The sequence below is a fragment of the Pteropus medius genome, unplaced genomic scaffold (assembly GCF_902729225.1).
Source record: "Pteropus medius unplaced genomic scaffold, Ma_sr-lr_union100, whole genome shotgun sequence".
Taxonomy (NCBI): Eukaryota; Metazoa; Chordata; class Mammalia; order Chiroptera; family Pteropodidae; genus Pteropus; species Pteropus medius.
This window is the reverse complement of record NW_024350924.1, coordinates 10,860,891-10,932,979: the sequence shown is the minus strand read 5'-3', so window position 1 is coordinate 10,932,979 and position 72,089 is coordinate 10,860,891. Positions and strand designations below refer to the sequence as shown.

At 39.9% G+C, this 72,089-nt stretch overlaps 2 protein-coding genes and 2 pseudogenes across 5 annotated transcripts in view; all 4 read right to left on the bottom strand.

Annotated features, from left to right (window-relative positions):
• PLEKHO1 (pleckstrin homology domain containing O1) overlaps positions 1-7,976 on the bottom strand; it is a 10,058-nt gene extending 2,082 nt beyond the window's left edge. The window contains exons 1-6 of the mRNA XM_039841476.1: positions 7,814-7,976; positions 7,065-7,211; positions 2,618-2,758; positions 1,781-1,885; positions 1,384-1,485; positions 1-344 (exon numbers count right to left, since the gene is read on the bottom strand). The exon at positions 1-344 is cut by the window's left edge and continues 2,082 nt beyond it. Of these exons, the coding sequence (XP_039697410.1) occupies positions 1-344; positions 1,384-1,485; positions 1,781-1,885; positions 2,618-2,758; positions 7,065-7,211; positions 7,814-7,843 (869 nt within the window). The 5' untranslated portion in view covers positions 7,844-7,976. The remainder of the gene's footprint in view (positions 345-1,383; positions 1,486-1,780; positions 1,886-2,617; positions 2,759-7,064; positions 7,212-7,813) is intronic.
• A 4,030-nt stretch (positions 7,977-12,006) lies between these two features.
• On the bottom strand, positions 12,007-61,058 carry VPS45 (vacuolar protein sorting 45 homolog). Of its 4 annotated transcripts, XR_005648271.1 has the most exons (16): positions 60,820-61,027; positions 60,062-60,196; positions 57,762-57,822; positions 55,313-55,392; positions 53,980-54,048; positions 53,730-53,867; positions 53,189-53,299; positions 50,877-51,011; positions 50,392-50,505; positions 49,818-49,985; positions 41,750-41,908; positions 41,442-41,549; positions 40,515-40,636; positions 30,486-30,617; positions 19,082-19,192; positions 12,007-12,629 (listed from the first exon to the last, which is right to left on the bottom strand). XR_005648271.1 is itself a non-coding variant. In XM_039841473.1 (15 exons), exons 1-15 carry the CDS (start codon positions 60,910-60,912, stop codon positions 12,542-12,544), a joined length of 1,713 nt encoding a protein of 570 aa, XP_039697407.1. In that variant the 5' UTR covers positions 60,913-61,027; the 3' UTR covers positions 12,007-12,541. The 4 variants fall into 4 exon arrangements, 3 of the variants coding, with proteins under 3 accessions (XP_039697407.1, XP_039697408.1, XP_039697406.1); XM_039841473.1 differs by lacking the exon at positions 19,082-19,192; XM_039841472.1 differs by lacking the exons at positions 12,007-12,629; positions 19,082-19,192 and adding an exon at positions 21,962-22,282 and having other exon boundaries at positions 60,820-61,053.
• On the bottom strand, positions 21,691-21,810 carry LOC120585341 (uncharacterized; annotated as a pseudogene).
• LOC120585289 (uncharacterized) lies at positions 28,833-28,951 on the bottom strand (annotated as a pseudogene).
• Positions 61,059-72,089: the final 11,031 nt, after the last annotated feature.

Sequence of the window (72,089 nt, the reverse complement as noted above, 5' to 3'; positions counted from 1 at the left end):
CGCAGTTGGAGGGTGCAAGCTGGGGCAGTGTCCCGCTGAGACAGGATCTCCTCCAAGGAGGCACAGCGGCCTTTCTCTGCAGGCGTCAACTTCTTGGGTGCCTGGGGGGTGTAGGTGGCCCCCTTGTCTGGCTTCTGCCAAGGTCGGGGCAGGCCGCCCGCCCGGTCTGCGGAGGGCTGGATACGGTCTGAGTCAGCTCTCCGCCGGCTGCCCGCCAGCTGGGCCACAGACTTGTCCAGGTCAACCCGAAAGCTCTCGGCACAAGAGGTTGGCTCCTCAGGGGAAGGGTCTTCCTCTTGGATCAGGTCCAAGGTCAGCATCCCATCCGAGGTAGAGGTCGAAGCCTGGAGGGGGAGAGGGCAGGAATGGAGGGGGCACACTGTCATCGGAGGGCATTTCAGGCGTGACCATGGTCGTTTTCCTCATGCTTTCCCCAATGAGAAGCCCGCCCTCCTGAAGAGCCTCTTTCTAGCTGCTATTTCAACTCTAGGTGCTACCGCTTATTCCTTGGATAGTGATTTGAACTTATTTCTTTATTTTTCTGTGATTTAAAGTGATTTCTCCTATTTATTACCCATGTTCTCCACTTTACTAAGAACTTCCTGAAGAGAGTCATCTTCCTCTGTATCGTCAACTCTAAGCACCAAACTGAGTTTGACACGGACAGGATGCTCCACACAGCACAGTAACTGTCCTCTTCCCTCTGCATTCCCCGAGCCGTACGCCTAACCCCCTCTGCTGCTGGGAACTCAGAACCCCTTGGCTTGTAATAAAACTTGTTCTCCAGTCTCTGGAATACTGTAATTTAAAAAAAAAGTAAGAAGCGTATTGAGAACGTCAGATGTATGGACACACATTTCGGTCATTCCTCATCGCTGCCCTGCTGCAGGCGTAATTACTGCCCACGGTACAGCTTCAGGGCATCATGAGCGTAAACTGCACAGCTGGGTTCCACCTTGGTCTGTCAAAGCCTGTGTTCTTTCTACCATCCCTTTCCCTAGAGGCTTAGGAAGAAGCCACCACCACTCTACTCTGTACGGTGGTTCCCTGTGATGATTCCTCCCCTGAATGCCTGTGGAATGTCAGGACAGCCGGCCACCAGACAGTAGCTTCTACTGCCTTTTTGCTTTCCCTGTGGGTATGTCTCATTTTCCCAGAGGGACAGTAATTTATGGAGGGCAGGGACTTTTAAACTCAGTACCTGCTGAACAAATACTTTTGAATTGGAGGACTCAGGCAGGGGGGCAGGGTGGAGGGACTTCCCCCAGCCTTTGACCTGGGCATCACAAATGTCTCTGGTGGGCTCTCTGAGATACAGCCCTGTCTGAGATGGACATGGAATTGGGCCTTCAGCAATTTCTACTTTCTTACGGTCTTACATACCACGGCCATTAGGTGTCCCCGAGTTGGGGGGCGGCGGGAGTGTTGGATTTTTGCCCTGTCTCGAGTGGGGTGGGCGAGATAGCTGTCCTCTTCAACGGTGACCTGAAGAGAAGTACTATGTGAGTCATGAGTGCTCTTTGGAGACTCTGTCCCACCCCTGCATCCCCGGGAGTAGAACACGCCTGGACTGGGAAATAAACTCCCTATGTGAATTGCTTCTGAGCAAATCCATGGGCAAGGGGCTTAGTGACTACGCAGGGCAGGGCCTCCTCCGGTGAGCCCAAGGTTGGCCCATGCATTATAGAACAGGGAAAGGGGAGCTGGCAGAAAGAGAAGAGGGTTTTCCAAAGGGAGTTATCCCCTTGCCCCAGTCACCCCCCGACAGCGAGCCCCCGACCTCATCCAAGACGCGGTTCTTGGCTCTGGTGATGGCGGAGCTCAGGGCACTGATCCAAGACTCCTTCTCTTCCGGACTCACCGCCAGGAAGATCAGGTTGGGTGCCTATGAGGGGAAGAGTCTTGTTTCACCAAAGTTTTAGAGTTGGGACCTCACCTTGGTAGCAAAGAAATAAGAAATCATAATTTCATTCTCTTAGACCCAGCTCCTGGAAGGAGAGAGTTTGCTTCCAGAGTCATCCATAACTTAAGGAAACCAGCCTCTATTTCTGCAAAATACCATAGCTTGGATGTTGTTTTAGCAATGAGCAAGGAAGAGCAAAGAAGAGCAGTGGATATTAATATGGCACTGGAGATAATTAGAGGAGGTTTGGTAAAGGATGGTACTAAAATAGAGACCTTTGACTGTTTGAAATAGAATGTGATAGGAATGGTTCCTTCAGAGAAATTCGATTCAGAAATCGAACCACCTATCAAAGTATAGGGAAAAGTGATTTTCTCCCAAGAGATGTGCGTGTGTGTGTGCATGTGCATACAGGACATTTGCTCACACAAGGTGGGGCGGGAGAGAAAGAGAAAGAGAGAGAGACAGAGACAGAGACAGAGAGACAGAGAGACAGAGAGAGAGAGAGAGAACCTTTGTTTGAAGGCTGGCTTGCCTGGAGGAAAGGAAATGGCCACAATATTCTCAGGTTAAATAATGAAATCCAGCAGAGACCAATAATCCAGGGCCGCTGGGCCAAGTGAGCTGAGAGGAAGAACCGAGGGGCGGAAGGTGTTCTCCCGTGCCCCTCACTCCCGACCCGGTGGCCCAGTGGCGCAGGTGGCAGAAGCATACCGTGTTACCGGGCTGCTTGGAGTGGGCAAGAGTAAACTTGCTATGGTTTTTCTTGCTCCTGCTCTTGGATTTCCGGAGCTCTTCACACTTCTCATAGTCACTCAGGTCGAACACCTCTTGAATATTTTTCTCATCTTTCACCTAGGGGAGGGGTGGAGGTGAGGTGATGAGGATAAAATTACTTAGTCCCTTCCCCCAAATTATTAATTTAGAGTGGTCTTGGGAACCAGAGGAAGCCTGAGTTGAAGGGATGGCTGACAGGACAGGAAAGGGCTGTCCTACCCAGGGCCACCAAGGCCCGACAGCAAGGGACAGCACTGGGGCAGCCCCCAAGTACTGACTCCTTAGGTGGGTTTCCGGTCAAAACCCTTCTCTGCACTCTCCTTAGCCACGGTCCCGTTTCCAAAGCCCCAGTATGTCTCCCTTCATCATGACGCCCGCTTTGCCCTTCAAAGAACATGGCTTACATGGCTAATAGGTTAATCCTGTCTTCCTGAAGTCAGCAAGACCTGGATGGCCCTTGACTGTCCACAGGGAGGAGATGAAGGCAGAGCCAACATCAGGTGATGTCTGGAGGCCACGAAGGGCTGCCTCTGGTCTCCCCCATCATGTCATGTTGTGTCTTTCTCACCCCACCTGGCTCTCTCCTCAGATATACTCTCTAGAAAGAGAGTCATCTACCTCCTTCATTTCAGGAGTGTCAGCACCGCAGGAACAGCCGCCCTCTGCGTTCAGTTTGTTCAGACAAGCTGGAAAATACACCTGTGGCTCCTACCCCTCCTGCCTCCCTCTAAGGTGCTGTGACAGCCCCGCGTAAACCTAGCTCTGCCAGGTTTGAAAAGCCATTTCTATCCTCCACCTCTCTCTGGGCGAAGATGCACTTACACTCTCCCTGGAGGACTAAATTTCAGACTTGGGAAAAAGTATTCTGTTACCTGTTTCCTTGATTCCATTTTGAGAGCCTAAGTCCTCTTACTGCCAGGCAGTTCTTCCCTGTGTCTACCCTTAGCCCTTCCTGCTTGCAGTATCTATCTCGCACCCTGGTTCTAGCCTTAGCAGATTTGTCCAGCACTTGGCTCTTAACTGTCTGGCTGAACGTCTAACCAGAGACTACAAGTCTATCTACATCCTCTAACCCCGACCAGCATTTTCTGAGTGCCACAAAGCAAGTCCCAATAACATTTCTTCCAAGGTCCGTTTTTAACCTCGGGAGTTTTGTTTCCTCTCTCGTAAGCTGTTCCCCACAGCCCTGGTGCTCGGCAGCTGTGGCTCACGGACTGTCTGGAGGACAGCAGCTTGCAGGAGGAGAGAGCCATCGCTGGCCCAGGAGTTGCCTGTGACTAGCAAGCTTCTCCCCTCCGCTGCTGGAGCCTGGAGGTGGAAGGCCCTGGGAACGAGTGGGTCCTGTTTTCTTGAGATGAGAGATGAAAACCACCAGCACTTGCCTTGTTAAAACTAAACAGATAAAAGTAGCCTCATGTCTTCTTTGGAAGGCATCCATTCTCCCTGACTGGAATTATTTCACAAAAGAGTCTCCACTTGCCAAGCTCTGAAATAGGAATAGTATGTGTGGAGGTGACTTCATCGATCCTGCCGGTTCTTGTCAGCCTTGAAGTGGGGAAGTGGTTCTCTCTTCCATCCCCAGCCCATTTCTGCCCTTGTGTCTGCCCATCCTTCTGACTTGCTGCTGGACCCAGGGCGCTGACAGAGGTGAGAGCTGGTCATGCAGCCCATGCCAGTGAATGGCTGCTCACACAGCCACTGTTTCCGCAGGGCTTGGCTCCTCCAGGGCCCTCCCCTCTCCAGGGCTCCTCAGCTTCGGGCTGGGACGGGACCAGAGCCCTTGAAGGATTGTGGGTGGACGTGGACAAGACGCTGGCAAGGGGTGTCCAAGGACAATTCCCAGAAACATGGGCAAGGATGTAGGATGATGCATCACTGCTCCTCTCCCCCTCCTTCCTCAGAGTTGAGACTATCGGCAGAGGCCAGAAATCTTGGAGAGGAAAGCACTGGGCGTGTGTATGTAGCCAGGGGAAGAGAGTTACTTGTTCTGTCTTCCTTAGGAGAAGGGAGGGAAGGAAAGGGAGAGGAAGGGAAGGGAGGGGGATATGCTGGCTTGGACACAGCTGATAAGGAGCTCCGGGGAGCAGGAGGCATGGACAGAGTCGAGCCCTCGGAAGAGCAGGGGCAGAAGATGCAGTGAGGCACTCAGGGAGACTTACGTTCCAGGGAAGATGGACAGCTCCAAGGCCCTTGTTCTCTACTGTAGTGTTTTCCTCTGTCTAATGGCCTCGTTAATGACCCATCTTCCAAAGTTAACCCTTCCTTTCCCTTGATTCCTTGTCCCTGGCCCACAGAAAGGGATTTTTCTCACACTTGCCAAAAGAGATGCCCTGAACCCAATTTCCTCTACCATGAGGTCTCCCTAAGGTCTAGTTTCTGCTCTCATACATCAGCCCATGACCAAAAGTTGCCCTTCCACTGAGAATGAGGAAAACAGTTAACAACACAGAGACAGAAGGAGTCTTTGATGGAGACAGTTGCAGGTTTCAGACCCCGCCTTTGTGAGGGGAAGTAAGGAAAAAGGCTGTTGCGAATTCTAGGGGAGAGGTTGGGAATTTTCTTGCATTAACACGTAAATTGCAAACATACACTAGGCATTTCTTTTTTTAAATTCCGACATCTCTTGGCTCTGGACCTTTTGGGAAGTGGACAGAATAAAGCCTAGAGTCCTCTGACCCACGCCCATGGAAACTGGCTCCGAAGAAGAGCAGTATCAGTAGGCTTGGTCCCTCTTTTCCTATGCTCTTCTTAGCAGGGAGCAGTTGTCCCCATGACCAGTCAGATGCTCCTGACTCATAGGACAGCACACATCCTAGGCTGAAGTCATTCCATCCTGTTCCCTATCTCCGTACCTCTTCCTCCGCAAACAAGGACCACCCACCCTCTCTCGCCCCCAGACTCTATTCTTTGGACAAAAACAAACATGAAAAAAAAGTCTTGTTCCTTCTACCCTTTCACTGTTCTCAGGTTCCCCTGTCAAGTGCAGGAAGCTCTCCCTGGTTGCTCACTAGAGTTTCCTGCCATTATGAAGTTCAGGGAAGACAGGAGATAACATTTTGACACGTGCTTTTTTGTTTTAATGGAAAGCTAGCAAATTGTGGAAAAATTTTGTGTAGGATTTGGGATTGGTCAGAGGTGACCCTTAAAAATAAATCCTCCTGTCAAAGTCTTCCTCTGGCCTCACTCCATCACCAATTCTCCGCTTAGCATAAACAGCAAGGTTTAGACACCCTGCACAGCTTAGTTCCCTAGCTGTCTCAGCAGATGTCCGGTTCAGAAGAATACTTTCTGTAGGGCTGCTCGTGGGTCTGTTTCAATACCATAAAAGGATTTCTTTACCTCGATATAGTCTACTGCAGAAAGCAGAAGAGGTTAGAACTCAGGGAAGACTTCCCAGTTAGCCCTGGCGAGGCAACACGGAATGGGGGGAGTGACGGCCACCCTACCGGGGAGCACAGGACAGTCATCTAGACTATGCTGACACAGTCGCAGAGGCCAGGCCTGGAGTGACTTATAACGTATGGAAGGGCAATTTCAGTTTCTCAATATTACTATGTGTTACTGATCCCAACATTAGAGATCAAAGGGGGAAGAGTCTGGATTCAATGGTCTGGACTGAGGTTCTGACCCAGTGTGGACTGTGGTTTTCATTTTAACTGTAGGGCATAAGATATAGAGACATACAGGGGTTCATAACTTCGTTTTTCTCTCTCCTGATACAAACAGGGTAGGGAGTTCCTTGCTGTTTGTTTGTTGGTTTTTTAGCGTTAGGGTGGGGGGACAGAGAGCATACTGGTTCATTGGCTTCACCAGAAATAACTGTCTGCCACTCGCAAATACTCTCCCTGTGGTCATGTGAAACTGACCAGGGCGTACGTGTGTTTTCTGTGATTCCCGACAGCTGTGCAGCTGCTACGACCTGTGTGTGCCCCTGCTAGAGACAGGAAATGAGGGGCTGGCTGGGTCGGGGTGACAGGAAGGGGTGGAGAATAAGCTGCTGTTCCCAAAGTATTTCAGCAGCAATAGCAGAGGAAAAAAATCCTACATTCAGCTAGAGGCTAGGATAGGGTAGGGGGCAGCCGGGGACACTTAAGAACTTTTGGGACATCTTGGGATGGGGTTATCATCGTAGTAAGATATTTATTTGCAAAGAAAAATCATGAAATAAGATGCACACTCAACTTCTAACTCAGATCTTCTCACTAACGGGTGACCTTTCTCTGCAGATTCGATGAGGGGTAGAGACTCACTCGACTGCTGAACTTGCTTTTGGAACAGAATGGGGTGTGAGGTGACGGGGAGACGAGAGGTAGATGAGCCCCCCGTGGAAAGCCAGAGTGGGGAATACGAGGAGATAAGAGAGTCAGAGGCAAAGGGCACCCACCTCCTTGTCAGAGATGTAGAGCTGGTCCCCTTTCAGCACCACGTAGCGGTTCTTCCAAATCTCCCTGAAAATCCCTTTCCCGCAGAATTTCCGGACCCAGCCGACCTTCTCCGGCGGTGCAGACTGATGATTTCCATCCTGCGGCCCCTGCCGCGGGGGCAAGAGAACGCGCGGTTGGTGATCCCAGCTGCTCTCCTCCCCTTTCCGAGCCTCGCGACCCTCTTCCGTCGCCCCCTCCCCTTTACGGGGACCGCCCGCCGCCGGCTGGGGTCCGGAGCCCGACGTCCGCTCTCCGCTGCCTACGATAAGAGGTTCCCCACTCGGAGGGACTCTCCCCCTGCGCTCCCCTCCCCCTTCTCCCAAATAAACAACGGCGACGCGGGAGGAAGGGGCCTGAGCCGCGGGGGCCTTCGGATGCCACCCGGCCCTCACCCCGCCCCCCGCCTCGGTCCTCGCAGCGCCGGATCAACCGCGTTTGATTTCATTTCGCATTGTGTCCCCGCCGCCGCAGAGCGCGATGCACAGGCTGCGGGTCGCCCCGGGGACGGGAGGCCGGGGGTCGAGCGGAAACTCCGCCAACGGACGCCCCCCACCTAGATAAATACACTGGAGGCCACCCCCGCCCGCGCGTCCGGGGCGCGGGGTCCGCGGGGCTCGTGCAGGGCGCGGGGTCCGGGGTCCGGGGTCCGGGGGGGCTCGTGCGGGGCGCCCCGCCGCTCGCAGCCCCGAGTCGGGCGCGGCGCACTCACCCTCTTGGCGGAATTGTTCTTCTTCATCATGCCGCGCCGCGGCCAGGGGCTCCTTCCCGGGAGGGTGGCGGAGATGCCCCCGGCGCCGCCGCTCCGCCCTCCCTCCCCCTGGCGGACTCGCCTCCTTTGTAGCTCCGGTTACACTAAGGGCCGGCCTCCCCGGCGCTCGCACACACGCGCACGCCCGCTCCCCGCCCCTCGGAGCCCCGCATCCCCGCGCCCACGCGGCCCGGGCCCCCCAGCGCCCGCCCGGCCCCGCCGCTGCCCCGGCCCGCGCCCCGCGCCCCGCGCCCCGCGCCCGGGTCCGGCGGCCGCTGACGTTGCGAGTCCCGAGCAAAGGGCGAGTCGCGGAGCCCGGGCTCGTGCGCCCCCCGCCCCCGCCCTCCTTTGTTTCTGAGTCGTGAGGGCGAGGAAGACAGACCCCAGCCCGGCCCGAGACCCCGACTAAGACCGCCGGCGAGCGAGAGGTGGGCCAGGAAGGGCGGACCGGCCGGACCTGCGCGCGGAGGCCGAGGGAGTGGGCGGGGGGCAGAGGCCGACGAAGCCCGGGCGCGAGCGGGAGCGGGAGCGGGACCGCTTTCCTCCCAGCCCGGAACAAAAACCAGCGCGTGAGCTGCGAGGCCGCGTCCCCAGGGCTGGCGCCTGGAGCCCGCGCGCCCCAAGGGCGAGAGAGTGGCCTGGGCGGCCAGGTGACGGGGAAAAGTTCTACGCTTCGGAGGGCATCGGTGTGGAGGGGGCGCGGTGGGAGAGGGTGCTGAAACACGCCTCGGCCAGTTCACGAGGCTTCGGGCCTGTTATTCGGCAGCATAACCCTCAGTGTGAGGCGGATGCTGTTGTCTCCACTGCACAGAGAGACAAGGAGGGCCCAGAATGGCCGAGAGATTTGTGGCCACACACTACACTAAGTGCTGGCAGGAACAGGGTCCCGTCTCCAAAGCATGATCCGTTATACCAAGTGGTTTTACTTGCCAGCTCCAGGTGAGGCTTACACTTCCTGCTGCCTGGGTCTCTCTCCCTGCCCCACCCATGTGGACAAATCCCGTCCTGTCTCCTCCACAGAGGCCACGGGAGGGAAGGACTCAGTGCCACAGGATGCCCCGACTGGGGGACCTTCCTTCACCAGATCTGTGTGGAGCCCACGGACCAACAACTTAGTAACTTCATCCCCCCATTCATATTTAGTGGGAAGAGGGGAGTCAGGAAACTCAGGTTTGGGTACTAGTTTCATCACTGCTCTGGCCTTTGGTGAAATCACTGAAATTCTTTAGGCCTCAGTTCCTTCACACGGTGAGGGATAAATGGCCAGTTCCATCAACAAGGAAAGTTAGGGCAGTATATGAGATGACCTGTGAAAGTCCTTTGAAAATACGAGTATTGCACTCCATGGCTAATTATTAAATAATAATAACCTAACAAACACATTGCCTGGCACATGGTTGGCACATAATAACCAGAAAATAAAAATCCCTGGCACAGAGGAGCAGGAAGAAGGAAGAACCCTTTTCCCAGAAATGTCTCAAGATAAAGTGTTTGGCCAAATTTGTGGTTTGAGGAATGGAGTGGTCTTGCCTTTTTACAGGTTTCTGTCGGATGAAGGAGGGGGCTTCTCTCATTGCCCAGCACTCCCTTACTCCCTAATCCAGTAATATTCCTTTTAACGTACTTTCATTTACCATACTAATTAGTTCCTGTATAGTAGACTGATATAGGAATTATCTATCATTTCTTTAGTGCCACCTTGTGAGGTGTATAGAAAAAATATTATTGTTCCCACTTGGAAAATGGGGAAACAGGGCATGCAGATCACCTAACTTGCCCAAGTCTTCACAGCAAGTTATTGGCTAAATGGGTTAGAATTCAGGTTTTCTGAATCGTCTCCTGTGTAGGCTTCGTGCACACACACACCTCTTCCGTTCCTCCATCCTCTCCCCTTCCCAGCATCTCTATTTCCCGCCCTCTGTTTAGACCGTGATTTTAAAAGCATGATAAAATCTTTGTAAGTGAGGAAGCACAATGCCCCAACAAGCTGCTAAGAAAACCAGCCTGCATGATCTTTTGAGGGCTTGCTGGCCAGGCAGATAGGAGTGATTTGGATTTACAGTTTAAATAGATTCTGGTTTATGGGGAAAAAAGTAATTCACGACTTGACCCATCTTTGTCTTCTTCTGGTCAACAATGTGAGTGCCTCCTCTCGGTGAGGTCCTAGGGTCCTTGGGTGCTGCATCAGGCAGGAGCTGGAGCTCTGGGGAGCATCAGGCAGAGAGAGGGACTGCTAAAATACCAAAACCCTCCAAAGTAATTTTCAGATTCCAGAACAGATGCATGTGGGCTGGAGAACCTTCCCTGCCTATCTGCTCCTTAAGATGTTACATAAATTTGTTTTCTCTACCCCCCCACCCCCAACCTGCATTGCTGCACTGCCTCATCATCCTGCCCGTACCTCCCCTCACTCTGTCTCCCTTTGTCTTGTTCCTCACCCTTTTCCATATGCCATGCTCTTCCCTTGGCCTGTTCTTCAGACTTCTTCCTCACCAGGTGAACCTCGTGGTGCTTGAATTGAGATCTACGAATTGGGACTGTTTCCAAAAACCAATTCTTAAGTGAGAAATCTCCGAGTAAGAACTGAGGGGTTCTCTGACACATTTTCTTAGTGAGCTTGACACTGCCACACACACGAACTACAAAAATAGCTCAAGCCAATTTCTCTTTGGTGGAAATAAGACACTAGGAGGACTTGGCGATGGCCCTTCCTCCTTATCACGATGGACAAGACACACTGCCAGTAGCTTTATTCTTCAATGGACTATTTTATAGGTAACTTCACTTAAGGGAGGGAGAAGGGACCAATGGGAGATAAGGACTTGTGACCTGCCTGCGAGTTTACTGGGCAGAAACTATTATCCAAACATCTGTTTGGCTAAAAGCAGGTACCTTGGCTTTTGTAGAATAAATGGGACATGGAGGTTTTGATTAGTGCATTTCAATCTATAGGAGAGGTCATTAAAAGCATATGAGACTTTAATTAAAATGATGTTTTTTATAGGGAAAAAATAAAGGGCCAGTAATAATGTAATCAGCTCTGTAAATCTTTAATAAAGACATGATTCTTTGATCCTTTAATAAAGATCTGGCATCAAACATCCTGAAGGGGGAAGGCTCTTTTCTTAGACTTCTTGATATTGTTAGTTGAGTAGGCACAATGGCTGCAGGCGAATAATGAAGAGAATGATACAAGAAAAGTCTCTGCTTTTCTTCTTCTTTTCCCAAAGAGTTATTTTGCCAAGGAGGGAAGCACAGTAATCTCACCTGGAGGAGGGAGGTTTCAGTATATTTGAAAAGACTATGTAACTTGTAAATGTTGTATTTAAAATACTGCCCCTCTAAGTGAAGGCTGTATCATTTTTTTTTATTATAAAAAAGGTGAAGAATTTTTAAAAGTACCTAAATGGACTGCAACAACAACCACCCCCCCCCAAAAAAAAAGAAGAATTTAGATCTTAGCCCTTAGTTATAATATAGATAAAAGCCTAGGGCTTCACATAAGTGTAAGGTCAAAAAACAATGGCTGAGAGCTGAGAGGAATTTTAGCTTTTCCCTCTATTTCTTAAACTGCTGGTGAGTGCAGTGGGAGTGCTGACAGGAATCCAGTCATTTTGTGTGGTGATCAGGAATCAATCCTATTTACTACTATTAGTCCATTTCATTGGGCATCTAGATGTTCTAAGTGCTTATATGCATTATCTCATTTAACTCTTACAATCCTCTGAAGAAGGTACTTTATTACTCTTATAGATGAGGAAACTGAACCACGAAAAGCTTACATACCATTCCCAAAGCCACATAACTGTGACATAGATTTGAGCCTTGGCTGTCTGACACTCGAGAATGTTTATCAACATAAAAGGTACAAAAACATAAAGGACTTAACAGAGAACCAGGGAGGGATTGTTCTATGGTGTTTTGGCTATGATCTGAGGACATCATAAATTTCCTGACACTAATGACATCATCACTTTCCATTGTTTTCAGAAGTGAAATCGACATCAGAATTTATTTTTGCCTTGACACACTTTAAATGTCCTTTGGGTAGAGGCAATGCCTTCTCCATATTCGGTGCAAAGCCAGCTCACGCCTCAGCTCATGAAGTCCCATAAATAGTTATTAACCCCAAAGAAACAAAAGCAAATCACTTGTATCTTTTCACAAAATGGATTTTTATTGTAGTCATACATGGTTTCTCAGTGCCACAGAAAACTGCAACGTGGGGACAAAAATTTTTGGACGGCTCTCTACGGAAACATGAGTTTTCAGAAATGAGTTGTGCAGGAATGTGGTTAATGAAAAGAGAGGGGTCAGGAGGCGAGTGTAGCATGAGCGTCAAAAGAGTGCTTTATAAAACTCCTCTGAGCTCTGGTAACCCTTTTCTCAAGTAAGATCCCCAGAAAATTAATCAGAAACGGAAGTGACTGTGCTATTAAATACAAGAAATACATTTATTTATTTATTTGATAAAGGAACCACGAGAAAAGTGGGCTGGGATGGGCTCAGACGTCTCAACTCATCACTGGGAGTCTTGATGTCTGTGCCACCAGCTCAGGAATCAGCAGGCTACCTGGAGAGTGGGTTATAAGGACAAGCACGAAACCCCAGGCTCTTCCGCAACGCCTCTGGTCAGCGGGAAGGCCTGCAGCGAGTCCAGAGGGGAAGCCACGCCACGCCATCACCATTTCACCTTCTGCTCGCTGACCTCGACGTAACTTGGGAGCTCTCCTTGCTTCGGCTGTGCAGCCCAGAAGCCAGAACTTCCTCTAGGAAACTGACCAGTAGATACGAGGTTACCCAAAGGAAAAAAGAAAAGCACCTCCAAAATAAAATAGTTTGCTCGTGACATCTAACTAGACGGACGGACGTCAGGAATAGTGTGCAGGAGGTGCCGGCCTGATACTCGGGAGCAGAACAGAAGCATCCGCTGAGCACTAGGACATCCAGACTAGGAGAGCCCTTCGTGCTCTTCCCCAGGGTTCTCGCCGTGTTTTTTAGCATTAAACTTGTTAGATCTATTAGGACTATTATTTCAAGATTGAAATTTCTAGTTAGGCATTCAGAGTTTTGAAGGGCAAGGCTACTATATTAACCCGGAAGCGTGCTGCAGTGGCGCCGTATCTGTGTGTACTCTTGGGAGTCGCACTGTGCCCCAGTGTCTATCCAGTCTGCTCTCCGGAGTGGCACCAGAGTTAACTTTCTAAAATAGAGATTAGATCCTATTGCATACTCTCCCCTCTTTAGCTTTAAAGCATTGCTTTTGCTTATAGAATAATGTATAGATTAAAACTCAAGGTCCTTTATAATGTGACCTAATAATAATACTTGTATTTATTTTGTTCCAAGAACTGTTTTAAGCTGCGTGTGCGTGTGTGTGTGAAGTAGATGCTATTTCCCTCATTTAAAAAACGAAGAAACCAAACCATAGAGAGGTTAATTAACTTGTCAAGGGCACAATGGCTAGTGAGTATCGCAGTGGGGATTGACACCCGGGATTGACACCCAGGCTCCAGAGGCCGTGCCCTTCAGCACCACACGGCACCACCTCTCCCTTGTCTGGTTCTGTCTCCTGCCACGCAGCCTGTGTGACATTCATGCCCAACCTCACTGTTCCCTAAACATGCTGTGAGCTTTCAGACCTTAATGCTTTAGCTGTCATTATGCCCTTTGTCTGAAATGATCGCCTACCCTTCTGTCACGTGAAATCCTTTTTATCTTTTAAGGCTGAGGATTAAAAGTCACCTCTCCTGCGAAGCCTTCCCAAGCTCCTCCATACTGAACTAATCACGCCCATCACTATTATCACTTCGTCTTAGTGCTATTTTAGCACTGTGTCATGATGAACTAAGTCTTCTACATATAATTGTCATCAAAATAGACTGCGAGCTCCTTAGGGTAGGGACTAAGACTTATTTGGCTTGAATCTCCAGGGCTTAGCAAAGGGGCTGACACCTAGTAGGTACTCTATAAAGGTATACTGGATAAATGAATTAATTAAAATAGCTACCCATTGTCAAGAGAACCTTCTCTATGACATCGGAGTGCTGTGGGCAGTGCTTTTAGTATGCTGGACTCACTCTGGGGAGATGGATCTACAACACATGGAAGGGTGGAGGAATGACCAGGTGCCTTATCATTGCCATTGTTTTGTAGTTTTAGACCTGGAAGATTCTGGGCTTAGAGGATTTAAATTCCAAACTCCTGTGCAAAGGAAAAAATGGTGAAGTAGAGGGAAGGAAGTAGACGCTAAGATCATTTATTCCTCTGTGGAAAAACAGGCACCTCTGTCTGGCCTGGCTTTCTTCTGACCAGTTGGATTGGAAACACTTGGAGATCAAAAAAATGGCTTTTGGTAAGAATGAAACACGTGCTGGGAAACTGTAAGAATTTACCAGGTGATTTTTGCTACATGTGCAAAGGAAAAGAGTAACTTTCCTGACATTACACTTAAAGATCCTCCACTGTGTATCAACAGACCCCACATCTCCATTGCAGAGGAAACACTATATTTTCTAAGCCTAATTTTGTTTCCTAGGGCCATTGTGACTTTTTAAAAAGTATCTATTTGGGGACTTTGCTGAGTCACTGCAGAAAGCTTTAACAATTATGGGCGATGAACATATTGGTATCTGTGCCCCAAATTTAGACTATGTTTAAAAACAACAAAAGAGAATGAATTTTCTTTTCTAGATTTGTTTTAACTCATTCTCACTTAAAAAGCAAACTCAAAAGTCCCCTTCTGTGGTACTATAATCCAATTCGATTCAGCTCACTTCAACTTAACAAGTGTTTACTGAGCATCCATTCCCAAAGAGATGCATGAATGAACACTTGTTATGCCTCCTTCCTTTAAGGGGCTCTCAGTGAGACAGACAGACACACAGTCGTAACTCGGCGTGAGGCATGCTACAAGCAGAGACGGTACTCGGAGCTAACCTAGCAGCTAACAGCATTGCTTGTCTTGGTTTGTGCTGTCATCAAGGGTGCTTTCCCAACATGATGGAAAGAAGGAAGGTGGGCAGAAAAAGCCCTTTTTAAAAGTCAACTTCAAAAAGTCTTGCATCACACACTGAAAAACAAGTTTCTTCACTTTTATGTCTTCGGTAAGGGACTAGAGACTAACACAAGATCTTAAATTTTAATTACTAAAGTGATTGAGTGAACAACTGTGTTCCTAAACCAAATTATACGTTATGATAAAACTCCATCCTCCTCTTTTTTCCACTGTAGTCCACAGACGGAAATTACACGGGAGTTCCTTACTACAGCAAAGGAATCTAGAATCAATCTGAAGAGTGTTGCAGTGAAAAACATGAGTAGAATGTCTAGGAAGTAGGAAAATAGAAAAAGACTTTCGGGACAATAATGAGAAAAAGACCCTGAGATATCTGTCTTAACAGAGTAATAAGCTAATTATAGCCGAACTTTACGCTGGAGACACTGGAATAGAGGAATAGAAGAGAGAGAAGGATAGGACGAAACTTAATAACTCAAAATACTGAAAACTCTCCTCTCACCACCACGTTTCACTCCTCTTTGCTCTTGTAAAGTGGGATAATTTCTATGTCATTAGAACAGTACTTTCCATATAGTAGGCGATGTGTGTCTACCATTATTTGCTCTGGCACACCCTGTTCCCTTCGCCGGGAAGCCTGCGCCATCCCCCGGCACTTCGCCCGTGGAATGCTGCATCTTTTAAAACCCAGGTCTCCATGATCACTCCTCGAGGAATTCATTTGCCTACACGTCCATTTCTGACATAAGCCTATGAGTTTTTTGAGGGCGCAAGCATTACACAAATACATTCTTTCGTATAAATTTAAAAATAGTACACACAGAACTCAAATCTTTCTTGATTATTATTCTCCCCATTACTCTTCCCAGAGATAACAATTTGATCAACAAATATTTATTAAGCGCCTACTGTGTGACAGAAACTGTTCTTTCGAGCTGAGAATATAATAATAAAGTAAAAAAATTCTTTCCTCATGGCATTTATATTCCAATGGGAAAGGATGGAAGATAAATACAATTAGTAAGTAGAATATAATAATGATAACGCAACAATAATAATGGTAGACACACATCACTTACTATATGGAAAGTACTGTTCTAATGAGAGAGAAATTATCCCACTTTACAAAGAAACTGAGGCACAGAGAAGTCAAGCTCTTATATCTCGAAAATGACAGAGCTGGCTTCATGTTCTCTTAACCATGATGCTACGCTGCTTCTCTGTAGTACGTTAGATGAAGAAATGCTATGGAGAAAAGTAAAGCGGGTAAGAAGAGTTAGAGGTGTCGGTGGTGGTGTGGGGTTCTAAATCCAGTGGTCAAGGAAGGCCTCACTGAGAAACTGACATTTGACCCAAGACCTGAATGAGGCAATGGAACGTGTATCCGAGAGAACAGCAAGTTCAAGGGGACAAGGTCTAGTACGCTGAGAGAACAGGAAGGAGGCTGGTGTGGCCGGCGTGACTTGAATAAGGCGTTGGGTAGTAAGAGATAAGATTCGAGAGGTTAAGGAAGGAGATAGAGGGGAGTGTGACCGGGAGAGTCTAAGGACAGGATTCCAGGGATTCCAGAAATAGGAGAAATGAGCAAAAGAGACAGAGAAGGCACAGCCAGTGAGGGAGGAGGACCAGGAGAGCACAGTTTGTGGAGGCTGAGTGGTAAAAGTGTCTCAAAGTGAAGGGACTGATCAACTGTGTCAAATGCTGCTCACAGGTCAAGTAAAAAGACTGCTAAAAGCTGACTCTGGGATTAGCCATGGCGGTCCCTGGGGACCACAACAAGAGCAATTTTGGGGAGGGACTGGGGTGAAAGCCTGGGTGGGGTGGCTTAAGAGAAGAGGTGAGGTTTAAAAGAAAATGTGGTTTAAAAGAATATGTAAGGAGAGGAATTAGAGGCAGTGAATATAAATTATTCTTGAAGGATTCTGCTATAAAAGAGAACAGAGAAATGGTATAGACCCCGGACAGAGTTAGGAGATTATAGAGGGTTTTTAAAGATGGCGGAGAAATAGCATGTTTCTATGCTTCTATTAATGATCCAGTAGAGTAGGAAAAACTGATATGGAGTTTGGAGCGATACCCTGGAGCAGGAGAGGGGAGGGGATGTGACAAGATGGGAGGCAGAGGATACTAGCAGTAGTAGTAGGAGCTGTGGAAGTTCTCTTCTAAATGGCTTGTCTTAGCTTTTAGCGTCACCTTGAGTAATATCTTCTTGATCTGTGTGTCCTTAGTATAAAGCAGATGTTGAGTTTTTTGCTGAATGAATACATGAATCAGATTCATATTTTTTAAAGAAGACCCCAGCTTAAGTGTTACCTATCATGCTAAACTCTTCCCAAATACCTGACAGCAATTTTATCAGGAGCAAGGAAAAAGGCCAGCGTTCAACATCTATGTCTGAAAACACGAGCATTCTCATACCCAGGGATCGCCCTGCTCCTCTCCGGATGTACATTTTACCCGCAGAGAAATCCTCATTATTTCTCAGACGTGCCGTACCTGTTTTATCCCTTCCTGTCCTTAATTATGCTGTTTTCTCACCCTTGAATGCTCTTTCTTCCTGTGGAAATTCGACTTATTCTTTAAGGACTAGCTCGTATGCTGTCTCCTCTGTGAAGCATTTCCTGATTACTCTGTCAGAATTAATTATTTCTATTTGGGACACATTTTATTTAACTTACATACATCAGCACTTCTCCAACTTTTGTACCTAAAAACCCCTAACAACAAAAGAGAATGAATTTCTTAGTCTTGAAGGTATAGTCCACATTGGTTTACCAGCTCACATCTTTCTTTGAGGTCTGGTATTTTGTTTTAAAAATGCATAACAATTTTATGTTATTTTTTCATAAAGGAACATTTTAAATTTTGAGATAAACACATTTTAAGGTACTTATCAGTGAAATTATTTAATTCTATCCTTGAAAATCCCCCCAAACTATATGAAAAAGGACACTTCAAAAGAAGCATCGTGTTCATTTTGAGCCTTCATGAGTCCTGAGACTAATCATGTCCTAATTTGAGAAAACAAATTTGACTCCTTCACTGAACCACAGATCAGCAAAGACCAGGAAATCTTTTCTTTGTATTTTAGCCCCTGCCTTGTATAAAGCAGTTACTCAGTAAATCTCTCCCCTCTTGCTCCTAAATGCCGTAATCATAACATTCTGTCACTATCCTTGACTCACACTTCTTGCCGCTCTTTGACAGAAACAATAGTAATAGTAAACAAAACAGAAAACCAACAACTCAAACGTCTATGGACAGGTGAATGGAGAAGTCAGCGGGGTGTGTCCACACGGTGGAATGTTACTCAGCACTGAAATGAAAAACCAGTGAACACGGTCACGTGGAACTATACAGAGGAGTCTTAGAAACGATGTTGAGTGAAAAAAGTGCATTATTTTTATAAAGGTCGAACATGAGCAAAACTAAATAATGCACTGTTTAGAAATACATAGGTAAGTGACAAAAATACAACTCTCCCCCACTAGAGCAAGGGAACTAAACACAAAATTTCGGATTGTGATTACCTGTTGTAGGGAGATAAGAGATATTAATTAGAAACACAGATCCACATTACTGGCAACCTTCCAGTTCTTGGGTTACTTTCTAACATATTACATATATTCTTTTATAAATATAAAATATTATATTAAAATACAGTAAAGACAAAATAAAAAGCTAAATGGGTTTCTTTACTCTGGAGTTTCTCAGAATCTTTAACGTGCTAACATGAATTGTGACTTTCCAAGAGAAGGATACAGTATTTTCCAAACTTAGTTGCTATCTCCCCAAACAAAATTTCTATGGAACAGACCTTGAGAAACACTAAATTAAGATATAAAATATTTCCTTGATTATGACCAATTCCACTGAGGTTACTTTATGCTGTGGCACTTTCTTACAAACAATGTAACTGCCTATTAAAAAATGTAGCTGCTCTTTCCCAGTTCCCATCTCAACAGTGGATGCCTAATTTATGAAAACAAAACAAAACAAAACAAAAAGCAAAGCAGAACATATGAGGCAGGAGCCCTTGGCCCTATTTCCTCTCAGAGAGGACATAGGACAAAAAAGCAACCAATGGGATTCTGCATGTCTCTGGCATTGTGCATATCACTCGCTGGAGTATCATGGGAGGAGAACGGATTCCCCTCATAGTCCTCAGGCAAAACACCCTCAGGGACAGAGCTGCCTGTACGGTCACTTACACAGAGGTCTGAAGGGAGGTTATCCCTCTGGGAATGGAAACCGCTGCAGATGTACTTTCTCACCACTGGGAACATTTGAGACCAGGTCCATTTGTCAGAGCACCCACAACTCTAGAAGTAGAATGGTGACCACATAAAAAAAAAAATACAAGAAGCAGAGCCCCAAATAACCTAAATGTAGCAAGCCTGGATGCTGATGACCCTGTGCAAGTCTATTAATTACAGAGGTACTGACTCTGGGGGCTTCGAGGGGAAAATTTTAAGGAGCACAAATGGAAATTGAGGCACTAAATTTTTTCCTCCTCACAGACCACAGAGGTCATCAGGCAGTCGGATTACCTTTATAGTAAATTTTATCACTGCCTCAGTATATTCCTACCTGGGATACTAACATAAACCTTCTCTTGAATCATGTAAAAGTACGGGTTTTCAAAACAAGTGATTTGGAAGCATGGGTGATGACAGAGGCGGCGATGATGAATATCTAAAGTCTTTTTTACTTTATTCCCCCAAATAATCATAATAGCAGCAGCAAGTAACATTTATTGAGTGCTTACCCTGTGCTAGGTGCTCTTCTAAGTAGTTTACATATATTATATCATCTAATCAGCATAACAATGACACGAAAGAGCTATTATGACCTCTATTTTACATTGAGAAAACTGAGGCACAGAAAAGTTAAATAATGTGCCGCAGGTTGTACAAGTGGACCCGTGGCGACTTCAACAGGCAGTCTGGCACTGGGGCCGCTGCTCATGACGACTGCGCTGCACTGCCTCCCAAAAGACCAGAGACGGTCAGAATGCGATTTATAAATAACGGTCCCGTTCCAGCCCAGAAGCTCTAATGACAATCCGAGGGAAGGAACACGTCACTCAGTAGGGACAGAGGAATGGAAATGCAGGCCTGTGCTGAGGCAGATCAATGCAATACTTTACTATTTAATAATCCCGGTGCCATCACATCGACGACTTTTAAACATTTGTAGAACATTTTTTCGTGATAATAAAAATCATAGAAATGTAGGTAATGTAGGAAATAAAGAAGTAAATGAGTCACTTCTGTATCACTACACAGCATTTTTGAGCTTTTCACTTTTTACTGTTTAACCCAACAAATCCTGAAACAAATATGCAAATATGTATTCGATCTTACATACGACGCAAAAAAGGCATATCTTGCAAACTTGTAAGAACATTTTCCTAAAATGCAGCATTCTGGCTGCAAGAAATAGAAACCCATTCGAAGGAACTTAAGCAAAAGAAAAAATGTAGTGGATGGCATGGGGGAGGGGTGAGCGGGCCTGTCGCTGAACTGCCGTGAGGAGATCAGTGCCTCTAAGGGCCAGGAATTGAGCTGGAGGCTGCCTGGGAAGCAGACAGTAGCCACCTCTCTACTCTCTCATCTTTATTCCCGTCTCTCTCATTACTGGTCTTTTAGCTTCACACTCTTTTATCTGCTTCTCTCTTCTTTCTCTGCATCTGAGTTGAAGTAAAACTAACCTTCTCCATACAAATTGATGATTTTTATTTTTATTTATTTATTATTATTTTTTTACACCTCCAGCACCTGGTCTTCCTAGGTGGCCTCCCATCCAAGTACTAACCAGGCCCGACCCTACAAATTGATGATTTTAAAATTTAAGTTATTTTTCGGAATCAGGAGTAGCCACCCTCAGTGTTGGCAGGGGTGGTAAGAGTGAGGTATAAACTGGTGACACTTTTCTGGCTGGCAGATTAGTAATTTAGCATCCTACAAGTGCGTATACTCTCTGATGTAGCAATTTCCTGTCAACATTGCTGGCGGTGCATGGAATCTAGGACCACGCAAATATGAGCTTAAATTCCGGCTTTCCATTTCCCTATTATGGGACCCAAGGCAAATTACCTAATTTTTCCATGTTCTACTTTCTTCATTTGAAATTATTACCTCTTGGTAAGATTAAATGAGATTATATATGTAACGAAGTCAGCAGACTGGCATGTTTTATGTGCTCAATTATTATCCCAAGTGAACAATTGGCCAAGTGTGTAAAGATGTATATTAAATGATGTTTATTACAGCACTGTTTATAAGAGTGAAAAAATTATACACGTCGATAGTAAACAGTATTTGTTTTGTTCACCACTGTATATCCAGTCTCAGGAAAGCTCTTGGAATACAGCAGGTGCTCAATAAGCAGTTGTTGAGTGAATGACAAACTAACTGGTTAAACAAACTGTGGCATGATCAGATAACAGAATGCTTTTTAGTTATTAAAAACAACATATACAAGTATTTTCATTGAAAGTACATGTATAATAAAGTACCTTTGGTTTAAAAATATATGTGTATAAATTAATAAAAAAAGGTCTAAGAAGCTATACACCAAGATATCGACATTTCCTATGGTGGGATGGTAGGTGTATGGGTATTTTCATTATCTTCATTTTGCTTAGCTGCATTTAAATTTTTTTCCTACAAGGATTATGCATTGATTAATAATGAAAAGCTATTTTTAATTAAAAAATATACATATGTTCCAGTGCACAAATAAATTGGAATCCGGGGACACATCTAGATTTGAATCACGGGTTAAATTAAAAATTTTTTTTTTAAATTATTATTTATGCATACAGCACCTGGTCTTCCTAGGTGGTCTCCCATCCAAGTACTAACCAGGCCCGACCTGGCTTAGCTTCCGAGATCAGACTGGGATCGGGCTTGTTCAGGGTGGCATGGCTGTAGACCATGGACTGTGGCTCCACTGGGGTGTGAACCCAGGACTTTCTGCATGTAAAGCAGACGTGCTAACTGCTACACTATGGAACCACGTCCATAAATTCAAAAATTTTAAAAAAGCATCTTATTAGAGTTCTTTGTTTATATGCTTTTTTCCCATTAGACGTTGAGATCCTTAAAGATACAGAATGTCTTCATCTTTCTAGCACCTTACACAGAACCTTACACATAATGAACTCTCACTAAATGCTTATCAGTGACAGGCGGTACATACACTTCATCACAGCTCTTGAAATGGTGTCTAACACTATGGTCACAGGAGGAAAGTAAATGCTCCCCTCCCCCACCCAAAATCTCTACAAAGATGGGGCTGGTTCCAGCAGTTTCCAGACTGATCCTGAAATGCCCATAAGTGAAGACGAGTCTCTTCTGGATTCCTCTTCCTTTGAAATGCAAATTCTGTCACAGGATCCTAATTTTCTGTAAATAATTCAGAGAACTAACTCGTGGTTACAGGAGAAGGTCCAAGTTTCTAGTGTTACTTGTTTAGGAAGAAATCTATAAAGTACCTGTTCATAATATCAATGAGTCCCCTCCCAGCTTTGAATTTATTTAGAAAAATTCAAAATGTCAACTGTTTTCTAAACCCTAAACCGTACTCTTTATAAAAAACATTAATGTTACTGACGTATTTTGTCAGAATATGTTATTAACAACACTTAGTTATCATCTCAGATAGTGATAAAACTAACAGCTGTCACTAGTTAATAATATTTATTCAAAGAGCAACACTGTCTTAAATCTTATTAACTATCTTTGGATGACAAAAATCTAAAAATAAAACTAAATGATTCCTCACTTTTGTACTATTTTTTCTGTGCTTTGATTTACAGTATTTCCCAGTAGGCAGAAAACTTTACAAATTGTCCATTTAGTAAAAACACATTTTTCCCACCTTACAAGTGACATTCATAAGTAAGGGATTTAAAAAAGTCATAGCTAGATAAATATTCCTAAAATATTATTTGGACTGAGTGCTTAGGTGTCCAGAGACTCGAAACTGACCATCTGAGTTCAATTCCAGCTCTGCCACTTACTAGCTCTGTAACTTCAGACAAGGTGTTCTCTATACCTCAATTTCTTCATCTGAAAAACGAGGTTGATGATAATAATAGAAATATCTACCTTATTGAGTTGTTAGAATTAAATGAAATTGAATGAGTAAAACAGCACTATCTAATAGAAATGCAGAACAAGTCACATATGTGACTTGCTAGGTAATTTAAAGTGTTTTAATAATCACATTAAAAAAGGTAAAAAGAAATAGGTAAAATTAATTTTAATAGCATATTGATTTAACCCATATATCTAAAACATTATCAGCTTTAAAAAGTTATTAATGAGATATTTGACACTTTCGCGGTATTAAGGTTTTGCAACCTTACACGTATTTTATGCTGGTAGCATAGTTGAATGGCCCTGGCCACATGTCAGATGCTCAGTAGCTATGTGGGGCCAGTGGCTGCAGGGGGGTCTCCTCTGCCAGGGGAACAACTCTGTCCTGTGGATCTGCTTCTTGGCCTCTCAGCTCACACCGCTAACTCAGAGTGCCAGCAAGGACTAGAACTCTTTAATATTGATTAACTTGTGAGGTGATAGGCAAGCTAGCTCAAAATTCAAACCAAGATGCTCATTTATTTGCAAGGTAGGATCATGTGCATCAGAAACACAGCTAGAATAATGGCTCAGTCTACTGTAGGTGAGTAAATAATGGGTATAGATCATTTAAATACATCTAGGGACTTGGATGTTTACCATAACACGTTTATTTTAAACATTTAAGAGAAATAATCCTTAATTCATATTAGCTTTGACGGCCAGGGTGATCCTGCTAAAATATGTCAGCTGTCACGGTTCTTCTCAAACTCCACAATACACAAAACTTGTACACGAAAGCTTAAGGCAGCATTATCTATAATAGCCAAATGGTGAAAGCAACTCAAATGTACATCATTGACAAATGGATAAACTATGGCATATGCATACAATGAAATATTATTCAGCTGTAAAAAAGAATGAAGTATTGATATAGGCTACAACATGGATGAGCTTTGAAGACACAATATTAAGTTAAAGAAGCCACTCACAACAGACTATGTATTATGTGATTCCATGTATATGAAATGTCGCGAACAAGGAAGTCTACGGAGACAGAAAGTGATGATGAGTGGTCGCCTGGGTCTGTGGGGGCGGAGATGGAGGAGGGTTCTTTCTGAGGTGAAAAACATGTTCTAAAATTGACTGTGGTGACAGCTGAGCATATCTGCGAATACGCTAACCCCCACTGAATCGTATACTTTAAAGGGGTGAATTGTATGGTATGTGAATTATATCTCAATAAAGCTATTAAAACCCCGCTAAAATCCTACAATACTCCCTAACTCACCGTGAAAACCCATCCTCACGAAGTCCACGAGCGCCCTGCGATCAGGCCCCGGTCCACCCTGCCAGCGGCCTCCTCCAGCTCACTCCGCCGCAGGCGCTCGGGTCTCTCAGGGCGCGCGGCAGGGGCCTGGCAGCTCCGCCGGCCGGGATGCTCTTCCCCACCTGCTTGGCGCGCTCCCTCACCTCCTCCAAGTCTTCGTTCAGATCTCTTCTTAATGAGGCCCTTCCCGACACCATACTGACCAGTGGACTCACCCTGCTCCCTTCCACTGCCCACGCCCCTTTGCCCTGCTCTGCCTTCTTCTCCCATCGCGTTGATCACCTTGATCCACTATCACATTTACTTATTAAGTTTATTGTTTAGTTCTGTCTCCCTCTGTGTGAAAATATAAGCCTCACAGGGGTTAAGATCTTTGTTTTATTCATGGAGGTATCCTAGTGCTCAGTAAATATTTGAGGAATGAGTGAATTAACTATTGACTTTATGCTATCCTCACTTGTTCAATAAATATTTATTTATCTAGTCTAGAACTCATAACTAGGCATTGTGACTTCTGTTTCACAAAGAAGTTGGCGAAAATATTTGCGGTGCTATAGAATTCATGTCACATATAATTCCTTGGAGTTGAAATTTGACTTATTTCTGCCTAACTGAGGATATAATATGACTAGTGAGACAAATAAAAAGGGTAATAGTAAGCAGGAGGGAAGTAGTTCTCTACGAGGAAATACCGAGACAGGAATGGCAGCGCGCACACTGCGAGCCTGCGCTGACTCCGGGCATGTTTCGGACTGACCGCGTGACCAGGTGCCGCACATGGTCAGGTGCTGCATATGGTCTGGCCCCACCCCGCGCATCAACCCGATCCTTTCCAGAGCAGCTCCTCTGCCTTCGAAAACCCTGAAAATTATGCCTTTAAAGAGGGCCCTGTAATCAGTTACTACCTTTTATTTCTTTGCATTTCATTATGCACAAAAGGAGAGGGGAAAGCAATAAAAAAATCATATTAAACTTTATATGGCTATGGAGAGAAAAGAAAATATTGACTGCCTCTCTTTATTTATTAAGAATGTTGCTAAGGAGATAATTAGTTTCTGCAAAGTTCCTTGGTGTCTTTGCAGCAAAAACACAACTTCTATTTTAAATAGTGTTTAAATCTAAACCAAGATAATCACAATTACACCTAATCAGAGCAGGCCTTCCCTACAGAAACAAACCATGTAACTACAGGTGGCCTGTAGAACTCTGCTTCATTGTGACCAGTGCTTGAATCACGGAAAAATATTGTCAACAAAAGAACTGTTTTAAAGAAATAAGATACTTAAAAAAGAGCAGCTTAAATTAAAACTGAATAGCAAATTGAATTTCAGATTCGACTATGTATATTTCCTTTTACTCCAGGAGATATATATCTTCTGGCTTAAGAGGGAGCTTACTTATATGCAGGCCCTAGTCTCTCTTCCAAAATTACATTCATTTCAGGAGATATACCAGAGAGGGAAGGAAATAATTTTCTGTTCTTTATTTTTTGGTTTTGCCTACAACTAACGTTTTGTTTCAGTTCACAGAAAAGGCAATCTCGATGCACTGTACTTTAGAAATAGAAGATATCCCAGGATGAAGGCAGTTAAAACTGCCATATGAGAGAGTAGGGTTCATGTAATTTTCTAGAATGCAGGAGGCCAATTTTGACCCTTCTATCTATTGCATTAGGTGTCTTGCCCCCAATTCATAAACTGTAAGTGGTGGTGCTGGGATGTGACTGCAGAATAAATCTGCAGTGATTTCAGATGTTATGTAAGAGATCAGGGAAATCAAGTGAACTGTATCTCAGAAATATCTTGCAATAGGCATTTCCCACTCTGAGATAGTAGCTTCTAAATCAGCATATTATACTCCCAACTACAAGATAACTTTAAAGTTCACGTAATGTCATTTTATACACTCCCAAGATCCTAACCACACTGACACTTCCATTTCTGGAATTAAGGTAGACTAGATAAGGTGAAAATCCTCTTGCAATAAAACACAGAAATGCTGGATTAAAAAAAATGACAAACATCCTTTTAAGTGAATGATTAACCTCTTCAGAAAGGAAGGGAAGTCTCTAAGAGCCATTACAAAAAGGGGACCAAAACTTAGGTTGATAAGTATAAACTGATGCTGTGATTACTCAATACATATGTGCCAATGTTCACAAACAACGGCATTGTATTTGACAAGCTACATATTTGACAACGGCATTGTATTTGACAAGCTACGTATTTGACAACGGCACTGTATTTGACAAGAGGGTCAGGAGGCTTAGGCCTCAGTAAGAAAGGGAATTAGAATGGAGACTCCTGCATAATGTAAAGGTGCTCACTGAACAGGTATACTAACAAACAAAAAGTCTTCTGTCTGCCCAGGGAGATAACAAGGAAACTTGAAAATAAAATGATACTGACTCTGCATGGTTCAGGAACCCTTTAGTACAGAAATTAACATTAAAAAGTAGTTCTAAACTGATAATATTCTTTGGGTACCTGCTCTAAATGAAAGGAAAACTATGCAGAAGAGATATATCTTCAACTTTCACCCCTCATGAATCCCATAGATAAAACCTTGTTTAAGATAACTCATAATCCAAAATTACAGAACACATGTAAGTACAATTTTTGAAATTTAAAATGGAATGGACAAATTAAACAGATTAGACGTAGCTGAAGAGAGAATTATTGAACTAGAAAAAAATTACATAGAAGGCAGCATGAAGGTAGCATGGATAATATAAAAGAGAGGTTAAAAGTATAAAGAACAGTTGAAGGCCTAACATATAACTTATAAGCATTCTAGAAGGAGAGAACGGAGGAAATGTAAAAAAGGCAATATTCAAAGAAATGACTGGGAAATTTCCTGAAGTTATGCCAAGCATGAATTTTCATACCAAATAGCATAAATAAAAGTAAATCCATATTTAGATACACAATACTAAAATAAGACCATCAAAGACAAAAGGATAATCCTAAAAATAGAAAAGAAAACTTTGCATACAAATGAAAAACAATTATATCGAGAGAAGACTTCTTAAAAGCAACAATTAAAAATAGTATTGCATTGTCTTCTGACTTTTAAGTGGTGAGAAAAACCTATCAATCTGGAATTCTAAAATTAGCTAAACTAAGATATTTTTAGATAAAAACATCAAGTTGACCAGTAATTGAAAGAACTACTAAAGAATGTTCTTTATAAATTGATGGTTGGCAGATGGGAAGGGGGTCGAGGGGATGGACGAAAATGGGGAAGAGATTAAGATGTACAAATTGCCAGTTATAAAAATAGTCCCAGGAATCTAAAATACAGTATAGGGAATATAGTCAATAATATTGTAATAACTATGTATGGTATCAGATGGGTACTAGACTTACCGGAGTGATTGCTTTGTAAGTTATATAAATGTCTGATCACTATGTTGTACACCCCAAAGTAATATAATAGTGTATATCACTTGTAATTAAAAAATAAAGTTAAAAATAAGTAAAATAAAGTAAATAAGGTTCATTATATATAAGAAAAGAATGTTCTTTAGTAATAAGAAAGTTGGATCAGAAAAAAGGGCCAGGATGAAAGAGGGGGAAAAATGAACAAATATGTGGGTAAATCTAAACAAATGTGACTACTGAAAATAATAATGATTAATTTGGGGATTATAAAAACAAGGTGAAGCCAAAATGCCAGACAATGATAGCTTGAAAGTTGGGAGGAAAGTGATTAGAAATCCTTCTAAAAGTTGAAAATCACATGATATCACTTACGCGTGGGTCAAATATGTGGTGACAGAAAGAAATCTAACTATGGGAGGTGAACACACAGTGTAAATATACACATGCCTTACTGTTAAAGGGTACAGCTGAAACTTATTGAATTTCGTTAACCAATGTCGCCATAAAAAAAAAAAAAAGAAATCCTTCTAAGGGTCATTCTGAGATCCCTTTGTTATTTGTGAGAAAGGTAGAAATAGATTAATTTTAATTTCTGTTTCTTTATTCATTCAACAAGTATCTTTTACAGACAGGTAAAACTAATCTGTAACAGAAGTCATGATAGTGATTACTTGTGACAAGGGGGCATATGGGAGGCTTCTGGATGTGCCGGCAGTGTTCTATTACTTGATCTGCGTGGTGATTACACAGATGTATTCACTTTGTGATATTTCATTGAGCTGTCTGCTTATTTTCTGTATGTAATGGGGTATGTATGTATACATAATATTTTTGTTAAAGTTATAAAAGGAAACTATGGCACAGTTTACATCTAAATAAAATTTTGATAGAGTATAAAGATATAACTTTAGAGATAATATATCTAAAGATATAACTTTAGATATCTAAAGTCCTAAAAATAACAGAAAAAATGATTGTTAGTATTTATATAATCTTTCTAAGCATGACACCAAAGGCAGAAATCACCAGTAGCTTTGACTACATAAAAGCAGAAAATAGTTTTTATACAACAAAACACTAATATAAAACAAAAACATCAAATAGAGGAAAAGAATTTGTATATTATAGAATAAATGGTCAATATTCTTTTTTTTTTTTTTAATGCCCACAGCACCTGTTCTTCTTATGTGGTCTCCCATCCAAGTACTAACCAGACCCGACCCTGCTTAGCTTCCGAGATCAGACGCGATTGGGCATGTTAAGGGTGGCATGCTCATAGACCGATATTCTAAATTACATAGATATAATTCTTAAAAATCATTAGGGAAAAAAAAAGGAGTACCACAATTACAAAATGGGCAAAGACTATGAACTGGCAATTGATAAAAAAAATATATAAATAGCCAGTGAGCTCCGGAAACCAACAAAGAGGTTAAGTAATTTGCCTAAATTCACAAAAATAGTAAGAAGGAAAGTCAGGATTTCAAACCCAGGCAGTCTTACCCTTCAATTAACATTTGTTTAATGAATGAGACTCTATATTTAACACTAAGAGATGTTTACATAATAGACTACAAAATGCAGGTTGTAAAACAGAATGTACAGTGAGATCTATGCGCATACACTCATTTAAATGTTTGCACAGTCTTAGGTAAAAAGGTCTGAAAAGATCAAAATGTAACAACTGTACTTAGATTATAGGAGAATTTTTTGGTTTTTATCCTTTCTGAATTAAAGAATTTTCAGAATGAGTATATATTAGTTCCACAATAAAGAGGAAAAATTATGTTAAAAAGCCAAATAATACTACAAATTGAAAAAGACACAAACACCTCCAGTGACTCCCAATGTACCTATGTATGCATGGCTCAGCACGGATCTCGCAGGGTCCCGAAACAGTGAATTCGGTTATCACACATAGTTCTCTAGTCCACTCCTCCTCTGTCTTTCCTACCTTCAGCTTCCAGATTAACTTCCTAAAATACTGTGATCCTCTTGTAATTTTATTGCTTAAATGCTTTCAATTATTCCTTGTTTTCTTCAGAAGAGAGCAGAAATTCCGCAGCCTGGAATTGAAGGCCTTCTGCAATTATGGCATCCAATTAGCCGTTTCACTTATCACACGCATTCCAGTTAGTTGACTATTGGCTGTTCTTTTTCTATATATATTGCCTACAGCTTTCCATAACAGTTCATATGTGGTTAACTCTGCCTAGAATGTGCTCTTCCTCCGTATGCCCATTTTCTACCCAAGGCTCAACTTACACACGATCTTCTCCCTGAAACATTTGCTCTTTTCTCTTAGCCACTCCGAGAATCCGTGGCTCTTTTATCTGACTCTCCAGGTACTTATTTCCTTATTTATTTATTTATTTTTGTTCTATCTTTCCTAACAGAGACAATGACTTATTTGAGGTAGGATCTTTATCTTATTCGTCTTTGTATTCTTTTTACTAAATACCTATTGAATGAATGTAATTAATCAACAAAAACTCACAGAACTCAGTGCCATTACGTTTAGGTATTTGCAAAGTGCCAGTCTGTGGCAGTTAGATTTCTCCTTCTCAGAACACAGGAATCGTAAATTGTTAACAGTGCAGGCGGGTCCTCATTCTTCGAGTCCCTGACCTAACTAAGTGAAACTCATGGAGTAGAGATCCTTTGTCTCACACAAACTAAATTATTCTATGAAACGATGTATTTTGGTCTTCAGCAATTTGGTCAGCATTGACCTTACTTTTCCTACATAAAGGGAACTTAAGCTTCACTCTCTGGGGAGGGGGACAAAGCCGCAGGACTGAACGCTCTTCCTTACCTTTCCGTGTTGTGCACTGTGGTTCCTCCCAGGACAGTCCTCACTCCAGGAGTGGCCCGGTTCAGGTTATAAACCGTGAGAGCTTCTTCATAGGTGGCTCCTCCAATGACAAACACAATGATATCCTGAGGTCTGCAATAATGAAGACATTTAATATCATAGGATAAGGGGGCAAAAGGCAAAGACTTGTTACTGTTATATATAGTTTTAATGTCTAAATCTTTCTTTTTTGGTGGTGGAAGCATAATTAAAGCAGAACAGAATAAAAGGTTTAAAAAAAGTTTTTAATTATCTGAAATTGGCAGGAAACAGAGCAGGAAATGCTGAATAGTGATTTGCTTTCTGTTTATGAGCGGATGTCTCATAATTTCTGTGCTGTGGATTTCAGAATAGCACAATAGCGTTTGCTGGAACCAAATGTAGAAATATTCTTTTATATTCAAGATGCTGCAGAGTACTTCACTGGGACATGAAATCAACACAGCAGTAATTTATGCTTGTACTACACATCTCTTTTCATGTATGAGCCCTTTGTCAAATATTTAGTACAGTGTCATTACAATGGCTGCTGTCCAGGGACCTCAAAGTCCTGATATATTTGGATATCCCATAACAAGGAACTAGAGACATTTAGTATTTTGAGTGTAATAAAGAATGGAGCACAGAAACTAATGATGCTTCTAGGAACTCCACCTCTTTTTAAAATCTTTGTTCTTGAATCCTTTGATAAACCAAGAAAAACCAAGATAAAACATAGAAACAAACAACAAACCCATGAATGTCATTTTGATACAGGACATGCTGACGCATCAGCTCAGTCACCAGCCTCATTTGGGTGGCACTGTGTAGTTTAACTGTGTTTCAATCTTTATCAAAATGGCTTCATAACAAAAGTGACAGGTCCTCCTATTAGCTTTTTTTGTAGATATCAACAAGAAGCAGGTCATATTTTTTTTCAAAATTGTTAAACTTTGCTTTGTTTTTCTTTTCTCATGCCATCAAGAGAAGATACAATTACTTAGTAGGCAATTAGTTTTGTTAAATCGCTTATTGGACATTATTTAAAACTACATTAAGCAGAATCATCTGTTTTGGAGGTTACAGCACAAAACTAAATAGAAACATCTTTAATTAAGAGATAGATATGCTTATGTATAAATCATGAAAAAACTCCTACATTTCCTTTCTGTTTGTCTCTCTTCTAAAACACCTTGAAGGAATTAACTGAGAGAATACGTGTTCTTGTTGGACTTCTTGGAAACGGAATCAGATATTGCGTCTATTAAAAAGGTTCACATAATCTCTGAATTGCAGAGATACCCAACGAAAGGCTCCCAATGCAAAAGATGTGGTATTTTGCAATTAATTAGGTAGAGTCAATTATGACATTTCTATGGAACCTGGAACTTAAAAATCATGCCTCTGAAACACTAAATTTACTTTTTAAGACAGTAAGTTTCATTCAAGACTACCCACCCGAAACAATGTATTTAGCACCACAATGCTTTAAGAGTTACATACCATCTTATATTCTACAAACATTTTTTTGTTATTTTAAAATATACTGTTTTTGACTAGATAAACGTTTGGGCATGGTATAAAATACAGAAGGGTATACTGTAAAAAAGTAAGTTTCCTCCATCCACTTGTACCCCAGCTTCTCCCTAGAGGTAAACGTTATTTCTCGTCTCATATGTATCCTTTTGGAGATATCACCTACATTTGTGTATATATATGTGTATGTAAATATACACACATGTATACACACACAGAAGCATTTTATGTACACTGTTCTGCTTCTGACCCTTATCTTGGATATATTGGTAGATATCACCAAGTTGCTCCACAGATGTCACTCCACCAGCAATTCAGGAAAATGTCTATTTCTCTACATCCTATTTCTCCACATTCTTAGCACCATGTCCTTATCAAGGCTTCTGTTCCTTCTAAACTGAGTAAGTTGATCGCTTGCTCTTCTTCGATATACTTTCTTCACTTGGTTTCCAAAGGACATCACATTTGTGGTTTTCTTCCTACTTTGTTCGTTGCTATTTCTCAGTGTCACCTCACCTCCCTGACCTCTTGGTAGTGGAGTGCCCAGAGCCCAGGCAGTGGTCCTCCTTTCTTCTTGATCTACACGTACTCCCTAGATCTGCTCTGGTCAGTGTAGTAGCCACAAGCCACATATGGCTACTTAAGTTAATTAAAATAACATTTAAAAATTCAGTCCCTCAGGAGAACTAGCCACATTTCAAGTGCTAACAGTCACATGTGGCTCTATGTACTAGATAGCACAGATATAGCACATTTCCATCATTGTAGGAAGTTTTATTGAATAGCCCTTCCTTAGATGATCTCGCACATTGTGGTTTTAAATATAGTTGATCCGTGAACAATACAGGTTTAAACTGCACAAGTCCACGTACGTGCAGATATTTTTCAATGAATATTGTAAATGTATTTTCTCATCTTTATGATTTTCTTAATAACATTTTTTTCTCTCAGTTACTTTATTGTAAGAACACAGTATATATAATACATGTAACAAAATCTGTGTTAATTGACTGTCTGTGTTATCAGGAAAGCTATTTAGTTAGGTTTTTGGGGAAACAAAAATTAAACACAGAGTTCTGACTGGGTGGGGTTGGAGCCAGCCCTAACCCCCACATCGTTCAAGGGTCAACTGAATACCTATCTGCTGATGACTTCCAAATCTCCATCTCCAGTCCAGACCACTCTTCTAAATGCCAGACTTAAATATCTGTCCACTTGACATTTCTACTTGGATATTTAATATATTTCTCAATTCAACATGTTCGAGTCCCTATCTTCTCACCCAGGCTTGTTCCACATATAGCTTTCCTCATCTTAGTTGATGGTCACTCTACTCTTTCAATTGCTTAGGATAAAAACTTTGGAGTCATCCTAACTCTTCTTTTATGGCTGGAGCGAAGATTGTAAGTTGGGGACATAGTGAAAGAAAGAGAGGGAGAAGTAAACAGAAGCCAGACGACAGAAGGCCGTGAATCTTACAGGCCACGGTGGAATCACCGAAGGGTTTTAACAGGTTACCATGACCAGATTTGCTTTTTTGAAGGATAATTTTGGCAGCTTTGTTACGATGAACTGGAGGTTGCTGGTGGGAAAAACTGGAGGACAAAAGGCTACTACTGTTAAACACTTGTGGGAAGATATAATGAAAGACAAACTAAAGAAATACCAGGAGTAAAGAGGAGGGAATGGATACAGAAGACAAAAAATGTAGACTCTTCACTGTTCGGTCAGTGATTAAGTGTGGAAGATGAGCATACAGGAAGAGTCCATGATAACTCTGAATTTCTTGGTTTTGGTGACGAGGTATAGATATTTAAGAATGAGAAGAAAGCAACACTTACTTAAGACAAAAACACACTGTGGTTTGATATTCATTAAAGGATGTAAAGAATGAGTTCTGTGGGGGGAAGAAATCCAATGGTACAAGAATGTGCCACCAAGGAGATAGAGGACACTCTACCAATAGTTTGGTCTATGTATAACCATGTAGGGGTCAGCCTAGGTATAAAACAGGAAAAAACCAAAACCAAAAACAAACAAAAACAAAAACAAAAAAATCAGTTAAAATGTTCGAGAATCATAAAATCCTCAAAACTCAAATGAAATTATATTTTCAGAAAATGAGTATTTTTTACAGTAAGATTCCACATGCAGTGCTTTTTACGTGAGGGACAACTTAAGCTTGAGACCTGTTATACAGTTTATCTTGAGAAACTACTCACAGATCATCACACAGATCATCACACAGATCATCTCATTAAGAAGGGAGGGAAGTTTCTTCCCTGCCAGGGTACAGTGACCGAGGAGAGGAACCAGACAGTAACACTTTTGTTCTGAGCTCCTGATCTGGTGAGTCAATTTAAGCAGCAGCTGAGCAGACTAATAAGGATCACCCTGGAAATGACGTTGCTTCTCCATAGCTGCCCTCTGCCCATCACCTGCCTCGGGAGTACATCTGACTGTTATGGGAAAGAAAGACAAGAACTAGGAAGAAATAAAGTCAAGCGGGTTTCTGGGGTAGCCAGAGAACGCTGTCCTTCAGTCAGGTAATTTCAGGGTGCCAGAGCATTTTTGTGTTACTGGAGGGGGAAGAAAATGTCACGGATGGTAACTGTGGGTGTTATATTACTGTAAGGACAGAACCTAGCGACAGGGGTAGGCTCTTAAAGCTCAACTCAACTGTGTACCTAACAAAGATGATGATGCCACATTTGGTTATGAAAACATTAATAAATGTTTTCCTGAGCCTCCTACTACTTATTCGAGCTGGCTTGAGAACATCGATGAAAAAAGAAAATCCCTGACATTTTTCCTTTTCATTCCTTTCTCTGGTGAATTTTAAAAGTAGATGTTCTGATGAGGTCAATGGTAAAATATATAGCAAAACATTTTTATGATGGTTGAAGCTAAGTAGAATACGCAAGTTCAATTCTTTGTACACATCTTCCTGTGCTCTGTGATTCACCATAGCAACCACAAGCATTAATTAATGCAGACAGGCAACATTAGGAAACAGCAGCCAGTTCATGCTGTATATAGATACACAAGGACACCTTGAGAACCTAACCAATTTCCATCTTATTTTATTAGAGAGATAAACAAAATTTTTTCACATATAGTATTTCTGGAAATCATCACTTCTATACATAGATGAGTTGAGCAGAAAAACTTAAGCTTTCAAGAGGCTCTATTTTATCTATTTTGTGGACCATTACGCTTATGGCTAAAATTCAAATTTTTGAATATACTTACAGACGGTAAAGACCTTATGAGCATTTACTGTAGAAAAAAAAAGGCCAATGAAAAAGGACCGCTGCTTTTATAGAAGCAAAAATAAGCTGCTGCAACAAGATTCTACTAAATTCGTGTAAACATGAAAAAGTACTTCCTTCTTGAATTAACCGATTCTGGAATGCAAGACTAGAAAGCTCCATTTTCTCACCGAATGTTAAAGCTGCTTGTCTTTGTCAGGGACAAGGAGCAATTCTGGAGTGAGAAAAAAAATTAGCCTGATAAATAGGGTATGTGGGAGTCCCATCTGCAGGGGAAAACTCAAACCCAATTTGTGGATACAGTTAGACTGCCAAATAGGTTAACCACTAATTTAATAGCTGAGGGCTAAAACATTTCTACAAGTGTTCCTGGTTTTGCAAAACTGTGTTCTTGCCACATCTCCTTTGATACTTTCTAATATTACAATAATAACAAAACCAAGAAATTCTATCATGGCGAGACATGATGAAACAAGTTATCATAAAGATGACTAAAATCAATGACTCGCTGTGTTGATGATCCAGAGCCAAGACAATGGCTAGAGCCGAGAGTGGGCCAAGTGGACGCAGAACAAAATACTGCACAGGGTTACTGCAAACTGCAAATCTAGATATTCTGGTAACAGCAACCAAATTTATTCTCCAGTTTAAATTTTCCAACTGTAAATCTTACATCAACTGCTATAAATGCCTACATAAGAAATTTGACAAGTATCTTTTGAACAACTATTTGTAAAGCACTGTGTTTAATATTGTGAAAACTCAAATATTAACAAAACGCAGTCCTTACTTCAAGATTACAATACTTAATATTGAATGTGAAGGACTGTCTCGATAGCCAGAGGTAGCCACCATTAACAATTTCTAGTTCATTCTTTCAGAACTATTTAGTGTATATATAAACATATAATGCATGCATATATAATACACGTTATGTATATATAGAAGCTTATTTATATACACATATGTATATAATTACATTTATGCTTACATAGTTTTTTTTACACAAAAGGGATATTATAGCATCTTGCTTTTCTATCCACTGTATCTTAGAAAGTTTTGATATTATCCCACGAAAACTTATGCCATTTTTAAAGAAGAATGCATAGTATTATACTGTAATTTAGGTAACCAGTTTTCTCTTGATGGATATTTCTCTTATTTCCATTTTTTTTCTCTATTATAAATAGTGTTTTGGGGCATATCCTTGTTTCTGTGTCTCTGTGGGCTTGTGCAAGTACATCTGTACGGCCGGCTTTTAGGAGTAGCGTTGTGTAGTAGGCCTTTCACGTCCTGTGCGGTATCCCTGCGTTAGGCAGGGCAGGCGCTGTGCTCCGCGCTGTGGACCCCTAACCACTTCTCTGCCTCCTTCAAAGTGTCCACTGTCGTAGGAGTGCACAGCACACCGTTTCCTACCGACCTCCTTTCCCGGTCACTCTTATTCCCCAAAGACTTCAGCTCCGCTTTACTGTTCTCCTTTTCACTCCTGCACCTTTCAAGATTTTCAGTGGCTTTAACATTAATGTGGATCAGTCACCTCACAGCCTGGTCTCCTCACCCACACCGACCTGTTCTGCCATCTCTCACAACCACCAACACCCATGATTATAACATAAACTTCATTACAAGTACTTGCGCTGTGAAATCCTGAATTCAAGATCTTTCTCCAAGAACTGCCTAATTCACTTACACTGACACCGCTACTGCAATAAGTCTCTGAGCTCGTCAGGACCTCTAGCCCACTCGACAATACTTTTCCGCTCTCCAGGACACTCTTCTTGTTTTCATTCCCCCAAGTCCTGGTTGGACCCAAACTGTCAGCCTTCTCCTCATTTAATCTAGTTAAGCTAGAAGTTGCTGGAGAAAAACTACACAACTAGGCTCATGGGTTGTATTTTAAATCAATGACCACAAAAGTCTAATGGGCACTCAATCTCGCCTAGAAGTCCTGCTTACGTTTCCCTAGTAGATTTGATTTCTAGCCTACAAGATGACAATTTCACAATGTTTTCTCTTTAACCTGCTACCTTAGCTGATAACTTGGCATCATGTTTCACTGAGAAAGTAGAATCAATTAGACAAGATGGCCCATGTTCTCACCATCAAACTTAAAATGAGGGAGGTGCCTCAGCTCCTATCAAGGGCTCCTCTGCGTGTGCTCTGGGTCCCCTAAAGACTTCGCTTCTGCCCTCTTCTTCCTTCTCTTCTGAATTATCTATTCCTCCCTCTTTAGGGTAATTCTCATCAGATTACACGTATGCTCTAGAATCCCTCTCTCCCTAGTGCCCACCATCTCATCTAGCTACCATCCAATTTCTCTAACCCCTTCACACAAAGCTTCTTAAAAGTGTTGTATACATCTGTCATCTCAATTTTATCTTATATCCTGTGACCCTCTGTAATTTGATTTACAACCCCACTGAAACTGGGGAATAAGGTCACCAAAGACCTTCATGTTCCCAAATCTGATGGATGCTTCACTGTCTTCACCTCTCAGTAGACTGGACTCAGGTTACCACTCGCTCCTTGGTCTTTATGACACCATGCCCTCCTGGCTTTCCTCCCACCGTCCGGTCCCCTCCTCAGTGTCCATTTCCGGCCCCACATCCTCTATTCAGTGGTTGGTCCTGGGCTCTCTTCTTTTTTCTTTCTGTGCTCTGTTCCGAAGTGATCTTATCTAGTCCCAAGGCTTTAAATATCATCACAATCCTATTGGCTCCCTATTCAGCATCTAACATTTCCACTTGGTGATCCAACAGACATCTGCAACTTAACAACACAACTCTCGATTTCCCCCCAACCTGAGAGTTATTCTTGACTTCTCTCTTACCCTTGTCCCATCAGTCTACTCTGTTTCATAAGTCTGCTGATTCTACCGTCCCGCCAGCCTCCTTTCCAGACCACTTTCGTTTCTTACCTGGACTATCGTAGCCTCCTCCTAAGTGGTCTCCCTGCTTCTGTTTTTGCCTTCAATGCATTCTCCCCACAAGACAATCTTTCAATACATAATTCAGTTTATGTCGCTTACATGCTTAAAGCTCTTCTGGCTTCTGCTGACATTAAAAAAGCCCTATATGACCCTATGTGATCCAGCATCTACTTAAGCTTTCAACTTCTTATTTCCTCCTTACTCGCTGCGCTCCAACCACACTGGGTTTTTGTTTTTTTTTTTTTGCTCCATGAACTTGCCAAGTGCTCTCTTTCCTCAAGGCCTTTGCTCTGGCGTGCCCTCTGCGTGGGATGCTTTTTCCCTCATTGTTATGTGATTGGCTCTTTCTTGTAATTCAAAACTCATCTTAAATATCGCTTCCTCAGAGAGGCCCTCTCCATCTAAAGCAGCCCTCCCCACCTCTATGAAGTTACTTTGTAGCTTATTACCCTATTTATTTCCTCAACAGTACTTATCTCATTCAAATTATACCCTTTATTTGCTCACTTGTTTCCTGTCTGTCTCCTTCACGTGAGTCCCTTGAGGGCAGACGCCCGTCTGTCCTCACTTCCATTTCACCAGCACCTACAACAGTTCTCGACATATTTAAGACACTCGAGAAACATCTGTTATGTAAAAGGATGAAGCAATTGAATTATTAGTTGTATATTTATTTAGGTAACAGTGACAAATGCTAACGGATACTGACAGCCGATAACTGTGCATTTTGTTGGAAGTGCATCATTTTGAGCTTTGTTTGGAAAAGTGAATCACCCAAATTAGAAAGGTTTGCTGTCATGGACTAATTACACACAATGAACTCTTCCGGTGGTCTATGGCAGGGATCCTCAAACACTGGTCCATGGACCAGCACTGGTACTGGTCCGTGGCCTGTTAGAAACCGGGCCGCACAGCAGGAGGTGAGCGTTGGGTGAGCGAGCAGAAGCTTCATATGTATTTGCAGCCGCTCCCCAGCGCCAGCATCACCTCAGCTCTAACTCAGATCATCAGGCGTTAGATTTTCATAGGCGCACCAGTCCCTGGTGCCAAAAAGCTTGGGGACCGCTGGTATGGTGTCCCTTTAACAATAAATAGCTAATTTCTTCTTCTGTAACTCTTATATGAAATTCATAAGAAAATTAATATTTTTACTTTTCTTTATCTTAGCAATTAGAAGGCTATTTAATAGAGTTATGCTGTTTTTCAAAAAGCCTCTAAGATGGGTGAACAGCTTTGGGCTGGTTTTCATTCTTCCCACGTAGCTAATATTTTGGAACCCTAATATCAAGGTCCTTGAACAGTTTATCTGAATGAATGCTCTCTCTGGATTTGACCCCGGAAGTTCTACCTCTCGACCTTGGATTTTTTAAAAGATATTTTTCCTGTTCTGTTACCAAATTACAGAGTTTTTTTTTTTTAAAGGAACAAAGTAAAAAAATGTACTTTATCACATAAAAGAGTCATCTATGTACCTCAAAATATTTTCCTCATTTCAGAAATTCATTATATTTATAAAACATTATTCTTCCAAGGCTCTTAGATTATGATTAACTGAAATTATAGAAGAATTATACCAACTGTAACAATTCTCACATCAATCGATCCAGTAGGATTCAGCTACATACTTAAGCTCTTTATAACATGTGGTCCCAATAAAAAATACACAAAAATCTGATTTATAACTAGGTAGAATTTGTATATATTTAAAATTTCAGGGACGAGTTTTGTTTTTATTAAAACTAACAAACCACTAGATTAAAATGATAATTCCTTCCTTTAGTTAATACCCAAAAAAGAAAGCCAGCCTTTTCTTCTGTGTAACAAATGGCCTTTCTTAATTAGGTCTCAGTTTGTATGCTGGCCACATTTGGCAAAGTCTAGTCCTTACCAAAAATAGTAACAACCTGCTCTGGCTAGCAATCAAGCAGCAAATCTATTTTTGGCTTTAATGTTTGAAACTCCAAATGCTAGATGCCATGGAACTGTACCTTAAATGGCATAAGCAAACTGGTCCGATAGTAAAGGACAGAATATAAGTATTTGGAGTGCTCCAAAACACCTGTTTCTTTATTCCAAAAGAAGTAATGTTTCAAGTTTAGCAAGCAAATGTACATCTACTCTTGATGTGTGTAAAACCAAAAGAACCTTAGAACTGAAACGACAGGGCAAGGAGGGGTCGAACAACACAATTGTAATTGTAGTCCCTTACATTACTCTGAATTTCCTATTTTCTTAGTGTTTCTGGTTTTTATTATTAATATCTTTATATCTTACCTGTCTCTGAGTGTGCTGGGGCCTAGATAAGGGTACAGGTTTTCTTTAAGCTTTCCTTTGATGAGATGGTCCAGGGTCTCATGTAGGAAAGGTTGATGCTGAGTATACACATTTTCTATTCCCTAAGACAGGGGAAAATGGTTCTTATGACATTTTTGAGAAACTTGCAATATAACGGTTTATGATATTCTTATCAGAAAAGGACATGCACTCAATAGAGGTTTCATGGGATAGGAATTTGAGGAAAATTTTATGGTTAAATAATTTAAAAAATTATTTGCATCAATTAGAAGTGTTCCAATCCCATAATAAGACTATAATTTAAGGCTACCTGTTATAAAGGAATTTTTTAAATGGAATTGCTTAAATCCTTTATCATCTCTTCACTGACCCTCATCCTTTTGTGAAAATGTTATATGACGGTAGAATAAACAACAAAAAAAAGATTATGTAGAAAAGGAGACTAGACGCACTCAGGAAAATGGGAAAATTTCAGCAACATAAGAAAGGCTAGCAGATTAAAACTAATCTTTGACCATTTTAAGAAAATAGGTATTTTAAAAAGATCTACGATTGTTTGCTTCATCTTTATTTTCCTTCAAAGCAAACCTACCTAACAAATCTTTAACTAGAAACAAATGCAGTAAAATAACAATGACTAACAGAACTGTCTACCTTTTCATTCTTGGGTATTTCCTGGAAATATCTCATTATTCTCTGCTCAGCTATTTGGTCCAATGCTGCTGCTGCTCCAATATAGAAAGCACTTACAGGAAAAGCTTTCATGAGGACGTCAGCTTTAGTTTCACTTAACTGACACAGTACTAAGTCAGCAGCAATTCGGAAGCTGCTTTGAAGACCGGATTTACTCACTCAGCCGCAGGGGCTTCGATTTCGCTCACTCAGGGCAGCACAGAGATGTCATACCTTCAGTCCTTTGAGGAACTGTTTGGTAATGGCCACGGCATCTTTGGGGCTAAAGAGGTCACTTCCTCTGACCCGTTTACCCCCATATTCAACAACTGCAGACACGAGCTATAAAAAAAGAGAAACAACTTCTTATTACTTGGGGATCAGGAAACTCATTTCATAAGAAAATTATTAAAGAAATCGAGACATGAGAGAACAGAATTATACATTTATGTGAATAAAAACAGTATGATGTATTGTCTGAGTAAGAACATAATAACAAAGTTGTTTCCTGATTGGTGGGATTAACGCTTAAACTTGGTTACCTTTCGATATTTCTCAGAAACACCTTTATTTCTGAGGTCCATTATCAGTCCCGGTAGGCTGTTGCTGCTGTGTCGCTCGTAATGTAGAGCATAAAGCATCACCAGGCGGGCGGCATCGAACTCCGTCACTTTGGGGTTCTGCAGGAGCCTCTTTACATTCTGGAGGAAGAGAGAGAGAACTGATATCTATCCCCCATTCCTAAGTGATGTGGTACAATACCGCAGATCTCATAATTATTGAACGGTGGTAATGTGTCTGCGTTCCTAAGTTACTACTATGGCGATGTGTGGTCACAGGTTCGGTAACTGTTTCAACCACAATTACATGCCTTTTGCCTTAGATAAGAACTAAATAATGAAATAAATTCCCATCATAATTGCTTTAGGACAAAAACGAATTTAGCTCTGGATAGTTCTTTCCTTTTCTTCCTTTCCTTTGTGGAGATGGTCCAGGGTCCCATGTAGGGAAGGTTGAAATTTCCTCGCTGAAACAAGAACAACATATACTATTTCTACTGCTTCAGTAGAAGTGACCAGTTGACTCGAAAACTCTGGTGCTTCCTTTTAGTGTGAGCGACTGGCCAGTGAAATGGAGATGAGTTGTAGAATTTTACAAAGGACTGGCTTAATCTCCAAGATGCATCAGATGTAACAATATGTCTCAGTGTTGTCTACCGGGATATGAGTATGTAAACAGCATATGGAAGAGGGCCGGAACGGACCCGCAGAGGAAGCTAGATGAACTCATGTTTGGGTTTTGTCAACCCTCACATGAAGGGACTTCCATAACGTGAAGATTTATATTTATTGTGCAGAACAAATTAATTCAAGCCAACAAATACTTTTTGAGCTCTCCCCTGGGCATAAGGCACTAGGCCAGGCCCTGGAGGGGATACACTGATGAGTTAGGGACAGTTTCTGTCTTCAGAGAGTTCGCAGACAAGGGAGTGAAACAGGTGTAGCCCATTGTGCTAAAAAGGCTGCTTCCTGAATGCACTTTAGCTCTATGAGGTTGATGAATGCGGGAATGGCGTCAGTTTAACACAGAAGGCATACTGGTTTATACATAACTTTTCCAGCATGTTAATACTTAGAAGAGACCAGGGACGAGCTTCCTCTTTAAAGACAAAACTTTACCAATATGTTAAGAAAAAAAGATGAAAATCCTACAGAAATGTTTTCTGCAAGAAGTAGCTGGTTTTGCAGTTTTAAGAACCTCTGTACTTTCCACTATAGGAAGTTATCTGGGGGAAGGACAAATGTAAATGAAAAGGATGCAAAGTATTTCTCTGCATTAAAAAAGCAAAACAAAACAACCAAAAACTGATTGCTATCCCCATATTGTATTTTTAATTTTGATGAAACTAGGCTCCATGAGAAGCAATGTTCTTGAGACCTTATATCTTGATGAATAAAACACGAGCCTCAGGAATAAGGCCACAAAGGATGGACTGAGTATGTTTATATGGACAGGTGACAGTAGAGATATAACTCTGCTAGTATTTTTATTAGGCCTGTTATTATTTTTATTGGACTCTGCATACAACGTTATATAGATTTTTTTTTTAGTTATATAGATTTTAAGCGATCTGCTTATAACCCTATTTTCCCATAACCTTTATTTTTAGTGCATGATTTTGCAGAATATGAGGTTTTTCAGAAAACATATGTGGTATTATAACAGAAACGTAAGTACACATAAAAAATAAAACAAAAATCAAAAACTGAAAATCAGTACAATGGGGGGGGAGGGGACAAAGCAAAGTATATTTGGTTGCTGAGGAATCAAGAAAGACTTCTTGGAGGAGGTGACATTTGCAAAATACTCTAAAGAATGTTGGAATTAGTCTGATAGACTGAAAGAGGAGATGCTATTAATAGGAATATGGAAATCAGAAAGAAATGGGTTGGACTGAAAGATTGCAAGAGCCTTGGAGGGCACGGGATTCTGAGGACATAACTCACATCTGTATGGCATTTCACATCTTACAAGGTGCTTTCACATCCACTATCCTCTCGGTACCTCGCAGCGACCAGCTCCAATGCCAGGAGCTCTTCTGTTCCCACTAAAGGGGGATTATCAGGCAACTCTCAGGTAGGAAGTTCCGAGTGGGGTCCCTGTTGTTGCTTTTCTGCGTGAACGCTTCACTACCATCATCCATATGGAATCAGAAAGGAAGACATTTCTCTTCTACAGATTTAAACCCTGCAGTCGTAAGAACTTCCTTAGTTTTCTTCATTTTGTGGTACCTTTTCCACAGAGCTGGCATGGAATACGACCTATTTAGAGTATCTGTTCAAATGTTCCACTAGTTTCTACTATAATATGAAGAAATTTCAGGGTATAAATTATTATGAAGTAAAAACACACAATTTCATATGTATGTCAGTTAACTTGGCATAAGTTTGAAACATCTATCTGGGATCTATGTTGTCACTTTTCTTACAGGCACGTTTCATTTCCTGCTCTTGCAGTCACCCTTTTTACCTTAAATCTACTCAATTTCTAGCTGACCCATCCCTGTACTTTTAAGCAAATCTGAGATACTCAAGTAACCACAAACCCACAAAACTGGCACGGGGACAGACTGTGCAGCAATCAGCTTTAACCCTCTCTACTTTCTGCCTTCGCTTGTATCTTCACTTGGTTGTCTCCCATTAAAGAATTTACTTCTATTCCTTGAGATCTGATACTGGTATTTCGAGTCCCAGGCTTGACTCTTACTTTCTGTTGAGGACCTGGTGCAGAGCTGGTCCGAGATGACTCTGAGTAGACTACTTTGCTTACTTTTGAGCCATGGCTTAGGTCAGTGTTCTGGCTAGATTGATATATTTCATCATGACAAGAATCTTGTAGGCACAGGCTTTCTTTCTTATCTTTCAGCTACGTAAGTCCTTAAAGAAGAAAGGTATTTTTGTCTTCCTGGTTCCCATGTTATTCTTTGACTTACTTTTAAACTATTTCCCTCGTGGCTACTTGACTCATCAACTTGGCTCACAATGGCATGCATTATATTGAGATTGCAGGGTACTAGCCCGAGAAGAGGAGAAAAAGAATCTGAGAGATTTCTAATTACATAGCAGCTATGTGCTATATGGTGGTATTTACATTTTGGAATTATGACTAAATGATATAATAAACTTCTTGGTTTCTCGTATTAAAATTTCCATAAGCCTTGAGACTATCGAGAGAGAAACATAGTATCACATAATAACAATGACTGAATAAAGAACAAAACAGAAAACTTTTCTCTGTTTATAAGATTCAAAAACCTTCCACTGAATTCTAACATTCATATAGGTCAAATCAAGGAATAGGCAAAGAAAAGCAAAAAACACTGTCCTTGAAGGTCAAGTTTCAAAAAGGAGCTAACAGTCACTCAAAAGAGTTCAATTAAAACCAATTCTTTTCTGATATTTAGAGATTCTTCTATTGTTTTGGGATGACTATTTTTTTGTTTTCTTCTCCCAAAACTATGATGAAGCAGCACAAGAAGAAAATACTTTTATAATGACATACCTACATTTTAAACCATTGTAAAATTACAGATGAAGTCAGCAACTAGAGATAGATAGTTTCTATTTTTTGCTTTAATTTAAACCTAAATGACAGGATCTCTACTTTGTTATCTGTTATCATGTTGTAGATAATGTAGTAAGTCAATGAACAGCATTATAAGCCAAAAGATTAGAACAGCAAGATGGAATTGGCAGAAGCCTTCAACATGCAGACATGATAAAAAAAAAAAAAGAGTCTATTCTAACTGTTCAAGAGAACAGGGTTACGGGACTATAAAGACTTTATCTAGGAAAGATGATAGGAAGTAGGCAGCACCCAACTCTACTGACTGGTAAATAAATTTGAGGCAGTATTATTTTTCTTAATGACTAGTCAACATAAAATTGAGCTTTGCTTTAGATCTTCTGCTATTCAGTACTGTTTCTGAAACACTGGTTAAACACTGGTTTAGAGAGAGAAGGATCATTTTTACTCTTAATTGATGAAAGTAAAATTGTCAGTTCTATGTGTCCCCAACAATTTTTTTATGATTTTAATGAGAAACAAAAAACAAAACAAAACAAAGCAAAACAACAGAAACAAAAACCTTCTGAAATCAGGGAGAGATCCAAGGTCACGAGTGGCCTAAAAACACATGTCCTGGGTGCCATAAAGAAAACAGAATGTACCATCAAATAACAATATTGATAATGGCGACCGTTAATATTTGTTGAATGTCATAAGGTACCATATTAAGTGCTTTACATGTATTGGCTCATTGTAGCCTCACAAAAATCTTTGAAGTAGCACAGTTATTTTTCCTCATTTTTTAGACAAAAAGAGTAAGACTTCAGTGGTTGAGAATAATTTTCAAACTGAAGCCATCAAAGGCTCAAGCTCTTCACCACTACTCCATGCCGCTTCAAATAGAACTTTCTCTTCATTTTCTAACAAATATTTATTGAGTCTTTACTAATGTGTTAATAGAATGATCTGAGGTCTTTCTCCAAGGTCAGGAAAGAAGGATATAAAATAGACTAGTTTCTCTTTCCAAGTGAAAAGCTGTGGTGACAGCACGAAGAGGATATTGTTTACTTTCCGAAGATGATCTGTTCACCGTATGAAAAACGCCTTCCTTACTAATCAAGCGAATCTTTCCCGAAGCTACGGATATATTTCAATGGCAGTAGACTGCAGTTTGGTTCTAGTGAAATTCTCTTTAAATCAAATTTTTGTTAGCCTGTAGAATACCTGGTTAGAAGTGGCAGCAATTTACAGGTTAATTTTTTGGCAACATACAAGCTTTTTTCCCTCATGTCACAGTTACTATTCAATAAAGCAAACTTCATCTCTACTCAAAAAAACCTCAATTCATGGCTTCATGACGAATTATCATCTAAGGTCAAGCCAAGGAATGCTCCAACCCATCGAGGGGTCAGGCCCCTGGCATCTACTCATTATCAGACAAAAGTTTCCTTTATAGACTATTTAAATCACGTTGCCAAAGAAATCCTTTATAATGGGGGAGCCCAAATCAACTGCTCAGTGTAAAACCCTAAGACCACTGGCAAGAAAACCTTCAAAAGATAACTTTTTAAAATATAAAATATACAGTATATCACAAATGGAACTCATATTTTAAAAGCACTATCTTTCTTTTAGAGTAAACAAAAAATAAGATTTCAGGCAAGGCATTACAGTAACTTTTTCTAACTGCTTTCCATATTGTACAGATACAAATAAAGATAGTAAAATTGGGTAATGATTAAGTTTGGTTCTGTTGTTTTAAAGGGAAAATAAAATGATAAAGAAACGTGGAAATTTAAATTGAGATGTAGGATTAAATTTTGTTTTCATTTAATAAGAGAAAACTTATTTTATTGAAAAAATAAAATAATCCTATTAGGTCTACAAAATAACTCTTAACTGTCTTTAGTAGTGTTGTTTAAAGTAAGTTGGTCAAGTTAAGTAGATTGTGATACATCTTTACAGAGGAATACTATTTAGTGATCCAGAAATCTGAGTCTTTAGGTTCTGATCTGAAACAGTCTCTGAGATACATGGTTAAGTGAGAAAGTAAATGCAGAACTATGTATACACTATGATAAAAAGAGAAGAAGACACTCGTACAGGCTTTCACATACACAGAGTAAGTGCAAGGATGCATGTGAAACTAGTAAGAGACAGTTTTAACTGTATATTTTTCACCGAGTGCTATCGTTATCTATTTAAGAGAATTAGAATTTAAAACAATTAAAAAATAATAAATAATAATAAAATAATAAAGTTTTCTGTGAAGATTTAAGAACACAAGTATAAAATCAAAAGTGACGACGGAAGCAAATAGCATCTTTATGATTTTCAAAATAATGATGTTTTCAGAGGAAATCTTGATAAACATTTAAAAAAATTAAAAACCAACAACTATAACTATAAATCCCAGTAAAGAAGTTGGTATAACTAGAGCAATGCCAGGCGGTGGATTGTTGTCTTCTGGTTGTACCATATATTTAAAAAATTATTCTTAGAGGAAGGAAACCAACATTTACAAAGAACCCATCACATATGAAGAATTTTCCATATTTCATCGAATTCTCATAATTTAAAAGTTTGAAATCATTACCCCTGAGGATTGGGCAAAGTAAACCATTTTCCCAAAGAAAACTTTGGTATGTAGAAACAGGCTGTGAGCCAGGACAGTCTGGCTCCAAAGCCTGTGTTGTTTCCATTATACCATGCTGGCTTTGTTTTATAAAGTGAAGTAGAACTGCAGCAGGGAAAGAAAGAGGCTAAGTTTTAGAATATTGGGTCCTTATTAATTAGGAAATATGCTTCTTATGATAAGTGGCTTAGAAATGGCTGTCTCCTAAAGGCCATTTATTCTCAGGTTACTCATTGTCAGTGATGCCACGTTTTGTCATGTCTCAGGAACCTTGGAATGATCTGATTCGTTCCGTCTTGTTATCTTTATATCCAAACTGTCACGAAATTGTTGTTTTCTCCTTCTGAAATGTGTCTCGGATTTGTCCTTCCTATTCATTTTTACTGGTAATGCTATGAGTCTACTAGCCTCACTGACCAGTTTTTTCACCTCCAAAGCATCCTAACTAGATTAAATTTCCTAAAATGCTGCTTTCATCACATCAACTTTCTATATAAGACCCTACGATGGATCTCTCTGCCTCTCTCAGCAAGTACAAATTCCTGTTAATAAGCTTCTTCATAAACTGGTCCTGTTTACCAATTCAATGTTATCTCCTATTCTCTTTCACACCCACTCTCAACGGGTCAAACTATTTATTATTTCCTGCATACTTCTGCAGCTTTGCTTTTGCTGTTATCCCTGACTGAAATCCTCCTCCGGATTCTATTCATTCCTTATGGTCCATCACCTTCTCTAAGAAACTGTCCCCAATAACCTCCAATCGTATTACAGTCAGTATCACAATTTTGACTTGATTAAATATTTTCTAGAAACACTGCCTAAATGTTTCTTGTGCTTTAGTTTTGTCTCTTCAACTAAACTGTAAATTCCTTGAGGCCAGGGTCTGATTATGTCACTTTTCTTCTAAAATTCTCTGGCAGTTCCCATTATTTTAAGATGAAAGCCCAACCTCCTGTCAAGGCCATAACCTGGCCCCAGTGTGTCTTTCTGGCTCGTCTAAGACAACTTCTCATCTCGTACTCTGCACCAGTTACACTGAATTATTCTGCTTCCTTCATTTTACTTATTTATTTACATCCCCATGCCTGCATTCTCTCTGCCAAGAATTCCCCCCGCCCTTTTCTCTGATTGGTGCATTCCTCCTACTTATTTATTTGTCCAGACCCAAGTCTAATGTCATCTTCTCTAAAAGGCTCTAAGAAGTTTCATCCTTAGAGAGAACAGTTGTTCTTCTTTTGTATTTCCATGTCTCTTTGGAAATACCTCTAAAATAGCACTTATGCATGGTATTATAATTCCTGGTTTAAATTTCTTTCTCTCTGACTATAGTGTAAGCTCTTTGAGAGAAAGGATGGTATCTTATTCATCTTTGTATCTCTAGACCCTCACGTGTATGTACATATAGCAGGCATTCACATGTTTGGAATGAAAAGCAGATGTTCAATAGTAAAAATACTTATATAATGCATTTTAATATAATTATATCCTTTAAAATCTTCCTAATAACCCTGTGAAATAAATATCATTATATCTACTTTACAAATGAGGAACTGGCTTAGAGATTAAGCCAACAGCTCCAGGTCACAAAGCCAGTAAGTGGTAAACCAAACGCTAAAATCCAGATCTTCCAATTTTAGTCTAGTGTTCTTTCTAGTAGACTAGGCGGCCCTCCTAAATACTCAGTTAACTACCTGGACCCTTTGGAATTGCACATTATTTTTCTCCTGTGGCTCTTATCATGTAGCTATCTTAAAAAACATAAATTTGTGTCCTTGTCTCAACTCCTTGGTAGACTGTAAGTTCCATGTTGGTGAAGAAGGATTACTTGCCTTTGTATCTCTTGCTCTGCCTGGCACAGTGCCTTACACATAGTAGGTGCTCATCAAATGGGACTAAACAGATACCTGGAGAGCACTAGAATGGTCATTTTGGCAGGCCAGTTCTTGCTCAACCTCCGAAACCTCCAGCAGATTCCGCTCACTGACTAGCCGAGACAGCTCCCCAACCACGGTCACATGCTTCGACACAGTCCCAGACATCTTCTTGAACTGTGGGTAATTCTCGACAAAGGCCTACCATGGGAAAAACATCAATTGGGGTTCTGTTATTTCTTGACCAAGGATAGGCACATATGAAGAAGGAAAAAAAAAAAGAAGGATTATTCTTCTGCCCAGACTAAGGCATCTACGGGTTTTGATTACTGGCATTCTGTCATGCCTAAAAAGAGAAGAACCGGTGTATGTCAGCAGACTGGGTTTTTAAATAGTCCAAATATGACTGAAGAATGGAAAGAAGTATATGGCTTATTACGAAGTTTTCGCGATATTATTTCCTAAAGAGAACTATTATAGAAAATAACTTCGAACCAAGCAAAATGAATCAAGGTAGAAATCAGACCCAGAATATGCCAGAAATGCTGCTTACATGAATAGGTCCAAAGTCTTGTATGTTAGTCATCCATGCACATGTTCAATTTACCTTCATGTCTGCTATTGATTCTAGTTTTTGCTGTTCTTTTGGTTTCTTCTTCTGAAAGTCTTCCATGAGATTCTTTATATTGCTACCAATCTCGGCAAAGTTCAGGTACATATTCTGTGAAAAAGGAAGTCGGAAACACAGTTCTATCAACTAGTCTGACTTTCAGACAATTTAAAAGAAGTGAAAACGACTCCTGAAAGCAGTTAGAATTGAAAGGCAAGAAAATTCCATCATAATGACCATATCTGGACATCGGCCAGGGCACCGGTGATGAACACCACCATTACTGTTCTCCCAAAGGGCTACGGAAGGGGCGGAAGTCAATAAATCGGGTTCTAATTTTAAAAGTATAAAATCATCCCTTGAGATGCAGTTTATCTACACGATGCCTCTATCATCCTTCCACATGAAATCCCATACCTGCTCTCATTTTAACAAGTTAATATTAACGTAAAAATCAATTAAAAAATTTTAAAATCACCTACGTTAGCATAGAATTCATCATTTTCAGCAGATAGGACCACTTCTCTTAAGTCTTTACTGATGCCCGGCACTCTGGACAGGTCAATCCGATTGTTGTTTATGCCCAGTAGTTCATGGACCATGGCCTGATATGTCCACTAAATGAAGAATCATGACAAAAAAAAAAAAAATTGGTAACTGACAAAACATGGAAAAAGTAAATGTTCAGGAAAACCAATAAAAACTGATAACATTCTTAGTAATTAGTTTACATGGAGATTCTCTACTTAGTTCAAATTTTATTGACATTTTGTGCTATACTAAGCATTAAGATTGTCATTTTAATTGATTAAACATCCAAAAGTCAAAATACGTTTAGATTTCACACTTTTGGAAGAAAGGCAGCAAGATTAATATTCCCGATAAAAAGAAAACAAATTAGATCTATCATTAGCTCCAATTTTTGCCTGTGAATTAAGAGTATATTTTTGGCTTCACAGATAGGGCTATATTGGTACTGCAGCTACGAGCTGTACCATTTCCTGTGCGCTTCTGTGGTTTTCTGCAGCACGAGAAGTGTGTTCTTGCAGATTTGAGTGCTACTATATTTATCCTGGGAACACTAATATTATCAGAAAAAACCTTGTGAGTTGATGAAAACACACGTATTCAGAAGCTTGCCTCTGAATTCATTTTATTTTATATTTTTACTTAATATGACTTGTGAAGAAGGACTGGTTTCCAGTCTTACATATGTGAACTTATTTGGTAAAATGGGAAAGGAAAATCTCCAAATTCTGCCTTTTCCCCATTTATGGAGAATGGGTTACTTTTAGTCATAGGTCCATTAGACAAAAGTAAGTATTTTCCAGCAAATTACCCTCTAAATCTAGAATCTAAATGCAAGAATTATTTATATGTGTATTATTTCATCTTAAGCAATCTAGATTAAGAAATAACTGAGGTTTTTTTTAATGCTTCCATAGACAGCATCCCGCGCACACCACTGCCATCAGCACCTACTCTATAATTAAATTTTCTGTTTACTTCTCTCTTCATTGGACCATGAGCTCTTTGAGAGCAGAGACGGTATCTTTTAACCTTTTATCTCCAGGACTTAAAACAGTACCTAGCACATAAGAGGTCCTCAGTGAAATCCGTTGAATGAATGGTTACTTTTCTTTGGGAAACAGAATTATAGGCAATCGTTTCTCTTTCTAATTTTTTATATTATATATATATTTTTTAGTGAACATATATTACATTGAATTTTAGGAATACAAGGCTATTCTATCATAGAGAAGTCGCATTCCACGGCCACAGACTTCCCCAGCATTAACATTATTATAAACTGGGAAGCAACTTAAATATAGACTGTGCCTTTCTCTACAAATTCAAAGTCACTGTTAATAAAACATCTACTCTGCAAGGCACTGTGCTTGTACTTGCGGAAGAACAAACACTGGTAAGACGCAGTCTGCCCTGAAAGAATGTATAACCTAGGAGAGTGAAAACAATCGAAGTTGCAACATGGCCGGAGCAGCATGAGACATAAGAGACACAAAGTTCCACAGTAATTCAGGGGAAAAAAGAACATGTCTGACTGAAAGAATAAAGGTTTAAGGAGATGTTTCGAGTGGCTTTCAAGACGACTTTTGATAGGCAAAGTCGGGAAGAGAAGGCATTCCAAGCATTTCGGAGTTTAGACAGAGGTCACGACATGAGTGCACCGATGGCGGAAACGGCGTGGCAAATCCACACAGTGGTGAGCCGTGCGTTTCACAAGGCTGGGCCTGGACTGTGAGGGCTCTTGGATGCCAAGTTCAGGAGTCTGTTTTCAACCCACTGGACAAAGGGGAACCAATGAAGATTTTTAAGCCAGGAATAACAGGATCGGAACTGTGCTTTTGGAAAAGTCATTTAACCTCATTGTGCCTGTGCAATTCATTAGAATGGGAAGAAATGAAAAGTGGGAATTAAGTAGATGACTATTTCCGTATTCCCATAAGAGATTAGGGTCTTCACCAAGGTAATGGAAGAAAGAATGGAAAAGAACAGACGGACACTGGAGAAATAGAATCTACAGAACCTAGAAGTTGCCTTGATTAGGGGTGTGGGTGGTGGCAGAAAGGGACAGGAAGGATGAGGCAGAAGAAAGAATCAAAGATTACTGTGGCTAGAAGAATAGTGATATCAAAACAGCAGGAAATACAAGGCAAAACAAGACCGGCAAATAGGAGGCAAATCCATGCACCATGCTGCTCATTTCCGCATCTGCATGTTGATGAATTCCACTGGAAATCATCCTTCTGTTATGCTAACAAAGGGTTCGCACCTGGTTTAGCAATGGGGTGATGGCATCATCGCAGCGATCTAAAATAAGGAGCAGTGGAGGAACCTCAGTCCGTCGAAATTCGAACAGTTCATATTCTTTAGTTATTACTTGCTGTGGGTGAGAAGGAAAGATGGTTTGGTCAACAAATCAGTTGCAGATAGAGATGATATAAATAGGAGATTAATAAATAACAATCACATTTAACGACAGCTCTTTGCACCTTCGTCGGCCTTCCATAAAAAGATTCAAAAGCTTGGTGAAGTTCAGTAGTGTTCTGTTTAAGAAGTTAGGATTTGAAACTCTATTTTACAAGTAGTTTAATGGATCAAAAGAAGTTAAGTAGCTTGGAAATATTTCTTGGATGAAACCTATGAAGTTTAGCTCTAATTTGTGTCTTTTGGTTTTGAATTACAAAGACCTACTTTGCCATAAACCTAACACATCATTTCTTTGGTTGTAGGTAAAATATTCCTTTAGTTTCTGAAATATAAGGAAATGAATGGCCTCAATGTTTTGGAAATAGGAGCAGAGACTGCCATACCTTAACACATTCCGCAAGTCTCTTTGCTGCTTCTGATGAAAGCTGATAACGAATCATGGGACATTTCTTCAGGGATAAAAGGAGAGCTGTTAGTCCTTGAGTCGTTCTGGACAGTTGGGCTGGATCCCAGTTTCGACCCTTTTTGTTAAAAACATATATTCAGGGAAAATATTTTAATTTTTTCTTACAAATTTGATTACTCCCACCTGATAAATACAATAAAAAAAAAAAAAATCCTTTCCTTCCATACCTGGCAGCAACCCAAAATATTGAGGGAAAACAAATGTGGATTCACAGCAATGTAGTCACCATAAAATTCCTGCAAACAAAGCACCAAGATCATCAGTCATTCCATAAACTCCAGCTATATCATGCAGTAATATTTTCATATATGATATCAAATCTGAGGAAATGCAAATATAAAAGATTTACAAAAATTGATCAATTCTAATTGAGTAACATAGTCAATGTGGGGAAATAAATAAAATAATTATAAAACAGCAGCAATAATAACAAATCTTTAAAAAAACAAAAGTTGCAGAAGCATATTCCTGGAGGTCTCTACGCACACTTATCAATTAGCAAAAATAAAACGCTGCTATAGGATATACAGTGTCATATTCAGATGAAAAAGAACTTTGCCTTCCAGTGCGTTCTCATGAGGGAGACTATGATTTAAAATAGGTCCTTCTTTTTTATTCATTTATCACTTAGCACATACTTCTGAATATCCGAAACTTGTTTATTTGCTGCCCTGAAGAAAATATTTTCACTTAGGTCATAAACATATTCAAATGTTTGTGATAAACGTATTTGAGAACACTAAACTGCTTAAGGCGGAAAGGGTAACAAGGTATGTTCTAATGTGATGTATTATGTAGTATGAAGAATAAATACTTAGAAGTTTCCAAGTTTCAACCTAATAACAAACATCATCTTATTAATCCCAAAGCGAGAAAACTGCAAAGGGAACTTTAACCAGCCTCATCCACACCCTCCACTTCCTGTCCTCTCCCAGTCAGACATCGTCCTGTACATGAACGTTCTTATAATGCGGCCCATCAAACTCACCTAGGACATATCTGACTTTGTCCCCAGCCCTGTGAAACTCTTCCTACCAATCTAGTAGGATCCAGTGCCAGTCCAATCTCCTTATTCCCAGTGACTCCTTCTGTCCCCATCCAATTTGACACTTCTTCCAAACTTTCTAAATATGAGTATGGTCTGGTGTGATGAATATTTATTGTGTCTGATCAACAGCCTCCCTTCTTCTGAGACAGCACCTTCTTTATTTTTAGACTCAAACTTTAAAAAGGGACAATAGAAGAGATGTGTTAGCAGCGGTCCCCCACCTTTTTGGTAGGAGGGACCGGCGCTCCTATGAGAGTCTAATCCCTGATGATCTGGGGTGGAGCCGAGGTGGTGATGCTAGCGCTGGGGAGCGGCTACAGATACAGATGCAGCTTCTCTTGCTCTCCCACTGCTCACCTCCTGCTGTGTGGCCTGGTTCTTAACAGGCCACGGACCGGTACTGGTCCTTGGCCTGGGGCTTGGGGACCCCCGAAACAGACCAATATGTTTACCTGAACCTCAGCCACAACTTCTTGTTCATCAGCTTCAGCTAATGACTTCACATCACTCTTGCTGATCACATTACTGAAATCTGAAACAGACATATAATTGTGGTTGACTCAAAGGAGACCATCTCTGTGCAACAGACATAACTAAGCCTGATAGTTAAAGGGTAATGACGAACTAAAGTTTAGTGTATATTGTGGTGTGTGTCAAAGTCGAGCACCTTCAAATTGTAATGAGTAGTTTAAACATGTTTAAATCCATAAATTCATAATAATACTTTACTAAAAAAAGGATCACTATTGTAGGCATTGAAAGATACTAGGAAACCAAATCTTATGTTGAAAATGGCAAGTAAAGGGAAAGAAGTAAGGCTTTCATCCATTTATTACAAACTATACTGCCAAATAACAAAATAGTGAACGAGGGGAAATTTCTCTTTATAGAAACATCTGGCTAAAAAATAAAGAAGGAATGATAATGATAGAATTAAAACATCATCATTTTTTTCAACCCCTAATGAATCAGTGGCTGGACCTAGGCATTGAGCATCAACCACTGTGACTATCACAGTAAGAGATGATCAGTAGAAGCACATAACACTTCCTATGAAGTATTCCTGTCCCAAAGAAATCAGGTCTGAATCTAAGTAAGCCTCTATACCAAGTACCAATTTACAGAAACTAGAAGATAGAGGAACATTTAAAACTGCAAAGAACATGTTAAACTACCCCACAGGGATATATTCAGCAAGATCTAGGTTGTAGGAAACTTTTAACAGAACAGTGTAGCTTCTTCAATAAATAAATTGCACAGGAGAGAGAACTTATAGAAGAGTAAAGAAACTTAAACAACATCATCAACCAATAGCAATACGTGGACCTTACTATGATCCTGATTCAAACAAACAGTAAAAAAAAAAAAGACATTCGAGAATTTTAAATGTGAATGTTGAGTGAATATTTAAAAATAAGAATAATTTTTCATTATTTGGATGTAATAATAGTATTTTTTTAAATAATACTATTTTAAAAAATGAGTCCTTATCTTTTAGAGAAGCATACAGAAATACTTATGAATAAAATCATATAATGTCTTAGATTTCCTTCAAAATAATATTGGTGGGGGTGCAGGTGGCAGTATAGTCATGGCACAGTAATTGTTGAAATTGGAAGATGGGTGCATTGGAATTTATAATACTATTCTGTCTACTTTTATACATACTTGAAAACTTCCATAATAAAAAATTTTCTCAATAAAGGGAAGAGGCTGTTACACAAGATATTTAGTAAACATAAAAATATACAAAAATAAGATTATTTAAAGAACGAGATGAGCAGGAGGCCAGTTTTGTGTTGAAAGTTTATAATGAATAAAATTACTACATATAAACTCACTTTAATTTATTTCAATCTCAATCTACAATTATTTCAAAATAAAAAGTTTAATTAAAAAAGAAAACCTGAGACTATTAGCCAAAAAACAAAACAAAACAAAACAAAAACTAGGAACACAGAAACTAATAAAACTGCCTATTTTTACCGCTTGGGGTTGTCGTAAGAGCTGAATGAAATAATATATAAGAAAGTTCTTTATAAAGTACAAAGTCTTATCATAAATGTTAATTTGTGTTACTATTATTAAATTATAGTATACGCTGAAGAAAGTACTCATGTCGTAGACTATAGTCTAAACCCTAAAAATCCAAAGCCTTCCACTAAGCTTTAAAACTTCTCAAATGCCCTACCGAGTGCTGTCTTTGGTTTTAGAAATAGAAATCGAGCAAACTATACTAACCTATAAAGATCAATAATGACATCTAGAGGAGAATGGATGTAACTTCCAAAGCAGAATGGAAAATACAACAACAAAAAATCCATATCAATTGTCTAGTAACCACATACTTAGTTTATTTCCAGGTCTCCACTCCCCTCCAAAAAAAAAATTATGCACAAAAGAGATATTTACCTGATGATTTATACTTTCAAGTACTACATAAAGTAGCAACGAAAAGTGAAATGTTTTCATTTAGTATGTAATGTAAATCTCTGCCTTTCCAACAAACTCAAGTATATCCTCCCTCTGAATAAATAAATCAGCTTCCATGGCTCAGTTCATAAAGGTATAAAATAGGAATAAGTATATACTTTTTTTTTTTTTTTGCAAAGATGGGATATGAAATCCGGCTACTTACAACTTTTGACTTACAAAGAATTTTGAAAGGTAGAGTAAAAACAATTTTTTTACATAGGTGATTAATGATTAAAGGAAACCACATATATAGCTTTCTGAAATAGAATGTCAGCTGTAAGATTTTTAAAACTTTGAAATGACACTGAAAAAAACAGACTCTTATAGTAATGGATTCACTTAACTTATTGGTGATATGAAGTGCTCAATAGAACACACTAGCTAAGATATAGTTACATGATTGAATAGGTGAAATAAAATACTTACAAATAAAATATATACTATATTTGGGTCTTCGGAGCTCCTGAATCAGATGATCTACATTCTCCTACAAAAGAAAGAACAAACAAACAAAATATGAGACTTGATTAAGTGAAAAAGTCATAAATATCTTTTGATTTTTTTTAAGTATTTATTGAAAGTACTAGTTGCTAAGGTCTAGATTAAGTGTGTGTATGTTGACAGGGTGAGGTAGGGCTGGGAATAAAAAAGACATACATTAAATATAATGATCAGGAATCATATATAATATTAACTACCTGCATTACCTTGGCCAAATTAAGATTAATAAATATAAGGAATACAGATGTTGAAATACATCATAAAATTGATAATTCTGAAAATTTGCCTCAAAGCTCCTTGTCTATAAATTGTATTCATCTGATTAAAAACCTTCTATAGACTACCAAAATGTGGCTAGTCCTTTAAAAACCAACGTTCAAGAGAAGATAGTTAATTATATTCACTTTGGCTTTTAACTTGTTGGGACCTAAGACTGCACAGGTGTAATGTTTGTGCAATATTTGCAAACAGCAGGCTAAGACCTTTTCTATAATTACATTATTTTAAAATAAAATATGAAATTTAGAAATAAACAACAATTGATTTTTAGGTCAAAACAAGAATTCCAATTGCATGAGAACATAATGCAGGTTTTATCTATTTTTTGATACTGTAATGCATGGTTAAATTTCATTATAAGTTTGGTTCCCAAACTATACATGATATAAAATACCATTTTTGGATGTTAAAAAAATCATAATTTCCTTACAGAATTAAAGGTAAACAATGCGCATTGCTTGTTAAATGGGAAACGTTTTTAAAAATTATCATTTAGATTTAAAAATACATTAAAAATTAACTTTATAATATAATCTTAAGGAAAAACTGTTAAGAACATATTTTGAATTTGAGAGAGCATGTCTGTGAGTTTCCCTAATAAAAAATGTTAGGAAATGATAGACTAGCTGGATCTCTAAGATCCCTCTCAGAATTCCATGACTAAGAGCTACAAATGTGAAACAGTTGGAAATTACTCTAATACAGTATTAATGTATTCATTAATTCAGGAACTATTTATTGATTATCCACTATGTGGCAGGCTTTAGGGGTATAATAGTGTGAAAAACAGATGCCATCTCTGCTCTCACGGAGCTTATTACTGGTAGGTGAGACAGATATTAATTAATCACACAAAACGTATAAAACTTCAATCATGACAAGCAATAGGGAGAGGAAGATGGTGCTGTTAGTGCTTATAAGAGGGGGGTTTGACCTGGTCAGCGAGGCCAGGGAAGATTTGCTTGAAGAAATGAAGAAATTCCATGGAAAGAGAAGAGCTTGTGCAAAGATCCCATGGCATGATGGAACACAATGGAATGAAACATTAGTGTGGCTAAGAGCAAAAGGGAGAATCGTTTGAAATGAGGCTGTAGAAATGATAGGATCTTGTAGGCCACAGTAAAGAGTTTTGTCTTTATCATAAAAGCAATGAGAAGTCATTCAAGGATTTTGAGTAGGGGCGACATGATCAGATTTGTATTCTGGAAAGTACATAACGCACAAGCATGGTAAAAGAGTACATTGGAATTGAAGAACATGAATATAAAGCAAGAGAATATACAAAATAAGACTGAAATAGTTAAGGATTTTAACATGAGGACTCAAGTTAGATTTAGAAGATGGATGAAAACTGACAGAAGTCTATCAAATTCTCCAATTAGGGGAATGGAATAAAGACAGGGCAGAAACAAGCATGTATAGGGGTGATAAAAAGGCCAAGTTGGCTGTAGTGGAGGAGCAGACATAGGACATAGGAGGTTGGATGCGTAGGGACAGACCAGACCAGATAAGGAGGGCTTTGAGGGCTGAGTTACTAAATATAATCATGGAAGTAAAATTGAGCCATTATAGGTTCCTGAGCATAGATGTGAATAAAATGATAGGCTCAAGACATTAGTCTAAGTCTATAAGATTAAGTGGCAATGGTGTTCAGTGTGATAGGTATGGAGGTTAATGCAGGAATAAAGTGACATGGGTCTCTGCTAGGGCAGTTAGTGGCTTTGGAAGTATCTGGGAACCTAAAAGACATCTTGAAGGAAAAACTGGCTGTAAGGAGTAAACTGAGATAATGAAAAGGAGGAAAGTCGAGGTTATAACTCTGATAAACCGGGATAATTATGATGCCACAAGTGATGATAATACAAATTTATTTTGCCTCTGTAAAGCTTTCAGATCATAGCGTCCTGCGGTTGCCTGGGCAGATGGCAGCTCAGTTTATGCAGTACCTTCGTAGGTCGAAGAAAACAAATTGCTTTTAGATGTTTCATGATCTCTCGATTTGGAGAATCAATACGTTCAAAAAGGTACACTTCCTTCTGAAGAATCTCCGATTGCGTGTATACCATACTCACTATGCCAGTCTGTAAAGGAAAAGAATTACTAATATTATGCTAGTCCAAAATAAGAATACCTAAGACTTCATTTTTTTTTTTATTAATACTTAGCTGGATAACTTAAATACTAACATAGGTAAATAGCATTTACTGAGCATCCCAAACATGTAGGTAAGGTACCAGAATGAAACATACTCTCTCTGAACATGGACGATCCATAATTTTCCAAAAACAAACAAAGTTCTATCAGCTTAAAGAGTTTTTTAAAATTCTGTAATCAACAAACAATAGCGTGGCATCTCAGCTCGAGCCCCAGCAGCTCTACTTTAAAAACACAACGCTGAGTGGAAATAACAGGACCATCCCACAGTCTCGCATATTTCTTGGCAGAAACATGTAGAAAAGGATTTCTGAATCCAAGGAATCGTTCCGGGTGCAGGAAGAACTCTCTGGCAGTGGTTAAAGCCATTTCGTCCGAACACCTCCCTGGCAAGCTTTATACAATCTTTCAGTGCCACACAGAACTGACCCTCATTTAAAACATCTCTAATTCCATACTAAATCCTGCAGAGGAATGGGACCGGCTATTGTGAGGAAGGGAGGGAGGGAGGGTCCCCGCACAAACAAACGCTGAGCAATAGCAAACTCACCGTCTCCTTATCCATGAGAAGCACTTTCATGCCGGGTCCGCTGTCCTCTATCATTTTGGAGACGTACTGCTTCACAGCGAAAACCACGTTCATGGTGGCGAGCCGACAGCTTAGCCCCCCGGCCCTTCCCGCCCCCTTTTTTTCTTGCTAAAGGAACCCCCGGCTCCTTGGCCGGGTCCCGGCGGCTTCCTCCCGGCGCGGCGCTGGCTTCCGGGCGGCCGCGCGGCCGCGCTGCCGGGAGTTGTAGTTCCGGGCGCGGCAGGCGGATCCGGCGGCGACACCCGGGGCCGCCCCGCCGGCACCGCACTGGCCGCCGGCTCCCCGCGTGCAGGCGCCGCAGGCCTGGACTCCCGGACCAGCCCCGGCGCTCGGACCCGGGTGCTCCGGGCGCGGCCTGGAGCCCCTGCTGCTGGCGGGGACAGAGGGCGGCGCCCTCCTCGCGGGGTGCGGCGACTTGGCCTAAGGCTGGCGCCGAGGCCGGAACAGAGCTGGCCGCGGTTCCTCCGTGCCATTAACGTGTTCTTGGGGGGCCGTGAAGGACGAAGGGAAGGGAGAGGGCGTGATGCTCCCGGCCGCCCGGGACTCGGAGGGACGGCACTTGGTAAATCACACGCGCCTCTTGCTGAGTAGTGGCCGAGATTCGGTGGCCCCGGCTTCGCTGGGTCATTCACGAGGCGAGCACAGCGCCCCTGCAAAGTGAGACCCGAACTGGTGTTCCGAGGCCCGACGGGCGTCTGAAATTGAACGAGTGTTTGTCGAATGAGTGAACAAAGGGGACGCCCTTTGGGGATGTTTTGGGAGAGGCCTCAGGTCTCCCAGGAGGGCCTGGAGCGACCCCGGGTTCGGCGTCCTGAGCCCTTGGAGTCCACGGGCTCCAGCTCCACCCGCGCGGGTGCGGGGAACCTGCGACGCTGAAACTGCCGTTCAGAAAGCAGAGAAGTCGAATGACTTTCGTAAGGTGACACAAAGCAGCAAATCGAGAGAACCAGATCTTTTTCAGTGGGCGTTTTACTCTGCTTCTTTGTACACATCTTTGTTACCCCTCCCTTTTTAGAAAGTATGTTTTCATTTCTTTGAGGATAGAGATTTTTTTCGCATCCCTTTCACCCAGTGCAGCGCCCCGTACACAGAAGACACCCGATGAATATTTAATGTCGGTGAAACTGTTACAGTGGCATATTAAATAAAGTATAGAGTTTTACATGGACAGAACAAAGACATCGATATACTTATCTAGGTGATCCACGCCAATAATTTTATTGAATGTTGTGCAATAGATTCTGGGGGAAATACCGTGAGTTTTCTTTCCAAATTCCCGGGTACATTACAGGGATGTAAATGTGACTGTTTTGGTGCTTTTGTAGCAGATGACGTGACATCGTTTTTTCTGACTGTATGTTAGCAGTGATTAAAGAGTGGATTAATTTCGTAGAATTGTTGGTTAAGAATTTACTTGAGAAAGCATCAGTTTAGAAAAGTTATTTAATTTAGCTTTGAATTTTTTCAACGCTCCGACAGGGGGAGCCCTTGGATCACCAACAAAGTATCAATAGTTAATAGGCTCTTTGTAACACCGGTGCGGGCTCACTGAGCGATGGTTGCATGAATGAGGGAAAATGCGTTCATTTGGCTGAAATAGATTACAAAATGCTTGTTTCATGTTGAATTTAATCGGTTTTTGGCTTTAAATCTTATTGTATGAATTGGCTGCTTTATAATTTTTTCATTTCTTAAACTAGATAAAAGTAATTGCCATAAGGTTCAAATCAAGCATTCTAATTTGGGAGATTAGTTTATGAATAAATGTCACATCTAAAACTTGAAGGGTGGAACTTTGATTGTAACTTCTATTCATGTCTGATTGCAATCCACAGTAGTTCTGTCAATATGAATATGTGTACGTGTTGGGCCATGTGCTGAGGATTTTTTTTGTGCATTATTCTCACAGTAACTCGATGACGTAAGTAGCGCTGTTACCCTCTTTTTAAAAATGAGAACATCAAAGCTTAGCGAGATTAAGAAGATTTCCACTAGTAAGTGTCAAAACTAGGACTTGAAGCAGGAGGTATAAACACCAGAATCCAGGCTTATACCCAGAATACTATGCTGCAAATGATGATTTTCTCTGTTCATGACACAAAATATATCACTAATAGTGAAATTATTTTTTCCCTTTAAGTTTCAGTTACTATTGAAAGCATATTACAACATCTAGACTCACTATTACTTAATTTAGGAATAATATTGGGAAATTAGATTTTTTTATTTCCTGGTGATGTTGTAATTTAAACTCAGATGCTATAGAATGGTTCTGTTCCTGATCAGAGGAACACTCAAGTGTAGCGACTACCTTGATAGAACGAAAGAAACACTGACTCGAGAGCCAGACAATCTGATTTACAGTGTATTTTACTATATGGATGAGCTCAGAAGTGATTTAAGCTCACTAGACCCTTGTCTTTCACATGAAGGAAATGGACTAGAAAACTTCACTTCATAAATCTATGAGTTATTTTCTGCGTGGGGAAATCATTCTCTTTGTTTTATATCTGCATACTGTACCTGTCTTGTTCAATTTCTGGGAGCAGCATATTAATATAAATCTAACAGGGTCATGATCGCTCTAACACTGGTATGGAGCTGCCAAAATGATGTAAGGTCCAGTCATTTGACATTTCTTAGGACGTGCTCACATTTTATATCTAACTGTGCATGGCTTTCTGAGACTAGCTTGTTCATTCTTTCATTTGGGTTAGGGCGTTCCCTTCAGTGAGGAGACGAGAAGGTTATATCTCCCTTCTTTAGCTCTTGATGGAGGGGTGTGGATTTTATCAGCTTTTGATGGAGGACTGCATTAATGTAGGGGCCGAGTATCTCTATTAATGTTCTTTTGCTTTCTCCTGCAGAGTGTTTAGGAACTATTCCTTTTGGAAGTAAAGTGATGGCATCGAGGCTTAAGACAGGAATGAGGTAAAGGGAATGATGGCCTAGTTTTTATTTAATGTTTAATTTAATACTTTTTAGTTGAGTTAAAATGTCTGAGTTGAATGACACAACTTTCACAAAGTGGTTTTTCTGTGTGGTTCTTAGAGGAAAGTGTCTGGGTCACCTGTGTAGGCATCTAGTTTTTGACACTGGTTACTAGAGGATTTGTGGAGGGTCTGTTCATTCAACCTGCCTTTATTGAACACCTCCTGTGAGCTAGCCATGGAAATATAGCATTGAACAAAGCAGACAAAATCCCTAATCTCATGGAGTTTACGATATAGTGAGAACACTCAGACAAACAAAATAGATAAAATTTTTGATAATTAGGTGGTGATAAATTCTATAAAGAAAAACAGAAAACGTTTAAAGATGGGAAATGGGGTGCGTTGGGATGTGTAAGGTTTGCGGTTATATGTAGCGTGGTCAGGGAATTATTCATTGAGAGATGGACATTGAGCAAAAGCCTGAAGGACGTGTAAGGAATAAGCCATGTGCTATCTAAATGAAGAATTTTCTAGGTAAAAGGAAGAGCAATTGTGAAACCCCTGACCTGGGCGTGTCTCGTCCATCAAAGAGCAAAATGGCTAGTGTAGCTGATGTTGAGGCAATGACGAGTAAAGAGACAATGGGGCACAGTTTGTGCAGGACCCCATGGTGAGGGCCTTGACTTGTATTTTGAGTGAGCTGGGAAGTCACTGGACAGCTCTGAGGAAAGGATCAACCTGGTGCTGGGTTGAGCATAACCTGCAGAGGGCAAAGGCCAAAAGCAGACTAGTTAGGAGCTTTTACAGTCATCCAGGTGAAATATGACAGGTCTTAGCTGGGAGATGGAGATGATGAGAGAGTCGTTGGATCCTGGAGATGTGACAGTATTAGCTGATGGCTTGCATGAAGGACATGTGAGACAGAGAGGAGCTCCAGCAAGAAAGCGGGTTTTTAGCCCGACTAGCCAGCCAGACGAAGCTGCCACTACCTGAGACGAGCAGACTGCGGGAAGAGCAGGGTTTTGGGGGGAAGACTGCCTTCCCTCTTCAATGTCTCCGTTACTACATGTGCCACACACCTGGAACTCTCTCCATCAGCCAGTTTTAGCTTCCTTTTCCAATCCATCCTGTATGCTATAGGAATTAAGACTAGGTTGTTTAGATTGGGGAAAAGCGAATGCTAGATCATTAGCTGAAGGTTAAACATACTTTGCGTTTATTTTATTCTGTAATAAGGATTTGCCTTTGTGTTTGGGTGTTTTTGAAACTTTTAATGGTTCGATGAACTCCAAATAGAACTACATGCAATATAATTATTTCCTCTGCTTTATTAAAAATGCTTTTGCAATCACGTTAATTATAGTACTTTTAACTTAATAAGGCTTGTATCTCTTCTTTATAATTGATGTTTATACCTTCTGTAAAATAAGTATAAAGCCCTTTATTCCCACATTTTTATATTCTTGAGGGCTTGCTGTAGATTGCAGGGAGTTTAAGGATTGGCAGTGGAGCAGTAACTTTGTATTGTTAGTCTGATCGTCGTGACATACTGATCATGCAAAATATCTAATTAATTTGTTTTTCTGATTCGGCATATGGAGAACTGTAACAACACAAACTAGAGAAGATGACAAAGTACAAGAAAGCAAGTAAATGACTATCTAATTAGAACATTTAATTCTAATATTAGCAGAGTTTTCTAGAAAATAAGTTCACTTTCTCAGTGCCTTTTCATCTCCTTTTTTTCAAAAATTTCCCTCAACTCTGGAGTTTAGTTTAAAAACAAATAAAATGTTATCTTTTTTAAACAGAATTTGAAATTCGAATCGAATAATTCTTGATACCATTACCGATCCCCTTGGCACTACTGGACGACTTTCTGTTTAAGGACCTTGGCTACAATGACTGTGTAAATTTAGTGATATGTAATTCACCTACTTTAATGCCGAGGTTTTTTTTCTATTAATTTAAAGGCACATGATTTTAAGGTCCGTTTTTACAGGTTAATACGTCTTGTTTCTGCTGCATATTTTAAGCTCATTTTTTCACCTTTATAAAGATGGAAGGAGTAGATGAGTTATTTTACAGACAGATTATAGTATCGGATTATTGTGAATAGTTTTCTTTGTCACATATCCTTGAGTTTCAAGTAAGCAATGAACGAGTTTATTTGGTCATTGCACACCTGCTTTTGATGAGTTTTGTGTTTTTAACTTTTAGAGTGGGATTAGCCATCACGTATATGTACAGAAATACGATCTAAACTAAACCTTGAACAACTCTTAAATTTGAAACAATATTATTGTGTGAGATTTTATTTACAGATCCATGTTTGTGTACATTGTATTAAATCGCCAAATACGTTTGAAACCCTGCCTATGAAGAAATAGGTTTCTGGTATCATCTGAAAATGTTATAATGATTATATTACTTTTGTAATATAACTCTTACTGAGCTCATGAACCTAAAATGAGAGAATCTTAAGAATTCTGGGAGTTGGAAGGAATGTAGAAATCATCTGGCCTGACGTAGAAATCTCTCTTTCACATCTCTGGCATAGTTTATCCATTATCTGCTTGAATATGTTCAAATAGGAGTGAACTCGCTAATTCACAAGAAGGCTATTCCATTTTTGAAGAGTTCAAATTGCTAGAAATATATTCCTTATGTTAGAGCCAAAATCTGTCTCCTTCTAATTTTTGCCCATCAGACTTACCCTCTAAAAGCTATGTGGAATAAATTTGAAGTATCTTTCATATGAGTGGCATCTCTTATGTTCTCTCCACCAAGTCTTTTTCTAGGTTGTCTAGGTTGTTTATATTATTTATGTAATATGGTTCCTAAGACCTTCCTACCTAGTCGGCTCTCTCTGTACTTACTGAAGCTTATCAGGGTATGGTGTAGAGCAATAGCTGTCAGACTTCAGTGTGCTGGAATAAACTCACCTTGGTGCTTGTTAAAAATGGAGATTCCTGGACCCCACCCCCAGAGATTCTGACTTAATAGCTCTGAGGTAGGGCTCTGGAAGCCGTATTTTTAATTAGTACCACCTGGTAATTCGGATGCGAAAGGTTTCAGGATCTCCCTTTGAGAAATATTGTTTCAACATATAGTACTAACAAATCTCTGAGTTCCTCACCAAAGGGCCTCAGCCGGTGGGAAAGACAAATGTGTGAAATGACCCTTAAAAGGCAGAGCAGGGTGAAATGAATGTCAGGGACCACAGACTGGAGAGGGCATGTTGATCTTTAGCCCAGCGGATGGGGCCGATCTTAGGGGTGGTCTGCCCTGGAGTAGGGGACTGGATCTCTGGGCGGAAATAAGTGTGAGGGGAGGAGATGTGGAAGAAAATAATATATTCAGCTAACAAGTAGCTAAAAAAATAACTATCTGCTTCTAAGGTAAAAAGAACTCTTGCAAATACCCTTTGGGTAGAAAGAAAATCAAAATTGAAATTAAAGACAAGACTGAGAACATTGCATAGCAAAACCTATAGCATACAGAAAGTAGTATTAAAACATAGCTTTAGGAATGCACTTAGAAAACACGAAAGATTGAAAATCAATGAACAAACATTAAACTCAATAAGCTAGACAAAGAACATCAACAATAACCCTAAAAACAGAAGGATGAAATGCAAAGAGATAATGAAATAAAAAACAATCAAAATATACTTGATTAGTATATCTAAAAACTGATTCTTTGAAATACCAATAAAACAGACACATCTTGGGCAAGTCTGAAATAAAGAGAAAGAAAGATAGAGAAGGAGAGAAAATAGAAAAACTACACTGGAGATGAAAAAGGGACACAATCACAGAAATAGCGAAGATTTGAACAGCATAGGGATATTGTGTACCACTTTACAGCAATAAATTTAAAATCTATTGAAACAGAAGATTTCTAGGGAAATACAAACCAAAATGGACTCAAAAAGAGGTAGAGAATTGAATAGCCCAATAACCATAGAAGCCATTGAAAAGGTAGTAAAAGAAATGTATTCAAAAAGGAAAAGAGCACAGCAACGTGAATATACTTTACTCCACTGAACTGTACACATAAAGATGGTGAGGTGGTCAATTTCACGTTATTTTTTCCCTCCACAATAAAAAAAATTTCTAAAGGAAAATAAAAGACCCAAGGCCTAGGTGATTTTATGAGCAAGTTATTGAAAACCTTTAAGGAGAGATCAATTTATTCGTTACTTAGACATTCTAAAGTATGAGAAATAATGAAACACTTGCAATATATTTCTATACGGTTAATCTAATCTGGACAAGGAAAACAAAAAGTACAGCACAAAAAAGAAGAGCTTAAATCAATCTCACTTATAACTATAAAAATACTAAGTCGCATATTAGCAATTTAAATTCAGCAATGGGTTAAAAGAAAAACAGATCCTAGACATCTGCCATACTATACGCTCTGTGAGGAATCATTGTGAGTTTTCTAGTCATGCCGCGTGCCCAGAAAAGTGCTTGACATATATTAGGGACATAAATTTTTGTTGACTTAAATGAATTGAATTAACCAAGTAGTTTAATTCCAGTAACGTAAGTGTGATTGACGTTGGGGAATATGTTCGTTATACGGAAAGAACAAAGAATAAAAAGATAATCTTGTAAGATGCTGAAAAAACTTTGGATAAAGTTCAACTCCTGTTCCTGATAAAAGCTAGTGTAAGCTAAGAAAAGGAAATTGCCTTAATTTGATGTGGGCCATCTATTTAAAAACTTAATTGAACACCATAATTTATTATGAAATATTAGAAGCCTTTTCCTGGATAAGACAAGAATGCTTCTATTCGACAGTGTTCTAGAGGTCTTAGCCAAAGTAAAGGAAATTAAAGGGCTAAATACTGGAAGGGAGGAGACAAAAATCATATGCAAGCAATAGGATTGGCTATTCAGATAATCTAAGACAACAGATGAAACAATAATTAGAATTAATAAGAGACTGCAATAAAATGGCTCGATATAAGATAAACAAAATTAACTTCTTCCTGAATGCCAGCAATAACTAATGAAAACATGTTATGGGAGGGAAAAATCTCATTTGTAAGAATAACAAAAGTATAAACCCAATGAGAAGTGTATAAGAGTTATATGAAAAAATTGTATTTCCTGAAAGACAATTTAAAACATTTTTAGTGAATGAAGAGAAAACACCTTGGAAGGGAAAATTCAACATTATAACGATGTCAGTCTCTCTCATTAAACTCTAAATTCAAATAATCTCAATCAAAAACCCAATGGGAATTTTGGGGAGGATAGGGACTTGACATATGACAAGAGGATATAGTTATAGACAAAAGAGATAAGAAAAAATTTTTTTTCTTTTAAAGAGCAATGGGTAGCAGATGGAGCTGGAAGGAATTACTCTATCAGATATTAGACTGTCAAAAGTAAAATAATTTGGGACTGGGAAAGAGAAATAGATTGGAACAGGATAGAATGTACAGAAATAATCCATGTTTAAATGGAAATGTACTCTATGATAAAGATCATATTTCAAATCAATGGAGAGAAATGGATAGTATAAGAGGTTGAGACCATTAGCTACCCATTTGGAAAATAAAGATAGATTTTCTCCTTGAAACCCTACTCAGAAATAATTATAGATGAATTAACAATAAAAATGGTAAAAATACTACAAGAAAATAAAGAATAATTTTATTCTTGAACTGATAATAGCCTCCCTAAGCAAAACGTAAAATTCAAAAACCATAAAACACCATAATTTTAGACTTTGTCAGTTAGGTATGCATAATAAATTATTAAAGATAAAAATTTTTTAGAGGTGGAAATAAAATGTATAACTTAGAAATTAAATCGGAAGAAAGAGAGAATAAAGAAAACCCAGTCAATCCAATAGAGAGCAGGAAGGAGGGGGGAAAAATGTTATGGAAAAGAAGCCTGAAGAGCAAAAAATAAGGTGGTAGAAAATAACCCAAATATATCGGTAATCACAGTAGTCAGGATAAATGCATTAAACTCACTAGTTTAAAAACATGTTGATTTATTAGATTTTTAAAAAAAGAGCTATCTGTTGTTTATAACATACATATATGATAGAAAGATTTTATTTTAAAAATAACAATGTTTCAAAATAAAAGTATGGGAAAAGATACAGAAAGCAAATACCAAAAGAAAGCTACACAATGCATAAGGCACAAAGAATTAAGACCTAAATGTGGAAAAAAAAAAAAAAAGTAAAACTTTAAATTTTGAATTCAAGATAAGGGAAGAAATTCTTAAACCAAACACAAGGAGCACAGACTTTAAAGAAAAATATCAATCAATTCTACTACCTTTACATTAAGAACCTCTACAACAAAAGTACTATAAACTGAGGAAGGATAGCCACAGACTAGAAGACAGTAGTGTGGGATACATTTAGGGTGTGTGTGTGTGTGTGTGTGTGTGTGTGTGTAGCTGAAAGAATTAGTATCCAAGATATCTAAAGCACCTGACAAGACAGGTAAAATTTTAAATGGATAAATGTAGAGAGAATCTTATGCTTAGTTCACTTGGCTCAGGATGGGGACTATCTGATTTAGAAGCAATTCTGAGGTAAAGAACCACAGCTAAACTATGAGTCAGTAATGGGATCTGGCTTACGAAAGAGGAGCAGATGCGAACTTAAGTCATAGGGAAGGAAACTGTTTAAAACTCTATATTCTCCAGATTATACCTGGAGTGTTGAGTTTTTCATAATTAGCAAATATTCATGTAATTTTTTTTATAACTAAAATAAAGGAAAATGTATGATGAGGCCTCAAATCTGCGATAAGGTGTCAAGTCTATGAAAACAAATACTTAGTACTCAACTTTCAAATTTTTCTTGCTGTTATCTTTTCTCCCATTCTATTCGTTTCTGGAGGCAAGTGCCTTTATTCTTATTTTCGTGGGGTTTATACAAGGTAAACACTTGCGTTTGATCCACTGTCTATAGACAGTCCTTTTTTTCAGATTAAGGAATGAGCAATAAGATGAGCAGCTTTTATTTAAAAAGTGGAGAGGGTGATATTTTGTGCGACTTTTTGAACATTTCGAGATCTCTCCTATCAGGGAGAGTTAGCATGCTGTCTTAGGAGCTGATCATTAGATAAAATGGTGAGTTGTCTGGACCATATCTGATTTAATTTTTGCTAGCTCTTCTTGTTTTCTCATATATGCTTTAAAATAGCCATAACATTTTTTTTTAAATCATATAAAAATTACCTATTGTATTTTGTGTTTGTAGGACGAATATGAACAGTGGAAGAACAGTTTCTCATGATTTTTAAGGACACGGAAGATAGGTTTGCTTCAGTTAAGTCTTACCTGATCAATAATTCAGTTCTAGGAATGAATCAAATGAATCAAATCATACATGAGCTCAGATTCTTCAGTTTTGTGGGTGTTATTAAATTGTTGTGGGACAGATATTTGTTTTATTAAGTAAGATGAGTTAATGATTTTAATCGATATGAAAATCACCTTAGCATATCTAAATTTCATAATTTTTCTTTCTGGATTTACTCCCTTGTGGATCATTCCATTAAAATAAATTTTCTTATATTCATGATAGCTTTATTTATGATCATAAGAATTTCAGCAATGGGAAAATGAGTGATTACATAACAGTGGCTTCGCTCCTTGGAATATTTAGCAGTACAGAAATTAAAATGACGAAGAGCATAGTAACATGGCAAAGTCTCGCAAGAGAACAATACGTGAGCACGGAGGACACAAAGATATGTCATGGGGGAGGCAATATGATGTTCTGCAAAGACCCTGACTTTGAACCCGAAGCCACTGGGGCCTCAACCTCAGCTTTACCCCCTCACCAGCTGGGTAGCTTGACTCCCTCAACCTCCGTGTCCCCATCTGTCCTGTGGGGGTGTTGTTAGCTCCTCTGCAAGTTTTGGTGTAGTGTCAAAGAATATCCACAATTAATTGAAAAGGCTATTAAAATAGTCTTCCTTTTTCTAACTAGGTATGTGTGAGGTTGGGTTTTCTTTAAATATGTCAACCTTTTAAAACGACAGCACAATAAATTGAATGCAGAAGCAGATATGAGAGAGAATCCAGATATTTTTCATTAAAGAGATTTGCAAAAGTGTAAAATGATGCCATCCTCTCACTAATTTTGTATTTTGGAAAAATATAGTTATTTTTCTTAAAATGTTATAAAAGGTTTTTTTTTAATGAATTAATAAATAGTTTTAAAATATCTGTTTTAATTTTAATATGGTAAATATTAACAGCTAAAACCCTCAGAATCAAAAACTCTTTGGGGTCCTCACTAATTTTT

Coding starts and splice junctions, on each gene's coding strand:
- VPS45 (XM_039841472.1), bottom strand. CDS start 60,912: ATGAACGTGGTTTTCGCTGTGAAGCAGTACGTCTCCAAAATGATAGAG. Junction 53,300..53,729: donor GACTTGCGGAATGTGTTAAG/GTATGGCAGTCT, acceptor TCTCACCCACAG/CAAGTAATAACTAAAGAATA. Junction 41,909..49,817: donor ACCATTCTAGTGCTCTCCAG/GTATCTGTTTAG, acceptor CTCTTCCTCCAG/AATGTAAAGAGGCTCCTGCA.